Here is a 72089-nt window from a genome sequence, read left to right as displayed (position 1 = left end):
CGGGCCTGAGGAGCCCTCCTGACGCTTCCGAGTCAGCAGATTGCTTCTGAGCTGGCCACGCTTCAGTGCCTTCTTGTTAAATACTGTATTGATTTTAAGGCCTTTTTCCTTTCATGCTGCCTAGGACCTTAAGTTGGCTGGGGTAGGAAAATGGGGCGGAAGAGTGCAGTGAAGAGAGTCACTCAGTGGGTTTGCACACACAGCCTTAAGCTGTCTAATGCTACTGATTTATTTTATTTATTTAACAAATGTAATAAGACATGGATGCCTCCAGTACGATGGAGGACACAGTGGGTGGAGAGACCTAGGGATAAATCAGTGGGTACTAGGAGTAAATTGATGGGACACAGAAAAAGAGGTTACATTAAGAAGGAACAAGGCATCAGCTAAATGGAATTCCATTCCTCTTTGCAAGATTCTGCTGCCTCCCTCCTTCTCCGAGCCTTCATTTTTCTCTCTTGTAGACCAACGAAGTTACCTCAATGCATCCTTCCTCACGTCCTCCTGATTAATTCTCCATGCAATTGTTAGGCAATCTTTTTTTTTTTTTAATTGCAGTAAAATACATATAAAATCTACCATTTCGAAGTGTACAATTAGTGGCATTAAGTATAGTCACCATATTGGGCAACTATCAACACTACCTAAATCCAGAACTTAGAATTAGAACTCCAATTCATCACTCCAAAAGGAAACTTTGTATCCATTAGCAGTTACTCCCCTCTGCCCGCTCTTCTCCAGACCCAGATAACCACTAGTCTACCTTCTGACTCTATGGATTTTCCTATTCTGGACATTTCATATATATCGAACCATATAATATATGGCCTTTTGCATCTGACATTTTTCACTTAGCATAATATGGCAAAGGTTCATCCATTTTATAGCATGTAGAAGATGTAGAGAAACTATAGCCTTCATACATAGATATGGGAATGTAAAATGGTATAACCACTTTGAAAATATTTGTCGGTTCCTTAAGAAGCTAAAAATTTAATTAACATATGACCCAGCAATTTAGGTATATACCCAAAAGAACTGAAAACAGATATTCGAACAAAAACTTGTCTGCAAATGTTTACAACGGTACTATTCACAATACCAAAAGGTGGCAACAACCCAAATATCTATCAACTAATGCATAGATAAAAAATGTATAGGCATACAACAAGAATCTGTCTTTACAAATCATGCCACTTTCTTGCTTAAACCCTTTCATGGCCTCCGTTGTATTCCATGTTAGATTAGAATGCACCACCCAGGGCTATAAGGTGCTTGGTCATCTAGCCCATCTTCCCATTTCCAACCTGGTCTCATACTATTCTTCTCCTTTCTCACCACTTTCTCACCTTGATCTGCAATTTCAAGAGGCCAAGCCCTTTCCTGACTCAGGGCCTTTTGGGGATGCTGCATCCCTAGCTTTCTGGTTCTTCAGACTCACCGTTATTTCTCTATATCCACGGCCTGTTTAGTCTCCTTTCAAGACACTTCATAGCATTAATTACTTGCTTATTTGTTTTAATGACTGTCTTCCCAAGCTCTCTCTAGGCCAGAGATTATGTTTGCCTTCCCATTACAGGGCACTCAGTGCCTGGAACAGAGCTGGGCTCTAATAGGTGCTCAATAAATACTCATTGCATGCATGAATAATTACTTTAGGTAAGTTTTTGGTGGACGATGGGGTGGTTTGTCAGGCAATAGCTACTATGAGATATGTTGACATCTAGGAGATCAAAAATTAAGAGGTTTGAGACTGTCTAATTAGCTAGAGAGATAGAGTTGGCATCTGTGTAGAGGGACAATGATAGTTCAATGGAGGAAAAAATTTTTAAAAATCTTGTGGTACTTTTAAGACTCGGTGTAGACTGTGGGTTCTAGCGAAACATCAGAGATGTGAACCTAGAAGCACACTACACGGGCAGTGGCCTTGCGTGGCTACTCAGGGAAGGAAATGAAGCTGTGGGGGTGAAGGACTGGGCTTTATCAACTCAGGGTCTGAGTGCACACTTACATGTCACATTTCCTGACAGTGAACATTTATTGTGCTGTTGTTCATTAAACCTCTTACTATGATTCTGAGCTAATTTTCATTGCAGCTGTTTCAGAGGTTCCAGGAAAGCAGACTCTCTCACTCAGGAACACTCTGTGCAGTAACTATACTGGTTTGGGGGGAAGCGGGGTATGAAATAGTGTTTATGAGGAGTCCCTAATAAACATGTATGTATTTCTATGGCATTTTTGGATGTATGTTTGTATGTATTTATTGGCAAGTACTAATTGCTGGCTGCAGCTCAGACCACCTGGAATGAAATCACTATGAGAACTTGTTAACAACTTAGGTTGCGGACACCACCGAGACTGCCATATGAGAATCTCTGGCCTCTGAGGTTATAAGGCCCATGCTTTGTTTTCTCCACCAATCCCTGGTGATTTTCATGCATGCCAGACTTGCAGCATCACAGGCCTCCTGTGCACACTTTCCTGAGCAAGGCTGAGCAGCCTCTTATCTCCACTGTTACTTCTAGGGTACCTACTGTCCTCATCTGGGTGGGCTTTAGGATTCCTGTGTACTCGCTCAGCCCTGTGCATGGCTCAGCCACACCCTCTCCCCTGTGGACTGAGACTGTGTTTGTTCACACATCACCTTCACTGTGCTGCACCCTCCCTTGCGGGGTTTTTGGTGCCTCACACCATACCACTGCCCTGCAACCCTGTAGCTGCTCAGCACCCCAGACAGAGCTTGGCATTGCAGTACACACCCTGGAGATGTTTAAAGACTAATGCAATGAATCAATCAATCAATAAGTAATCAATAACCAAATAAAGAAGTTTGAGTGCAGTGGAAGAAACAAATGTCACACATAACGTGGAGAGAGAACAATGACTCAGAGGTGGTTTAGAAATTGGGCAAAGGCAGTAGTTAGTGTGGGGCTGAGAAAGAAAGCAGAGAGGGCCTAGATGACAAATTCGGCCACCGGAGTTGAACACACTGTCTCAGCACTTGAATGTATAGGTGTTCCCTGGTTGAGAATAGAGCCAGTATCAGGGCTGCTCTTAAACTGCCCCAACCAAACACTCTCAGAGGAAAGAATACAGCCAGACTCTAAATCCCAGTGGCATCATTACCTAGCTATATGGTCTGGGCATGTTTTTAGCATCTGAGTCCTTCATCTGGGGTGGTGGTGGGATGTATCTCATGGGGCTGTGTGAGAATTCTATGTGATGATGCACCACACGGCCCCCGATGCCTCTACTGCTATCACAATGAGTCTATTATGAGCCCTATGAGGAATCTCAAACCCCCGGATACCTCCCGCATTTTTTCCCCCAACTTTTACTTTAATAGCAAGAAGATTTCGCTCACTTTTTTTTTTAACTTTCTGCCACAAGAGATTTGCTGATAGTCATCCATTTGTATTTATGCCTAAGGCTGACTACTTTAATTTGGTCTTTACCTCATTTTCAAGTTTGTGTAATTATGTTCTCAGCTTCATGATTCCCCCGCCCCACTCCCGCCAAACCCCTTATGAACAGTGTATAGGGTGAGGAAATGAGCTGCTTGCTCCTCTTCCTGGAGCGACAGTAAAATAACATGGGCGTGTCTCCACCTCATCCTCCAACAGCAGCTTCTGCCCCTCGGTCTTCCTGAGACTTGTGTCCAGTCGGGGTTTACTTTCATTGTTAATATTTAAACCAGGTGATTTCACATCTGAAAGAGTCCAATTGGTATGCTTACCAGATGGTGGCTTTGTGTGTTTGGTCCTAGTTTGTGCGCAATGGGAATAAACTGCAGAGCAGGAATCAAGATGCAGTAGAGAAAGGCCATTGCCACAGCCCATTGGAATAGAGAGGACTCATCCCAAGGTCACATGATGACTCAGTAGCCAAACCAGGTCTCACATCTCTGGGTTCAATATTCTTGCTGCTGTGAGAAGCCTGAGGACTTGTAGTCTAATTCACATGGAATACTGTGGAAGAACAAAAATGGGTTAAAAGATGCGTGTTCAAATTACACTTCTGTCACTTATCGAATATTATAGGCAAGCCATTAAACTTTCTGACACTTCGTATTTATATCTGTAAAGGGAAAGTAATGGTTCCTACTTTGTAAGATTGTGGGGAGAATTAAATGACTTATTATGAGATTTAAATAAAATTATATGCGTCAACACCTATCATAGTGTTGGCATATACTCCACATTTATCAAGTGCTAATATTAATAATAAATATCACTGTTATTATTATTATTAGCACCCAGAGAGGTTCCCCAAGTCTATAGTGCATTAGGAATTATGCTCTATCTGGATTTGAATCTCAGCACTGTCACTTAATAACTAAGAGATATTAGGCTGGTTGAGTGGCCTTTCTTTCAGATTCCTCATCTCTTAAATGGAAACAAGAACTCTTGCTTTATTCTTGGAATTATAACAAGGCTCAAAAAAGTGATAGTTATTGAAAGCTCTGTACCTCCCAGCCACTCAATCATTCTTTAAGAACAAATGCCAGTTAGGTGAATATTGATACCCAACCCTCAGCCATAACTGCCCAGATTAGCCTTCTCTCATACTGATATTGGATGAGGCTTTTTTATTGTGGAAACGAAAGAGTAAAAGCTGATTCTGTTGTGCATGTTAAGCAAACAAAATATTATCTGCAGGCACATTTCCACTGTCAGAAACAATGGAGAGGGAGAAAAACATTAACATCGCCCCTTCCATCCCATCTCCCCCCACAGTAGTTATCCCCTAAAGAGTTGACGGTGGCTTATTATTAACATTGGTGTTATTGCTTCTGCTGGCAGAGGGTTGGCCTGGCCCTCTGTGTCTCCTCCAGGGCAACTCTGGGCTGGAGTTCATCCCAGCTCGTGCCTCTCCATTGCCGATGATGGTGAGAACTGACTGGAGTACGTGAACCACCATTTGATTATTCTCTTTTTTAAGAAAGTGTCTCCCACAATCACATCAGGTGCCATTTTCTCCCACAGGGGCCCCTTCCACTCTGTTTTTAATGAAATAACTGGGCAGAGAAATTACTTCCGTGAACACTCCTTTCTCTTTCTCCAGCATGGTGAAATAAATAGTTTAGGGTCTGAAGGCATAATTTACTGACTTCATTTAAATTGTACTGGAGGTGATGCTATTTACACAGCTGGTTTTGTACTGTGCCCACTCGCTTACTCCTTGCCACATCACAGAAGGTGAACTCCAAATCATCGAGTCCCAGGTTCCTTATTAGGAACAGTGTGTCTCTTCTAACCTTGTTAGTTTAAACATGTGTGAATAGAGTGAAAGCAGAAATGGTCAGTTGTATTGTACTGGAAAAAATCAATGAACCTGGACTCAGAACACTGGAGTTCAAATGTTGAACACAACTACATGGCTGAGGATTAATCTCCTAAACACTAGGAGTTCATTCATTCTCCTTCATTCATTTACATAAGCAATACTTATTAAACTATATGCCTTTCCAGATACTGGGGATATGCTAGTGAAGAGAAGCATGGTCTCTGCTCCCATTAAAGTAGGGTAAGACCAACAGCACACAAGTCAACAGACGTATAATCACGGCTATAACATGTGCTTGCAAAGGGATAAACCAGATGGAGAGAATAACACTGAGCATGACTTGAGATGAAGTGGCCAAACTCGAGCTCTCAGAAGAGGAGGCATTTGGGCTGGTCGCTGAAGGATGCTAATGAGCTAACCAAGTGAAGAGCTGCTAAAACAAGCATCCTAGCAGGAGGAACAGCAGATGCAAAGGCTTGGGAGCGATGCAGCCATTGAAATGCAGCTCAGGAACAGAAAGAGGCCAGAATGCCAAGCTCTGGGGAGAAGAAAAAGGATGCGTTTTGAATAGGAGGCAGGAGCCAGAGCATCTAGTCATTTGTAGACCACATTAAGGAGCCTGAAGTTTCTACATCAATGATTCTTAACCTGGGCTGCACACTGTAACCGTTTGGAGGACTTAAAAAAAATACCAGGCTCTTCTCTCAGGGATTCTGATTTAATTGGTTAGGTGTTGGGGCTGAGCATCAGGATTTTAAATTCCCCAGATGTTCCAATGTGCCAGTACAGCTGAGAACCACTGCTGCAGATCGATGGAAATTAACTGAAGGGTGTGAAGCAGGAGAATGATCATAGTCATGATTACATTAGAAGCTTAATTTTTCTCCTTTAATAAAATGAAGAGGAGGCCAACTCTGCATCTTTGTTATTAGGACTGAATGACATGTGGAAAGTAATATTACATAGTAGATGCTCATCTAAAAAGAGGTGACTCTTAAAATATTTTATAGCACTTTATTGTTTTAAAAACACTTGGCTATTTCATCTGTCTGCAGAATTTTTTTTAAGGGAACACCATGGATCAAAAGTCTACTTGGACACAAATTATTTTCCTAGCTGAAGTCAAGCGGCTTGGTCTGAAGATACTTTCCCGTATCTGTTAGGGTCACACAAGACATCCACATTCAATATCTGTTCACTGGTTTGTCTCGAAGCCTGTGAATGCTCAGAGTCGAGGTAGTGAAGCTCTTTTTAATCTCAGGGTGGGTTGTGGTCTTATGGGGCACCATGAAAACATGGTAGGGGACACGCCATACTCACAAAAGGTAGACTGTCCTATAAAGCCAACTGACCTGGAGTTACACTTAGGAAGTTGCATCTCCTTTCATCCTCAGTGTCCTCAAATGTACAGTGGGGACAAGAAAGACGTATTCCAGGTTTCCAGGAGAAACCACTGAGATGACCAATTTCAGAGGGCTTTGCACACTTTATAATCAGTGGTTCTCAGACTTAGCCATGCATCCGAATCGCCTGGGGGGCTTGTTAAAATAGATTACTGGGCCCTACCCCAGAGTTTCTGGTTAGTTTGGTTGGACTGAGAATTTCTATTTTTAACAAGTTCTCAGGTGATGCTGATGCTGCTGGTCCTGAGACCGCACTTTGAGAACCACAGCTTTTAAATGTAGATAATTATAAAGAATCAAAATAGGCCACAGGACATGAGAGAGCTGATAGCCTTTTAATTTTCTCTCTCTCTCTCTGTTCTCAGGCTTTTGATGATTATGGACTTTTTCTCAAATGAACTTGTGAAGGCAAGTTCTGGCCCCAGTGACCACGGTTCCCAAGCAACCTGTTTTATGTACTAACTGGACAAAGGAGCATATAGCGGAGCAACACCAGCCATCCTCTGCCTGCAGCTTGCTCTGTTCTGGCCTCAGAAAGTCACACAAAAGCCTTTGGGAGACATCTCCAGTGGATCACTCTTGTCTAGGAGCCAGTAGAATAAACAGCATGATCCTGCATGTCCTAAAACTGGGTTGACATCTTGGCTGGAGAATGGACAGGCCGCTTTTGCCCTTCTGAACCCCGGTTCTATTGCCTGTAAAATGGGAACAATGTATATGTGTAGTTCTGACATGTAGAGGATGTTCAAAAATTCTTATTCTCTCCTCTCTCTCTTTCTTCTCAGAATCAAGCATAAATATGCCATTATTATATAGAATTCCGGGTGTTTTCCTATTCTCTGGCATTCCTCCATACATTTCAGATTAGAAACTGCAGCCTCCCCCGGATGCCTGTCCTCCTTACCTCCCACCTTCCCCCTCTCCCTTTCTGGCTTCCTCCAGAACTGGTCTTCTTGGTCTTCACTGCGATGCTCTGCTCCATCCACCCCTCCCAGCCCATCAAGGGGTCTCTGCTCACACTGTTCCTCTGCTTATAATGCACGCAGCCTCTCTTGCCTTCTAAGGAATGAATCCCAGGTGTCCTTCATATTTTACTCTGGTATGGTATGTCGAGTCTCAGACATGAGTGAAAGGTGTCAGGGGTGCCTGGAGAGGGCTGGAGAAATGGCTTTTCCAGAAGAAGGGACATCTGACGAAGCTCTTGATGAACAGGACTTAGCTAGGTGGACCTAGAGCGAGGGACAAGCTTTCATTCAGACCAAGAATCACGGGTAAAGGAAGCCCCGCGGCTGGGGGATGTGGAGACATGAAGTGGTGGCAGGAAACGAGTGGGCCTGAGTGCGGGAGGTGAAGCCGGACATGTGTGACGGGGTGAGATTGTCAAGGGCCCCAAATCACCCCACCTGGGTCTAAAGCCTGTAGGTCAGGGGTTAAAAACTCAAATGTCTTCATGGGCGGGACAGAGAAAGTCAGTAAATAAAACAGGACTGAAAACAGAAGGAAGTGGTAAGAACCAAATCAGGCTAGCAAATGCAGTTTAAAAATACTGTTTGGAAATTAAATACGACAGACAACATTTTAAACCTAAATTTGGCCCATGGGGAGTGGAATGTCTTAGGTCAGGTCCCTAGAAGTAGATTCTGAGGGTTGATATGCAACTGGCTTATTGTGTTGCTCCCAGGAGAAGCTAGTGTGAGAACAGAGGAGGCAAGACAGGCAGGGCAGGCAGCCGAGCAGGGGTGTTAATTGCAGGGAAAAGCCCACGGGAGAAGCTTGAAGCTGCTTCCGCAGGGGAGTCTAGCACTGGAAGAGATATCCTGACCCAAGGAAAAGGGGCTTGCTTTCAAGCTCCCATACACTCGTGCTCATAGTCATTGTTTTGGAGCTGTCCCCTACGATAGAAACCTGTAGGAGCTTTGTGCTCTGTGTGCTAGTAGAGGCTCTAGTTGTCAACTACAGGGGCAAAAGCACATGGAAGCCAAGAGAGGGTCCGACAGAAATTGCAAAAAGACATACCAAAATGTGAGGGGAGTCCCATCAGAATGTCCTATAGCTACTCTGCTCGTAACCTCTGCTTCGGATAATAGGGACTGCTAAAGACTTTTTAAAACAGGCATGTCAAGCTGAGTTCAACTCCACTGTAGAGATTTGATTCTGGGCAATGTAGAGAATGGCCCAGAAACGAACAAGAATGGAGGCAGAGAGACCCAGAGAGAAGCGGTTTCCTATGTCCAGAATAGAAATGTCTAGGGTTAGGGTGAGTGTAGGCAGACTGGCATATAATGAGCCAGAATCAGCAGCACTTTGTCAGTAGAAGCAGAGGAGAAGAGGAAGAAAGGCATAGCATAGCCCCTCTACTCTTGATTAAATCATTTGTCCTTGAGAAGTAGGGAGATGCAAAAAGTGAATCAATAAAGAAAAGACAAACAAGAAAAGTGCTAATTAGGACGTCTCACTGAAACTTGCGTTAGGGTTTGAGGGAGGCGAGAAGGCATCTCAGAGAGAGACGGGACATTCCTTATCTACTGGCCCCACCCAAGGCCTCTGCCTGGCTTCCGGCCCTCAGGTCTAGCTTTCAAACTTGACTGTGAAAAATATCTGGCCCTAACCCTGCCAAGCAATGAAGAAAATATCCTTTAGGTTTTTGGTCACCCTTGCAAATAGACAGGAAATATATCAGCCTAGGTGAAGTTCCCACTGCTACAACAGAAGCCTCTGTCCTTCCGAAATTAACAGTGGCTGGACATCTTGAGACCCAGCTGTGGATACCAGGGCTTTATTGAAGGTGTCATGTCATGTTTTTCATCATGTTGAAACTCTTTAACATAAAACGTAATTTTTTTATCAGAATTTTATATATACTTATCTTAGGTATAAGGCTCTTTTCTTGCATTTAAACTAATGTTTAGTAAGCATGGCCTTGATCCTAAGCACTCTCCGAGACCATTTCATAAAACTCTTGTTATTCCCTTCCTTCCTGGCAATGATCATTAGCTTGGGCGACTCAGCTCCTTAAGCGTTATTGATACATTGGATTCTAACCCCAGTCCATGACCCCAGGACAGTCCATCGCCTTCTTCACGATTTTCATAAATGCCTTGAGAGCTATGTCATCACTGCCAACTTTGGCTCAGACCACTGATCTTGTCCCTCTTCTGAGCCTAAGTTTCTTGTTACCCACTTACTCTTCCCTTACCTTGATTTTCACAAAATGAAACCTAAATTAAAGAAAAAATTTGTGTTTCTTTAGAAAGTTTTGGTGAGAAAAGTATATAAAACCAACCAAAGCCAACAGGTTGTAATTGAACAGTAGATATCCCTGTCTGTCCCTACTGGACAGACACCACAAGAGATTTCTCACTGGCTGCAGCATCCTACTTGTTCTAAGGCTTCTCTTTTCCAGCCTCTACTATCCATGTTGCTATGGTGGTCATCTGGGCAGTCGGACATGTATTTCTAACTCTGAGCACAGGGAAGGCCCACACCACTCTCTTCTCCCTTGTGTTGTGTGGGCCACGAGCAAATTCCTACCAATGAATTTTAAAAGGAAGTATTTTGTGACACTTCTACACTCCAGTATTCCATTTCCAGTTCTTCCTTTCTTAATTTTCTGGCTAAGTCTTCTTCGGGATGGTGGCTGTTCCTTCAGCCCGACTATAAGCAAAGCCCTCTTGTTAATTCACAAGGGACATGTAGAATGAGCAAGAAATAAACTCTTGATTCAAGCCACTGTGATTATGAGGTTATTAATTACCACAACATAACCTAGCCTGTCCTGACAGATGATGTCATTCCTGCCTCACTAGACTGCCCCTTCCTAATTTAGGCATTAATGAAATCACAGCATTTACTGGTTTGTGTCTGGTTTGTTTTGCTTAGCACGATACTTTAAAAATTTGTCCACCTCGTTGAGTGTATCTGTAGCTTGCTCTTTGTCATGGCTAAATACTATTCCAGTATTCTCACTGTATGTACACAGCCCAACTTGTTTCTATGTGTAGAGGGCGAAGCATTCAATATTTACTATTATTATGTTAAGTGTAGTTTGTTTAATGTCCTTTAACGGATTAGAAAATTTACCTCTATTCCTAATTTTCTGAGAGTATTTATCTCTTATCATGAATGGATATTGACTTTAACAGAAACTTTATCTACATTTATTAAATGTTCATATGTTTTTTCTCTGCTTTTATTCTATTAAAGCAGTGAATTTAATTGACTAGAATACATGGTAACTGACTTATCTATTATAACTGATTCTTTTTCCTTCTAAATTGTAGGATATTTCAGCAGAGAATAATATAAAAAACAACAGACAGTAGTATGCCTATTGTCCACATTTTTAACTGTTAATATTCTGCCATATTTTTTTAAAGAGAAAATATTAGAGAAATAGCTAAAGACCCACTCACTCTCATTCCATCCTCCTTCAAAAGTTCTAAAATTGATGAGAAATCTTTATGTTTTTACATTTTAACTTCATATATGTGTTCCTACAACTATATTTATGATTGTTTTTAACATGTAGATTAGTGGCATCTGTCTTTGACATTTTGCATCTCTGAAAGTTATTTTTGTGTCTCCAGTGTGAGGCAAGTATCTAAATGTGAAATATAGCAAGTACCCATTTATATGAGGCCATGTTTGGGACTCTCTCTAATTACATCAGTATAATATTGGTGCATAGGAAACTAACCTATTTATTCATTGCTGCACCGATACTACTCTGAAATAATTATTACAGATTCATGTTAAATTTTGTTAACTCTCACCTTTTTGTATCTTTGTCCTTCACCCTTCTATATCAATTTTACACTAAGTTTATCAGTTCTCAAAAGAAACCATTCAAAATTTTCAGAATATTTGATGGAGTGAAAGATATGTTTTAGTATAAGTAAAGACTCTCACCAGATTAATACAGATATTTAAAATAGCAAATCTTCTCTTTTATTATCATGGTATATTTCATCTTTAAATAGGTCTTATTTTATGTCCTTCTATAAGTTTTATAAATTTCTCATAGTATTATATATTTTTGTTGGTAGCATAAATCTTTAAAAATTCCATTTTCTAATTTGTTTCTATTAATTATAGGACATCGTTGCATTTTTAAAAGTATTTTGACATTGATCTATTACCTAACAATGCTGATAAACACTCTCATTAGTTCTAATAAATTATCTGTAAATATTCACGTCCTTATATTTTCAACAAAGACAATATCATTTCTGAGCACTTTTGATTCTTCCCTTCCAGGTGCTTTCCTCCCTCCCTCCCTCTCTTCTTCCTTTCTTTCTTCCGTCCTTCCCTCCCTCCCTCCCTCCTTTTCTTCCATCCATCCTTCTTTCCCTTCTTCCTAATTTGCTGGCTAAGATCTGCAGAACAGTGTTGAATAGAAGATATAATAATGGGAATTTACACCTAGATCCCGAGTTTAATGAAAATATTTCCAAATCTACATCATTTGCCTTTTGTCGGGTTAAGGGAGTTCCCTTCCATTGTTAGCTTCCTAGAAGGTTTTTTTTTTTTTTTAATTATGAATAGGTGCTAAATTTTAGTATTTTCTGTATCTCTTGAAAGATTTATGTGATTTTTCTCACTGAATCATTTAATATGGTGAATTACATTAGATTCTCTAATATTTAACTATTGTTTTATTCCTCAATAAGTCCAAGTAGGTCATAACAAACTTGAATTTCTTTTGCTAACATGTAAGATTTTTACCTCTATGTTTATTGAGTAAAATTGGTCTATAATTTCCCATTTAATTAAATTGTTTGAAACCAATGTTTGCATCTTTAATGTTATTACAAATATGAAATAAAAGGTATGTTCTCGTAACTAGGTGCTCTGTGACTAAAGTGTTACCACAGTTCTAAAAATTTCATAGTGACAAATAGAGTCAGATTAACATTTAAAAACCAGTTCCTAGCTAATCATTGTGTTGTATACCTGAAACTAATATAATATTGCATGCCAATATAAATGAAAATTTATAAAAATATTTTTAAAAAATGTAAAAAGCATCCTGGATGATATTCTCTCTCTCTCTCTCTCTCTCTCTCTCTCTCTCACTCACTCTCTCTCTCCCTCACACACACAGAAGTAAGGTATTAATCCCCTAAAATATCCTTTAATAAGTAGAGATTATTTTAAAAATACAAACTACTTTACACTGTGGAAAATTACTGGGTATGGAAATAAAATCTTAAATATTCTCTTTGTGGGAAAAAATTTTTTTAAAAATAAAAATCAGTACTATTATTTATAACTTTTCCTCCTTTGCTTCTGAGAATAGGTCTGACAGGAGGATTTCCCTTTCTAAGGGCTTCAGGAAAATGTGGATATGGATTCTGAGAGGGGTAGGGAGACGAGTGAAGTGCTTTCATCCACTGGGGGTCGAATCTGACCCTTGCAATAGGGCGGCAGGCCCGGAGCTGAGTGGGAACATGGGGAGGAAGCACTGTCTGTAGAGCATGGGAACCGAAGGGTCCGAGGCCCACAGTCTAGCTTTGGCTTTTACATGCCTTTATTATCCGGTCTGCTTCAAGTACTGAGGTCACAGGCTGATTTTCAAACAGCCTGGTTTCAGCTGTGCTTCAGAGGATTAAGAGGGAGTCTCATGTCCAGTCCTGGGCTCTGTGGAATGGGACGAGCAGCGGCAAGAAGACATTGTGAGAAGTGAGCAACAGGTGATCTGCGAGGACAGGAACAGCTGTCCAGAGAATAGTGAGGCAAATAGCAAGACTAGAGACTGAAGTGTCGGCTGACCCAGGATTGAGCAGAAAACACAGGTGTGTCCATTGGGCCTCTGATAGAAAATCTATTTCAAAGAGTTTTAAGCAAAAGAAGGGAATGTACTACCTCATACAGTTGAAGACCCCATGGATAACATGCAGGGCTAACTACACAGTTTGCAAGACCCAGTGAAAAATTAAAAGGTGGGGCCCCTTTGGAGGAGGGGAAGTTAACCTCCCTTTCCCATGGGTCCACTGCCCCAACCCATCGCTGCCACACTTAAGTCCTTGCTTCCAATGGTTGTTTTCAAGATTAAACAGAATTTTATATACGAAACTCTTAGTACACTGCCTCTCACGTAAGAACTGAATTTATATATATTATTGTGTATAAACTCACTCCTACTCTCTATTTCTAAAATTGTTTGGACCATTATCTTTCTGAATAAACATTGTCTTTTGCTCTCAGCTTTGACTGATTAAAGTTTCTCACTTGATAGCTAAGGGAGGAATCTATGTGAGGCGAGAGTGAGATCTTCTCAAGCGGGACTCTGTGGAGTTACGAGGCCATCCCTATTGTTGATGGGGAATGAAAGTTCAAATGGCTCCAGGGATAATGCTGTTTTGTGTGGGAGAAAAGAATCTGGACAACCCTGGCTCACCCACAGTGCCAACTTCCTCTCCTTAAAACTCTTTGAAAGTTACCCGACTGGCTTTGGGATCATGAAAATAGATGTAGGGACTATCACATGTGCAGAGGCTCCCATGTGCTAGAGAAGGTGCAGGGCATTTTTCTTTCCTTTTAATTTTTGTTTCATAACACACTTACCTCCCCCCATCCCTGTAAATTGCGTATAACCCTATGGTTACATTAGCTTCCTTTTCTACAGAAGACATTGCCACTGAAAGGGATTCTTACCCAAGGTTATTGTCAGAAACAAAAGGAATTTGAGTCTTGGGATAGCTGACTGCTAAGTCTGTCTTCTCTACTCCAATTGTACTTGGTGTTATAGCTGTTGTGTTATTACTATTATTACCATTATTATAATATTTTGTCATTGTTGTTGTTAGAGGTGGTGATGATTCACATAGGTACAATGTACCTGTACTATTTTTTTCACCATGATGTTGACAGACATTTCTTCAAGAAATTAAATGTTGCCATACCAACTGGCTCAGTTGACAGGAAAAATATGCTGTCATGTCAAAGTAAATAGTATTAAAAAATCCACAAAGAAAACAGTGGTGGGAGAAGTAGTTTTTAGTTTATCAAGTTATTATATAATAAGACTTACAATAATGACTCTTATAAAAGTATAAAAAGATCAAAGCATACTCGTGTAACATTTATTCTTCTCATAGGTAGAGAAATGGTACTAACAACCTTTCCATGACATTTCAGTCTTTCATTAAATATTTTTTGAGAAACATGCATATGGTAACCCCCTGCTGGCTCTTAGCCATGCTGCCATTATGCTGAAAACAGACCTACCCATTCACATCCCAGTCAACAGCCAGTACAAGGCACCTCGGGCCCTCGAGGACACATCCAAGTAGACATCCGAGACACACGCATCTTACTTATCCCCACGTCTCCGAGCCCTGACTCACTTCTGCAGCCTGGTGACCACTGAGTCCTTGCTTCATGTCCTCTCTCCATTACTCACTGGCCCTTCCTGGAACCAAAGTCTACATTTGGGTGCCCTGGTTTGACATTTGATATTTCTTTGGTCAGTGAAAACACCAATCATTAGACCTTCTGGCCCGACCTCTAATTAACCCAGTTCTGGATCCTTGAAGCACCACTGTTGTGTAGCTCTGTAGCAGACGCCCAGGTTAAGCTTAGATTTGACTGACTCTCCATTTCTGCCCTCAACCTCCAAACTCCTAAGGGAGAATCTGCCAGCTCTCAATTGAGAATGTTTGTGAACAGCCATAGGGCAATGCAGACATTTCTAAGAGTGTTTTCATATAAGTTCGAACAAAATCACAGCAGGCAGTTTGGTTGTGGTGAAGCATTGTGAACATTAATGTACATATGCATGTGTGTGTGTGTGCGCGTGCGTGTATGTGTGTGTGCTCTGCCCCAGACTATTTTTATTCTTTGAAACCCCAAAGAATGATGGACCTCTCCAAAACATAATTTTTGTTTCTTTATTTGTTTTTACAATTGTTTATAAGAGTTTATGTAGTAGTGGCTGTAAACATCCACTCTTCTCTATTGTAGAGCAGACAGTCTGAAAGAATGCTGACTTTTTATAAGTTTAAGAGGACTCCTGTTTTCTTTCCATTTCTCACTTACTGTGTATAATACTTCTTAGTCTCCAACGTCTGTGCGTGTTAAAATATACTTTGTCATACTCAACATCTTCCTACTTCTCAAGAACAAATGATGAAATGAAACTGACCTGCATCTACTTTAAAAAACTTGGTTTATATTCCTTTTCTATGTAGAGCTATTTCAACATGAGTTTTTGACATTGGCTGTGCAGCTGATGATCTTAAAATAAGGGTTCTCGAATGGATTGTCAGCATCTATAGGATAATGGTGAAACTTGTTGTTTTCCCATTGTATCACAGGAAGAGGATTTAAACCATAATTTGAGATATCAATAGAAAAGTTGATCCTGAAGACTAGATAATGTGGGGCTCTCACTAGCTATTTAGTAAAATTGTAAATAAATGGTAAAATTAAAAGGTAGCTGGTATCCAAAGATATAGCCGCTCAGGCAGGCAAGAGCTTCATGAAGAGATATCAAATGGTTTAGTAAGCCCAGGAAAATGAAGGCCGAGAAGAGGCCATTAGTTTAGGTGAGCAAAGGGTCATTTGTGATTTTTGAGAAAGGAATGTCAAGGTTGTGGTAGAAACAGATAAACAACTGCTTGTGATTGCAGAATGATTACATACCATCTGTACTCACAGCTTTGCTGAACTCTTGGTAGGATATTCCAAGGCAAGAAATAATTGCATTAGCAGGGCCACTTTGAATATCAAAGCCAGTGGTATACACAGATATATTCATGAACCTAAACAGAAAAATGTCCTATAGAGATAAAAGAGATATGAACAGCCATGCCACCACACTTGTGTAATTAAGGATATTGTTTTAAATTTAAAAGCTCAAACAAACATTTATATAAATTTTACATAATTTGTCACTGAGCAGGAGTTCAGCCTTTTCTCAGGGGTATTTTATTCAAGTAGTTAACATTTCAAGGCACTCTGAATAGATATTATCAAAAACAATGAGCCTTGAAGTAAAATAGGGATGAAGCAGCCTACGTATTTATACTATTTAGGAAATGGTGTCCATGTCCTGATTTCTCTGTGTCTTTGCATTTTTCCCTCCCCACTTATTACCTTGCTTCTCCGTGTGTGCCCATTAGCAGAGACACATGATGCCAGTAAATTTGAGAGCTCTGGAGAAAGCCTGCATGGCTAGAACACCAAATTCACTACTTCCTGGCTAGGTGACCTTGGGCTAGCTGCCTAACATCCCTAAGTCTTTTTTTCTGCACTTATGAAATGGAATAACAAGTGTCTCTAGCTCACAGGTTGTTTTAAGTTTTTAAATATATATATATATATATATATTCAGCAGCCAGTCTCTTGAATGGGCATCTAAATCCACAGTGAATCTACGCTGAATGACAAATGTCAGTGGTTTAATAGGAACCACTTTAACCTTATGCTATTTTGTGATTCTCAGAATTTGGTTCAGTCATTTAGGAATGTGGGACTACCTAGGATTTTTGAGTTACATTTATTCTCTTATTTCAGATTTATCCAATCATTTCTTTGAGTATCTAAATTTTGTGCCTTTGAAATAGGCATTAACTAAACTTTGTGGCATAGAGTCTCTTTTCATACCTCCCAAAAGGAGTTCACTGCCAAGTTATAATGACCCATAAATGACTTCTCTGTACCTCAGTTTCTTCCATAAAATAAGGATAATAGTAGCAGCTTCTTCTAGGATAATTGTGAGGACTAAATGTTTAATACATGTGAAGTTGCTGACAAAGTGCCTAGTCATAATGAGTATTTACCAAAAAAAAAATCTATTTATTATTATTATTTGCTATTATTATTTTAAGTAACTAAAATAAAATGTGACACAGGCTAGTGAATATATATACATAAAGCACCAAGCGAATAAATAGGTAGAAACAATTAATTCAGGCTCAGACATTTGAGAAACATTTCTCAGGTGACACAGTATGTGTGAACTGGAATTTTAACAATAAAAAGAAATTTTCCTAGTAGGAAAGGATATTCAAGGGTTAGTAATAGTAAGAGCAAAAATATGAAGGAGGATAGAAAAACATGAAAGATTTAGAAGATGGAGAGACATTTGATGATATAATTCTATCACCTTATTAACCTAGAAAAGTGTCTAACACATAACTGTTTGTTGGATGGATGGATGAATAGATGGATGGATGGATGGATGGATGGATGGATGGATGGATGGATGGATGGATGAAAAAATAGAGGAAAAGAAGGAGGGACAGTTGGAGGGAAGGAATTATGGACGGAGGAATGGAGGAAGGGAGAAATGGATGAAGAGAAGGATAAATGGATGGATGGACTGACAGACGGATGGTCAGACGGATGGATGGATGGATGAATTTTACTGTGGCACCAGCCTCCGCTCCAGTGATGGTTATTAGGGGCAAGTTTGAGTTGCCTATTTTGTACCTCAGACTGGGTTAAACATCCCTTCCCAAGGCTTCCTGCATTCTGTTCAAAAAGGCAAAATCTAATCAATGAACAAACTTGATCCTGCAACCCTCACAAGGCAACTGTGTAAAAAGTGCCTTTGAATTTGTGGTAACACTACAGACCTCAAGATTCCCATAATGAATCTGGCTGTCAAGTTTTAGAGGTTTACAAAAGTAATGGCAGAAGATAATTCTTACTTGCAAGGAGTCTCACCTAAAAGTGTTTTCTACCTTCCAGGAGTCAACCAAGCACTGACTATATAAACAACAGACTCACATTCCCTGTCCTTTGGTGTTGAGTTCAGCCTTAATCAGCCACCTCCATTTAAAAGGGCCATTAAGGAAAGAGCCCTCGTTATTATACATTTTAGAGTGGAAGATCTTGGAAATGCCTTGCACAGAGGACGGTGCTAAATGTTGCAGTTGGGTGCATTTTTCTCCTTCTTGTTTCTTTCCCCTTTTGATTTTTTTTTAAACTGCCATTTGGATGTTTGGTGCCAAGTTTTAAAAAAAAAATCAATAAGCCCAAACATTACAGCAGCAAGTTTAATATAGCTCACCTTCCTGGAAAAGGCCTCAGGGAATGCGAGAAGCATCCCGTTAAAATGGTGCTGAGCTAAGATCTCGAAAGACGTTTGGGATGGAAGGGACTTGCTCAGCAAGATTTGATACCTTCAGATGCAAATGAGACAGCCCCTGCAGGACCAGGCTTGGCGTGAGAGCATATTGAGATATTTGTGGGGAAATGATACTCCAGTAAGCTCCGATGGCCATTCCGGGAGTACAAAAGAAGCACAGAATGCAAGAAGATCACAACTTCACAATCACTGGCAGTCTGCTGGAAGGTTAAAAGCAGAACCTGTGGCTTGAGTCGTGTGGAGACTCGTCTTGCCACAGCGAACAAACTGCCACAGTTTTTATCAGGTAACAGTTCACTTCATGAGCAACTCACCATAATTTGAGTTCTGATTTTCTTGTCTTCTTTTGAAGAAATAGATTTGGAGAGGCGAATACTTTGAGCATCTTGAATGACTAATAACCATAACGACTCCATTAATGCATTCGCTTGTTAAATAAATAATCACTGAAGGCCAATGTTGTGATTGTTTTTCTCCTATGTGCTGGAGATACAGCGTTGAGCAAAACCATTCATTCTGGTCCTAAGACTTCTGATCTGTTGGGGAAGAAAGACAGTAATCAGATCATCACCCAAATCAACATGAAATTCCACTTGTGATAAATACCACAAAGGAGAAGGGTATGGCCGACATTTGTTGAGCGTTTACCCCATCAGGCTCTTCATATGCCATATCTTATTTAAGTCTCACCATAATACTTGCATTTGATGTGTTCAGCCAAACTGTAAGTCCATGAAATTTAGTGTTTATTGCAGCCCACTTTAGAAGAATGGGAATTTGAATATAAACTGAGGTGGCTTAGATATTATGGACATCGTGGACCTTGTCACCTTCTCACCCATGAGCTCCTCACAGTAGCTCTGTCTCGATCTTTGTAGCAGGTAATGACTTGCTAGTTGCCGACTATGTGAGAAAAGAGCTGCGATTCAACTGCCCTCTTCTGCACTGGTCTCAGCCTCTTACAGTCTAACAGAGGTGGCGTGCTTCAGAGTTCAGTGAAGGAAGTAGTTAAAAAAAATCCAATCTCCTTAGCTCATAATTGATTATTAATTTTTCTTAAAAGGATATGTGCATATCTTATTTACTTTGCAAAAATATTTTTTCATAGTTTGAAAGGAGAGACACTTTGTAAATAGGAGGCTTCACCACTACACTGATTAGTTGGTCCAGGACTCTGTGATTGGCTTTAATAAGTCATATTATAAATCATCTTCTGAAATGTTAATTAAGTGGTAAAACATTTGCTGAAAGTTAAAAGTTACCAAGAAATTAATTATAACCTTGTGGACGCCATTTCCAGTTAATTATATACCATTCTTATATTCTTGCTAAATGACAAAATGCACCCCGTTAATGATCAATTGGTATTAAATTAGCCAAAATTAGTTTTTATTAAATCTAAATTAGATTTTTATTTGTGATACAATAAAATAGTGCGCCCAGCCCTTGCCACTATGATTTGGGATATTTCCGTAGAAAGTGATTACCAGATGTCTAATTGGGCAATTAATAGATACAGTTTCCAAATTAACATAATTGGGAGACCTAAAAGAAAAACAAAATGATTATTCAGCCAGCAGACCATCTCCTTTTGCATCCTGCCATCCAGTCAGGGATGTCAACCAACCCTTATTTCTTTTGGAAAACTGTGTCTCTCAGGGCTGGCTTTCCACCCAAATGGACATTATGACCCAAAAGTGAACAGCTTCAAAGCACCCAATGTGGAGGTAGCAACCGCTGCGGTCACCCAGAGGGCATCTCCAACCGGCCGTTTTTCCAGGGTGTGCTGTGCCTATGGGCAGGTACAGCGAAACTGCACAGAGTTTACAGAACCGCAGAGATAACCAGCTAGATAATGGGGTGTTTACACAGCTGACAGGAGTCCAAATGCACAAGCCCATCTCTTCCCAAAAACAATTTGCCAGATGAGTTTAGTTTGATGTTCCAAAGCTTTTTCATTTTACCATTTAATACATGACAGAAGGGATCGAGACTTAACCTCTCCATTTCTGCCATCTACTTAAATCCCTTTATAATTGCTTTCCCAACATGTTCAGTGTATAGTCTCAAAGTGTGTCCTCTGCCATCTGTGTTCTCTTAAGAGATGGTCCTTCTCCATCACATATAAATAGGCTCTATTCAGACCCAATCTGTAAAGAGGTGTGTGTGTTGGGTGGGGAGGGGGGCAGGGGGGGTGGGTCGTGGCTGATCTGTCCACTCTGTGTACCTGGGCCTCAGTCTCTGATCCCTCTTTGTCCAACAGTCTTCTTAAAATTCCAGACGCTATGCCAATAAACATACAAACAAAAATTGGTGAGAATTATGAACACAAAAAGCATAACCTCTTTATAGGTCTCTTAGAAAGAGAGAGAATTCACTCACACTAATGAATTATATTGTTTATGAAAACGCGGTGAGTACATAATCTTCCATTATATCTGTAGTCCTTGTAATGATGCTTTGCTACTTACTCCTTCCAAAGACACTTGTGAAACTCTGGTCAAGATGAACTAGTACAGTTCGGTGTTGCCTTTGTTATTGGTGTCATTTTCTTATCTGCTTCCTAGCTGTATGTTGGTCCACCCATCCCTCCTCATTCAGTGGATCTATGTTTTCAATCACTTCTCCCTTTAGGAACTCATTTACGCTTTTAGCAAATAGCCTGCTCCGCACAGCTCTGCACTTTGACACTGGGGTACAATGAATGGTAGATAAGACCAATAACCGTCCCTATTCTCATGGGGTGCCGTTTGAGTGGGAGAAACAGACTGAAAGGATTAATATATACCAAGTTACAAATGGTCATAAGTGCTACGCAAGCAAGAAGAAGTGAGAGCTACATGGAAAATAATGAAGAAGTCTTCTTTAATTACGTGGATGAGAAAGGTGTCTTAGAATACAGGTTATTTAAGTGGGAGAAAGTGCGTGCTGGGCAGAGGAAACATTGCAACAGTCCTTGAGATAGGAAGGAGGTTGGTTATTGAAGAAACTTAGGGAAACTGGAAGAATAATGATAAATAAGGGGGGAAATGGCACGAGTTGAAACTTGGGAGGAAACAGGGAGTGTCAGTTAACGCAGGTGATTGAGGAACATGATAAAAGGTGAAACAGTTGGAAAACTGAATTTAAGCAACAGAACGACCTGATCTGACAGGGCTTTCAGATCATCAATCTGGCTGATTGGTGGAGAATGCGTGGGAGGAGAACACATGGGTGACAGATGAGAAAGCTAACAGGTGGCTGGTGCGATTCTTCAGACAAGAGAGATGGTGGCCTGGCAGGAGGGATGGGCCGTGGAAGAGGAGAGAAGGGGATGACTGAGGATGCAGTAGAGGAAAGAACAAAAGGATGGACTGGATATGGAGTTTAGGCTAGAGAAAACTCAAGAAGGCTCCTAGGCTTCTGGCTTGAGTTTATGTGTTCAGTCAATGTGTATTTATTGAGCATTTGCTATGTGCTAGATGTCTGATAATACAAAGGTGGACCAGACAGCAAAGGTTTGTGCTCACATGAAGTTAACATCCATTCAGAGGAAATCCGGTTTTGGGATTTTAGAACTTTCATCAGCTACAATTCTGACACAATTTACTTTGGCGATGATAGTGACTTGCTCTTATCCAATACGAATTTAGTCTCCTCCAAAACGACTTTGCTTGTCTCTTGCTGGTAGAGGAAGGATTTCAGAAACCTCCTTGGCGTTGTCATATTACAAATGATTACCAAGTCTAGAGTCACCTCTGTGGGTATGACTGGGGTGGCACCATCAAATGTCTTCCACTTTCACCCTAAGCTGCTGAAACCACACCTAAGACTCTTCATTTGGGGCCTTGTCATGATTTATCATATAATAACTTCACAATCAATTTCACATTTTTGTATTAAATAGTTCCCTCCTAATTATGACAGCAATATAAATTGCCTATATAAAATTCAGAAAACAAAAAAGGAAATAAAAAACAAGTCTAATCACTCATGACTCCAAGTTTTATAAAGGGTTTTATAATTCCAGTGTTTTCCTTATATGCATATTTCAATGAAGTTTTGATCATAAAATATTTTACTTGGAATTTACCAAGAACAAAAATGTGTTTTTAAAATATTTTTCATAGATACAACTTTAATTCTTTGGAAATATAAGTTATTTTCAGGGTATCACTATCATAAGTATGATTTCAATAAAGGGCTTTGTGCATGAACCTCTTTTGTTACTCAGGCTTATTTGATTTTTATTTTAATCCTGGAAGTAGAATTAATAGATCAAAAGGTAGGACTGTTTTAAAGGCCCATGATACATATTGCTACAATGTTCCTGAAAGGATTGTGCTAATTAACACTCCCTAGAGAAATGCAGAAAAGTAAGTTAAGCCAAACTCTTTCAATCATCATTTTCTCTTCCCTCCTGTCTTTTAAATGTTTAATGTGTGTTAATTAGATGGGTGAAAAATTGCCTCTCATTTTTGCAATTGCCTCCTTTTTTATTTTTAATAGAGAGGTTGAAATTCTTTCCCCCAGCCCCCGTTACAACCATACATGTGCCTGTTAGCCATTTCTAACTATGTGCATTGTTTTGTTCATGTCCTTTACTTGTCCATTAGAGCCTTAGTTTAAATTTTTCTTTCCTTATTTATAGAACATCTTTATATATGTGCCCCATGACAGTTAATGGCCCTAGTAGTCACCTTTAACTCTCAGGGACCACCTGCTTCCTAAAAGTCACTGTGGAATGCTTCCACTTCTCCAGCAACCTCCTGGTTTGAGCAGCAACCATCACCTGTTGCCTTTAGTGACCACCTAACCGATATCTCCATACTATCCCTTGCTCTTTTTATTCCATTTTTCCAGAAAAAAAGTCCAGAACGATCTTTTCAAAATAATTATCTGGTCGTGTCACCCTCTCTGCTTTGGTTAAACCATTCAATACCTCTTCACCAGGGTTTGCCATGCTCAATCTGTGCAGACTCTGAAGTCGTCTTTGGCAAGTGCCCCTTCGCTCAACGCTTCCAGCCACCTAGAACTCGACGTGTAGTCCACTGAATGTCCTGTGTTCCCCGTAAGAGAAGGCTTTCGCTCAGGCTCTCCCCTCTGCCCAACGTCCTCCTCTACTACCCTCACCCTCTGCCAAACCTCTTTGTCTAAACAGCACATCTGTCCTTCAGGTTTTGAGTCAGACATCCAGTTCCTAGAAAATCCTTTCTTCAACCCTCTCAGCTAGACCAGATTTTGTTGCCCTTTACTGCAGATTGTGTTCTCATGCAGGTGAGGCCATCTGTCTGCTTAGAATTATATCAACACATAGCACAGGCATGGCATATAGGAGGCCCTTGATTGTCTGTTACCATGTATTATTTGCCTAATGACTGCTTGTAATCTATAGTCCCAAGTAAGGTTGCCCTATTTCGCTTCACATATACTACTGCACACATATTACTACAACACCTGGTAACTGCTTCCCTTTCCTCAGGTTTGCCTTTCTCACTTTCCCTACACCATCACCAGAACAATCTCTCCAATGGCTAAACCTAACGCTGGCAGCCCCCCTGTTATGTATGGATGGATGGATGGATATATTTAATGGGTCTGGTTTCCCATTATTTATTTATATAATGAGCATTGTTTCCCATTTCGTACTGAGAATATTCTAACATCCCTTAGCTTTACTGGTAGCCCTTCCAACCTTATTTCCTACCTGATTCCCCTCCTCTCTCCTCCACACACCCACGACTGCGGCCATCCTGAGCTGGTCCCCACTGCTGGGATTCGATGCTGTGATGTTCAATCTTGCCTTTCCCTCTGCTGCCTTAATTGTCCTTCTTCTCAGTTCTGCATGCCCTGGGCTTACCCACAGCCCCAGCCCACAGACCAGCTCCTCTTGCAGTCTGTTTTCCAGCTGGTCATCCACCAAAAGCTCACGTCTCTCGCCACCACTCACGCAGAGCAGCAGGGTGAGAGCTGTAACATGGACACGTGCTATTCCTGCATCTCTCCTTTCAGCCAGTTAACACATATTCATTGAGCTTATAGAGCTTCTCTTCCATAGCAGGCACTGTGGGTAACAGGATGAATAAACATAATCCTTGGCCTCAAGGAGCTGACACTTTGGTGAGCAACAGACAGGTCAGTGGTTAATTGAATGAAGTCTTCACAGTATTATGATAATCTCAAATAGTCTATAAACTCCTGAAGAAAAAAATCATATCCTTGACATGCATTTCACTCGAATATATTTTAATGAAGAAGTGTTGTCCAAACAATAACCGGGCCCTTAGGGGCTTGTGGTAGAAATGGGACTTGCTCCACGTCTAAATGCAGGAAGATGTAGCAAGACCCTGCATTTCATAAAGTCCTGCATATTAAAACTATTTCTCCAGCAGGAATGGAGCCAGACCCAGTCCCTGCAGATCCATCCCATGCCTGTCATTAGAGCCAAATGACTATACTCTTTACTGAGAATAATGAGCAGCAAGCTGATTGCGATTGTAACACATGACAGCCAAAACCATTGTGAGAGGCACTTAGAGAATACGGTCTGAATGCAGTGTTGTCTTAATCAAATACTTCTTTATCGATTGTTTATGGTTTAAAAAAAAAATGACATGTCTGTATAACTGCCCCTAAGGAGAGGTATTAGCCATGGAAGCTTTATTATGTCTTTGTCTAGGTCAACCATGATGACCCAAACCCTGATGGAATCATTTTTAGAGAAAGAATAAAAGCTCAAAAATATAATCAACCAATTTGATTACATATAGGCATTTAAAAATATTAAATAATTTTTAAAGGGAAAAATGAGAAATGCTGCTTGCAGCAAATGTGGGCAATGAGAGAGTATCTCTAATTCTTGTATTTTTTTTAAAAAACATATGCCTCCCTCTCTTTCATTCTTCTGTTACGTCTACCTAGAATGCCCTCTCTACTCTGTTCCCCAAGGAGGCACATGGCGTCCCAGTCTGGGTACCCCCTCTCCCCCGATGACAGCACCACTCTTCTTGAGCTCATTACAGCCTGTACCCCACTGGCTTGAGAACTCAAGGAAGGCAAAGGTCAAGGTCCCATTCTTCCCTGTGTCCCTGCAACATGCTGTGGGTGTCTGTCGAATAGAAACAGTTCATTCTAATTGGTTAGAAAACTAAAAACTAAGTGGTAAAAAGAAGACATCAACACTCCCCATAACACGTAACACAATTTCATAGGAAACCCTGGAAATATTTAAAGTCATTATTAAGAAATGATAACTAAAAAACAAACGTATAACTGCTAAATAAGCATGGCCTTAAAATAATAATACCAAATGCTGTAGAACTTATGGTGAGCCTGGGGTAGATTGTCTACACCAACAGCACAATGATCTGCTCCTGGTTTTATTTATGCTAAGGGAAGCAACGGAAAATGAATTAGTAAGTCATGGCATGTCAACGCAATAGAACATTCCACGGAGATTAAAAATGATAGTTATGAAGGTTACTCTGACGTGCAGCTGAAAGCGTCAAAGAAATCAGAAACAGTTTGACTTTCGATGTCACATGATGGGTGAGTCTCGAATATCTTATTTTTCTTCGTGTGTTCTGCTGCTTTGGCAGAAGCGAACTGATCGTCGTTTTTAGGCCCATGTTCTAAAGTTCCATATTAAAATGCAACATAATCTCTAGCAATTTCATTTTTGCAATGTCCTGTGACACATTTAATTATTATTTTTTTTGATAATATCCTTTTCACATACTCACACAAATACTGTATATATGTGTTTATGGATCTGTTTGACTGAGATTAGTCGATTATATTTATTTTAAAAAAGAAAAAAATACAGGTGAATTCCTATATTGAAGATATACTTGTATTTTCTCTCCCTCTCAAAACCCCATTAAAACAACAAGATAGGGTTTAAAGGTGTAAGTAACAAGAACAGAGAATGAAAGAGGGGGCCCTACAAAATTTTGGAAGCTGGAAAGCAGGTAGATAAATACTAATTAACTTACCAGTACTTAGAAAAATAAATCGAGCTGCTAATAGAGAAAGTTGAGAAGCAACCCAATTTAGATCGTAGAACCCTAAATGGATTGGAGTTAGGTAACACCTCTGAAAGTGAAGGTGAAGAGAATGCTTTTAAGGAGCAGGGCCACAGGGAAATGTATGCCTGACAAACAATTTGATTTCCAAATTGCCTCCTCCTCTCTGTGGGACAACTTTCTCTCCCATCCCAGCATAAGACTGCAGTTTTATTCTCCATAGAAGATAAAGCAAACGTTCTACTTTGCAAAGTAAGAAACCTTATAAATGTTTATATTTGTCTTTTAGAACCATTACCCCAGTGCCTGGAATGAAAGGTTTGAAAGGTGAGATGGGGCCAGAAGGTAGAAAAACAAGTTAGCCAACTTATAAAAATTGAGAAATTATTTGGAGGGAAAAGTACTGGAGAGATGTTTTTCAGGAAATGGAAATCACGGGCCTTAGCAAGTGATGGGATGGAGGGGAGCGACAGACAGGAATAAATCAGGGATGATTTCCAGAGTCCTGGATGACTTCTATGTGGTCTCTCTCTCTCCTCTTCCCTCATTATTTTAAATTGTCCTAATATTTTTGTGATAAATCCTGGAAGCTCAAATATTTTGGGAAAAAAAGTGAAGAAAATCTGCCTTGGCAATCATTTCTCCATTCTTCCTCGACTCCAAGCTCCACACCTAGAGTGAGTGTCAAGGAGGCTGGGGAGGGAGAATAAACTTCCATTTGAGTGAGGCGCTTATAAACCAGGTGGTAGTAACTTGAGGTTTCATGTATTGAATATGCAAACGCGAAATGATGCCCTTTTCTGTGCAAATTAACTGAGAGAAAAGGATCAAGTGAATTCTCGTTGTGCCCTAGCTGGGCAGCACTTCCGTTCAGTAGCATTTACTGGTATTGGCACTAGAATAAAGCATATTTTAATGTCATGCAACTTTTTAACAAACACCATTTTCTACTATTTTAAAATATGTCCTTTCGTAATTATAGAAGGAATCAAGAAATAAAGACATTGACCTCAAAAATGGCTAAGTATGAGACCTAGATTCAGTTTATCCATTACAATACGGGGGCCCTCAACCCCCGGGCCTCGAGGTCTGAAGCCTGTTAGGAACCGGGCCACGCAGCAGGAAGTGAGTGGTGGGCAAGTGAGCAAAGCTTTGTCTGTATTTGCAGCCACTCTCCAGCGCCAGCATCACCACCTCAGCTCCACTTCAGATCATCAGGCATTAGATTCTCATAGGACCACCTGTCCCTGGTGCCAAAAAGGTTGGGGACTGCTGTGTTACAAAGTTAATATATCTTATTCTTGGGGCCAGTTCCTGCTGGAAGCCACATGCGGTTAGGCCTTCAAAAAAAAAAAAAAGATAAAATCCCTTTTCATTATGGCCAGGGAACAACTGCAGAATATCTGCGTGGCTAATGCTGCCACATCTTTTTTAGGAGAACAGCTGGTGGCTCAATGGCTTTCTTTCTTTAAAAAAAAAAAAAAGTGCCTCTTGCTCTGAAGTTTCAGCAGGAAGCTGCTACTTCATCATTGAGTCATGTCACATATTTTATGGTGCTAAAACCTTGCTGTAGGAGTTGAGAAACAAAAATGAAAGAAAATTGATGCACTATAGGAATCGGTGCCAGTGAAAAGAAAGTAACGGGTGGGCGTAAAACTAAGCATCTACTGAGAGCGAAGGGTGCACAGTCCCCAACGACGTTGGGAGCTTAAATATTAGAACTTTTTTTCAGATGCCCGGAGCAACAATAACACTCAGCAGAAAGTTTAATGGTGGTGGTATGAATCGATCATGGGTTCTTGGTGTAGTTTCAAGGGGATGGAGTACGTAAGCGAATAAACTCAGGGAAAAAGGCTTCGACTCGGAAAGATGATCAGAAGTGATGTGACAGATTCCTCAGAATGAGAAACGAGAGTCAGCTCTCATACTTTTCACATGGTCACAGGTAGGAATGCAACACAAATGTCCCCGCCTTTAACATGTAGAAGGAAAAACAGCCGTTCCATGATTTAAAAGGGAGACAGGACACCAGAGTAAAGTGAAAAAAATATGAATATAATTTATATATAAAGAGTGCTTAGAAATAATTAAGAACATCCTACTGATAAAGAAATGTCACAAACACTGAACATGACATAAGAAGAAAGCCATCCAGTGAATATACATTTAAAAAGTTTAGCCTGACTTAAAGACCCATATCTGAAAAGATAGTTGCATACCGATGTTCTTAGCAGCATTATTCACAGTGGCCAGGACATGGAAGCAATCAAATAGATGATTGGCTAAAGAAGCTGTGGTACATATATACAATGGCATATGACTCAGCCATAAGAAGAGATGAAATACGGCCATTTGCAAGAACATGGATGAACCTTGAGATAATCATGCTAAGCAAAATAAGCCAGACTGAAAAAGATGAAAATCACATGATATCAGTTATATGTAGGACATAAACCTAAAAGCAACAAGTGTACAGGACAAACAAACAGAGACTCATGGACATGAACTATAGACTAGTGGTTACCAGGGTGTAGGTAGATGGTTAAAGGGGGCCAAATATAGGGGAGTAGGAGTAGAGTGAAGTGGGTAAAGGGGAATCAAGTATATGGTAGCTAAAGGAAACTGGACTTTGGGTGGTGAACACACAATAGAATATACAGATGTCAAATTATAATGTACATCTGAAAGTTATATAATCGTATTAATCAATGTTACTGAAATATCATTATATTTCAATATGAAATATCATCTTTTATTTTAATAGCAAATAACACAAAAGGTACACTGGAATGACCCCACTTTTATATTGTTAATGGCAATAAAATTTTATAAATCTCCTTTTGGAAGCAATTTGTCCAGAGGTATAAATACATTCTTATCTGGTAATCAACATCTGGGAATCTTTGCTGGGTTTAATAATACAAAAAATGCAGAAGGTGCGAGAATGGAGATGTTAATTTACGTGTGTGTGTTTTTAAGTTTAAATTGGGAGGCAGCCTTAATAGCCAACACAGGACAGGTTAAATAAATGGTGACATAGTCATTGCTTAGATGAATGACTAAACATTCTAATTATGACAACTTTGTAGCAATATGAAAAACATTTATAATATTCAATTAGGTGGAAAATAAAAAAAGAATATTTAATGGGAATATACTATGATTATAGACATAAAAATAATAGCTAACATTTACATATATTTTTATTACCAGCCACTTTATTAAGCACTTTGCATTGATTATCCTATTTGAATCTTCATAATAGCCCCACGAGGTTACGTCTCATTTGCAGATGAACAAACTTTGACTTCTGGAGATTGAGTTAATTGCCTAAGGTGACAGAGCTAGTAAGCAGACTTAGGTATTCTGGCCTCAGCTCTGGAGTTCTTAATTAATACTCTGTATCACCCTTTCTGGTGGGACAAGGATGTTTCTATTTCTCAGTGAAAGTTGACAACTTGACATTTATACAGACGAGTCAGCCTACTGGGGATTTCTCACGTTCAAGTCCATTCTCCAGGGACAGCACAGGGCTACTACACAGTGCTTAGAACCTAGCACCAAGCAGACCATGTTTTTCCAATTACTAAGTGGGAGTGATCTTAACTCTTTGAACCTCAGTTTCATCATCTCTAAATGGATATAATAATAGCTACTCTGAAAAAGTGCAGTGAGGATTAGAAAATAAAGGATGCAAAATCATTAAGAAATTTTAGGGTAAACCTCAGGAGTTTACAAGGTGGAATGGGAGAATATTGAGACATACAAGCACAATGGCAGTGTTAGGTGACGGTTCTACGACTAGTTCTCTGCTCTAGATTGGACTGGCTTTTCCCAGTAGATGTTTTCTTAGCTCCCTGTAGCTCCCCCAGCAGTATTCATCATAGTTTAATGGATTTTCCAGCAAGATTGTAGGTTATGAGAGTGTGTACTAGGTCACTGCAATATCCTTAGCATCTGGCATGATGTCTGCCTTACATTAGGCAATCAAAGATAATTTTTAAAATAACCAAGTGAAGAAATAAATGTTGAATGCACAGGGTATGATAAAAAGAGAGAGGAGGGAGTAATTAATTATGCCCGAATCAGGGGCAGACATGCAGTTAAGAAAGTGGCTACATTTGCATTGGGTCTTGAAAGTTGAGCAGAATTTCTCCTAAATACAAAGGATGTTTCAGGCAATGGATAGATCATGCTATGGCCTGACCGTGAAAAGCCTTGTGTCTCATGTTAAATGATTTAGAATTCAACCTGAAAACCACAGAAGAGTTTAAAAGTATAACTGCTACTCTCAAATTCATAAATGTTGCCATGTGGTCTCTGACTACATTTTTATAAAAAACTGTTTTAAATATAGAAAAGATCAAGAATATATAAAAGTAGAAAGAATAGTATAATGAATCCCCATGTATCCATCACTTAGTTTCAAAATATATTAGCTCATAGCAATCTTTGCCTCATTTATATTCCTACCCACTTCCTCTACCCTGGGAACTTGAAGCAAGTTCCAGACACCACTTTATTTCATCTGTAAATATCTCCTTTTGTATCTCTAAAAGTAAAGGACTATGATTTCAGCATAACCATAATACCATTATTAAAATTTCTCTCTCTCTCTCTCCTCTCTTCTCTCTTCACATTTCTCACCATTCTTTTTTTCTCTCTCACCTTCTCCCCAACCTCCTCTCTTTCCACCCCCACATCCTATCCTTCTTCTCTCTCTACCTCTTTGTTTCTTTCTCCAAGTCTCCAATTTATTTGTTGAAGAAACCAAATCCTTGGTCCTACAGAATGTCTCACTTTCTAGATTTTATTGATTCTGTGTCTCCTCTATTTTCTCTAAGTTGGAAGTTAGATACAGAGGCTTGATCAGACTCAGGTTTGATTTTGTTTTTCAAGACAACTTTATTGGTAGTGTATATATACATTGGAAGGTTCTTAATGTCTGATTGTTTCTCCTGTGATATTAACAACCATTGATGATCATTTCTTGAATGTATTATTTTACTAGGGGCACGAATTGCTAATACTGCATCACTCTATCTTCATTTATTAATTGCAATATTCTATAAAGAGACACTGTCTCTTATCAACCATTTCAATACCCCGAGATATAATATATACAGGAAAGGCTTTGTTCCTTTCCTTTATTTAACAGTATTCAAAATAAACCAATTGTAAAGAGATTAAGAAGTACAAATTGGTTGTTACAAAATAATCATGGGGATATAAAGTACAGCATAGGGAATATAGTCAATAATATTCTAATAACTATGTATGATGCCAGGTGGGTAGCAGATTTATTGGGGGCTCGCGTCATAAATTATATAAATGTCTAACCACTATGCTATACACCTAAAACTACTATAAAATAATATTAAATGTCAACTCTAATTGAAAAATAAAAAAGAAATTAATTGGTTCCCTAACGCCATCCAAGAGTAACCAAAATATTGTCTTTCCAAAATATAATTATGACCTCAGGGATGGATTTAAGCATATTTGATGCATTTCATCTCACTGCAGTTATGACCCTTATTATCCTTTGACTAATGAATTCAAGTTGACTCCTGAGTTCTTTGCCACGTCTCTAGCAGCCTTTGCGAGTTCACTTGCTTCCTGGTACAACAAGATGATTCAAACCCTTCTTGTTTTTTAATGGAAAATAGTACTTAGAGAACATACTCTTTTTACAAAAAGTCCTCGATGCTATTGAGTTGACCATTGTTCCTAGTTCTTTGCAAATAACAGAACTAAGCTATGTGTTGCTTTATAGGCGAAATAGACCATGAATTTAAATTTAGGACTACAAAGTGTTTACTTAATTTCTTTAATAACATATCTTTATCTCCTTACTCTTATGCTGAAAATCCTAGCTCCCAGTGTTGTTGCTAACGTCATCATATAATTTCCCCCACCATATGCACCAGTCTCATAATAACAATAACAACATCACCGAAATAGGATTACCGAAAAGAATTAAAGATATTTTGGACTTAACTGTGTAGATCTTATTAGAGATGCACAGTTAAATCACTGTGTTTTAGTTACTTGAAATAATTTCTGTTTGTACAATCGTCAACAATTTAATACACCATCAGATTTCGTTTTATTTTTCGCGCCACTTTTAGGAAGTTCTTTTTAAAAGTTAATTTTGCATTATAACTGTTAAGGTCATGATATGTTTCTAGAGTCAAGCCTATAAATCAACGCATAGTCAATCCAGAGAAAATTTAGATTTTTATCCCTGTCTCTTCTCCTTTCTCGCCTTCTGTGGCTATTAAAAAATATATCGAATTATGTGTGCACCTGTGTATTTGTATCCTTTCCTGTTTTTATATACTATGGACTTCTTTACCTTGCTTTTTTCCACTTCAGAGTACACTTTACATATTATATATTTCTCATACTTGCATTATATATGCTTGATATGGATATGTGTTAGTATTCAAAGTCCATTCTTTACAGCCATTCTCCACAACCTTTTCTATTATAAATCGTGCTAAAAAATGGCCTTTTGCATATTTATTTTTACATTTTTGTCTGCATATCTTTGAGATATTTACTCAGGAGCAGGGCTGCTAGGTCAATGTTAAATACCTAAGTAATTCTGTGAAATACTGCCAAGTTCTCCCCCATACTAGTCACACATTTTTGCATTTCCTCCAACAATGCATGAGACAATGACTGTTTCTCCACAGTTGCCAAAAAGCATTTTGTCAAAAGAATTTTGTCATTTGGATTTTTGCCAACCTTATAGGTGAGAAATAATATCCCACTGTACTTTTGATTTGCATTTGTTATGATCAAGGTTAAGCATCTTTTAGTATATTTATGAGATTTTGCATTTCTTTTTTGTGAACTGCCTGATTATATTTCTTTCTCATAGAATTGTTGTTATTTTATTCTCTATTTTTAGAAGATCGTTTCTATATGAGGGGTATTCATCCTGTCTATGTGATTACAATTCCAAATACTTTTTTCCATTTCTTCATCTGATCTGCAGCTACCTTTTAAAACAGAAATCTATACATAGTTTGCAATTTGTAAGTCAGGTTAATAATCATATTGATGTAGACTTGAAATGATACAAAGTAATCTTCTTAAGTCCTTGGAAAATAAGTGCCCCATAAAAGCTATTCCATCACATGGAAGCCAGATAAGTTATTCAAAGTATCATTTGAGTTTTCTACTGCTTGTAAGGTGTTCTAAAACACAGGGCATAGAAAAGGCAGAATTTTATCATTCCCCCATGACCATTTTGCATGGATATCATAAAAAATACAGTGATTTACAGTCTATATATTATTTTCATGTCTTTTAAATCATTAACATTTAAACACCTGGAAACTGACTTTGGGTGATTAACCTTTTAAAAATGAATAGTCTATTTACCCATGTGTTTTCAAAGGTCTTGGCACATCACAATAGCACCAAAAATGTTTAGAGATAGAGAATAAAAGGGAAAAAATAAAGAGAAAAGAGAGAAAAAAGTAAATGAATTGATAATGACAAGAACTAGAGAGTCAGACACATTTTTCTCATGTAACATGACATTTTCCACCAAGATGCCTACATTTTTATGAAAAACTGTTTTAAATATAACCTATAGTGAGCCTATAGTGAGGAAGAATTATATTTTCTAATTCTTTGAATTCTTTCCCTAATAAAATAGCATCAAAAGAAGTCCATATTCAAGACATCCTTAAGACACTATATAAAAGTAAGCATTTATTTTATGCCTGTGATGTCCAGAAATATAGTACGTGGGGAGAAATCATTGCTTTTTAAAAATGGAGTTGATATGAATTTGAGCTTGGACACAGCTATCTCTACTTGAGAAGGGCTGTCTCCTTTTGTCTGTCAAAGACTCTAGCAATGGATTAATTATGGGAAGAACCTTGCCGAACTTGGGAAGGTGAAAGCAAGGACAACCAATGATTCATCAAAGCTTTGCTCGTGTAAGTTATGGAAGAATATTATGCAGGTTGAACGACTATAAGTGGAAGGAAAGAAGAGGATCTTAAAGAACATTATATCGGAAAGAGATAAACTTAGAAATTCTGTGTGAAATTCTGTGTGAAGTAGAAATCTACAAACACATATATGGATGTATAATATATATATTTATATATAGTATATAGATATGTACATAGATGTAATAAATTCCCCTTTAAAAATCTAGCAGAAAGTTGTAATATTAGAGAAGAGAAAAGATAACATTTACTGGGTACTACCATATGCAAAATATTTTGCATACTTGGATCTTATTTCGGTTCTTCCAAAGAGCCTATAAGGATTAGCCCACTCTATAGCTGAGGAAGAAAAGCCTCTATGCAGTTAAATAATTCTCCCAAGTTTACTCAGAAGAAGTTAGGAGGCTAAAACCCAAGGCTGAGTCTGCGGCCTTTCATTACTTTTTTCCTACTATACCTGCGGACTTTAAAATATATTGATGGTTTCCCACACGACTGCAATGGATTTGTGTCTCAAATCCATTAGTTCTCAACAAAGAGCCACAAGACTCTGAGAATCTGGACCAACTTTTATTTTTTATTAACTGGAGTTATGAGAATAAATAAGACATGTTGCTAACATAAAATACAAGGGACCCTTATGCTCAGGAATGAGTTAGAAATCCAAGGAAAAACTAAGCCGAGCCACAACTGATAACTAGATATTATTTTGGCTGAAGCAACGATACAAAGATTACTTACTGTTGATGCTCTATTCATGGGGTTGAGGCAGAGCTTGGAGAACTCTTGGATCTTTTATTGGAACAGTAATTATCTTGTACTAGAGACAGAAAGATCTTTTTTGTTTGTAAGACAAACTACTTAGGTTACCTTATTATGACTCTGTAAGGATCTTAGGAAGTATAATCTTAATATAATTGTGAGATGAAGATGCAATTTGAGCATACACCATTATACTGCAGAGTTTCTCTCTGCATTACTTAAAGTATTTTGTGAACAGAAACTTAGTTATTTAATTGACAGAAATCCTGTGTCCATCTATCCTGATGAATTACCCTATCCAATATATATATTTTAAACTTTTGGACATAGATTAAACTGATAAAATATTTTGAACAGTAAAAACTAAGCATTCTCCAAATTTTTCTAGATCTTCTCAGACTAGAACTGAAGTATAATTTTTGGATGGGATAAAATACATCATAAGTCCAAGTCTGAAACACAAGGTCATTACTTGATGTCTTCAGTCTTGTGTCTTCGTGTTCTTTCTTTCATATTGAAAAGCCTGCTTGCCCACATAACTACATAACTAACATCATTACTCATTTATCTGTCCATAGCACTTAACAGTTTGCATGAGAATCTTAACTCCATCTTCACGTTATTTGATTGGGTAAAGGCTTGTGTCACAGTTCTGATACTCAGAAGTATGAGAATCATTCCCAGATGGTTGGGGATGGTCTTTGAGGTTTGGACTCAGGGGACCCATGTGGGACTCTCAGCTCTACCACTCACTCACTGGCTGAAGTCACCCAACCTCTGTGAGTGTCAGGATCCTCACCTGCGGAGTCATGCCAACAACACACTTTTGAGTGGGTTGAATAAAATCTTTGACATTAAAACAGTTCTGTTAGTGTGGAAGCTAAATGGCTAAGTAACTATTGCCAAGAAGATGTGTTTGTCCAGAAGTCTTTCTACAAACTACATTTTTAAAAAGATGAATCACTTAAGTTTTACACTTAACTTTAAGTTTGAACTTGGTTCAAAGCCTTTGTGCAAAGGCATTGTTTATTTTGTATTCACCCCAGAAACAGCAGGACCTAGCCCATTGCCTGGCATAGTATTGGATCTCAAAGTCATGGCTTTTAAGTAAGAAAAAACATCAATCAATCAATCAATCAGTTGATCAATCATCAGATGTTTATTGAATGTTTACAATGATTATGTGGGTGATGCAGATGGGAAATACATAGCTGCTTTATTACTCTATTATAAATTCTAATAGAATAGTTACTCAGTCCAACTGGCTCAGCTCTATCTCCATAGAGCTACGGTATCTAAAACAGTTTCTGGTATAATCTCGGTGCTCAAATACGGGTGGAGTGAATGACTCCTTCTACCAAGTGTATACGATCATAGTACAGAGAAAGTAAATGTACGTTACACCCGAGAACCACTCAACCCCAATCTGGAGGCCCTGGAGATGCAGAGGCGGGCAAGGCTTTCAGTGGAGAAGGGCTTCATAGAGGACATGAGAACCAGCTACCATGGTAATAGGAGCAGACTATGAGGAAGAGGAAAAGAAGCCGGACGGCCTTCTCGAAGGTGAACAGCAGGTGCGAACACAGAGAATTGGGTGCAGGAAGGGTGTGGATGGAGAGAGGTGTACAGCGATCAGGCTGCTCCACAGGGCTCCTTGTGGGGGCCTGTCTCACTGATGAAGACTGTACGCTCTTCTGTCACGGATTGGTCGATGGGATCAGCCATTTAGATTCTCCCAGTCGCAGCAGTTCTGTGATGTCCCAGATGCAAAGCTTATCCCAGAGGACCCTGGATATGACAGTGTCTCTCAGATTTTTGAAACACGAAGATTGCCATTTAAAACTGTTAACTTGTATCCTGTCTCTCAGACCTAAATTTGCATTTATCATTGTAGCAGAGTGTCTCTCTCTCTTTTTTTTTTTCCCCATGGAAATCACTTCTATCAGTGTCTCTATCAGTATCTCTAAAAGCATCTACCAGAACCTTAAACATTATCCCACCCAAAGACTCTGGAGAAAAAGGAAACCTTGGTCCACATAAATGCAGGTGATGCGGGCAGAGAGTAAGTTCTAATAAGGTGCGTACCTGACCATTCGGTAGCTCTGGGGGAGGAAATTATGTTTTCATTATGTATTTACCAATTTACTTTAAAGTTATTGGTGTTCTCTGGACAGCCTATTGCTAGAGACACAGAATACTGCAGAAAGTATATGGAGGCACATGCTTAACCGCCTACCATTGAAATAGAGGCAGTAAAACTCAAATGTACTGGGTTTCATATGACTCAACACAGATTTAATTTTTTGAGATGCAGAATCCAATGCCATTTAATACCAGATAAAGTACTGAAGCCACACAATCCTTTTTCCATGTGTTTTAGTTGCAGGACAGAATTGGGCACCCCTGGAGGAAGTGGACACTGCCATTGTCAGTCCCCTGGAAGGCTGAATGTATAATCAGATCCCCCGGGAATTCTGAAGGGGACTCTGAGCTCCATTATGCTGAAGTGAAGAAAGACATTTCCATCTCTCTGGTCTTCACGGCCTTCGGGGCCTCAATCCCTGAAGAGCAGACATGCTCAGGATACTGTGGATGGAAGGAGGCGAGCTGTCCCATTGTGCTAGCCCCAAATAGCTGCCACGGTGAGGCGAGGTGATGCTCCTGCCTGGGTCAGGGCCACAGGCTGTCAGCTTGCACTGTGATTAAGAGTATAGACTCTGAAGTCAGGCGGCCTGAATTCAAATTCTGACTGTATCCTTTGCTAGTTGGGGAAGCTACTTTCCCTTTTTGCTTCACTTTTTTTCAGGTATAACAATAATAGCGCCGGCCTACATGATGAGGGGCTACTGAGGTAATGCATGCAAATCCTCTTTACTGTACTTTTATTTTCTCTATAGCATATATCATGTTATAATCTATAATTTTTCATGCTGATTATTTTTGTCTTCTTTTTCTCCCCACAGGAATGTAAACTCCACAGATGCAGGGGTTTTCACCTGATCACTAATACGAAATTTTTTGCCTTGTTCGTAGCACAGTGCCTGGCCCACAAAAGGCAATTAATACGTGTTTCTTGACTGAATAAAGCAGTTATAAGGATGCTCAGTAAATGTAGGTGGTTATTATCATTATTCTTTATTCTCTTCTGTTACTCACCATGTCCAGTAAAGTCTTGTACATTTGAACCTGGTCTATAGTGTGCTGTGGGCCATAATGAACAATCTATTTCATGGCTTTGAGACCCAATGGCCCTGTGCTTCCATAGTGGTATGGTCCTGCCTGACCGTGGAAGAACCACCAGAAATCATGGAAGCCCCATTATGGAATTTAGATCTGGTTTATAAAGCAGCAAAGTCGGGACATTTGTCGTATATAAGGTAAGAGGGAAAAGAAGCAAAGCTAATACTACTTTGTTTTTTTCTGCCAGTGATGTAGAGCTTATCCCAATAGCATAAAATGAGATAAGGTTTATAATTACTGATTGTCTCTTTGTGGCAGACTCTTTCTTTCGTGTTTGAGATAACAAGATGATAAAATAATGATAATATTAATAACAACAAAAGTAGCTATTTATTGAGCACTCTTCTAAGCCCTTCATATGCATTATCACATCTAATCCCACAAGTCGGATTTAGTGAGTTTAGATGAGCAAACTGAGGCCCAGGGACGTGCGCTGATGCACCCACTATCACTTAGAGAGAAAGCCACAGGAAGAAACAGCATCCCATGTGTCTGTGGCTCATAAACGCAGTATTATACAGACTCTAAATCTGTGCATAATTCCAGGTGTGAAGGCCGGTGATGACAGGGGAAAGGCAGTTAAACCAATATTCACAGAACGTGCTGTAGGAGGTAGGGAAAGAGGCCCTGTGTTGGGGAAACTGAACATGCCTAAGAAACTAGGAGGTTTTCTAGAAGCGATGATATTTCCTAGTCAGCAGGAGGGAAGAGACAGTATTTTACAGGCCAAGAGTGTGCACGCGGGAAAGAGAGAACGGGCCACAGGCGAACACTGCATGCAAGGAGAGATGGGGAAGATGCTGCTGCTTCCGCGGGATGCCGAAGTGGACAACTGGCCTATATTGAAGTCTAAGATGCCTAAACTTTTGTGTGCATAGAAATCACCTTTGAAGCAATTGAAAAATGCACCTACTGTGGCCCCTCAGGTCTAGGACAGAGCTCAGGAGCCTGCATCTTAGCAAGCACTGCCAGTGCTTCTGATGATATCTTATGGATCCCATTTTGGGAAATGTGGCTATTTATGGCTTTTAAGAAAGGACGAAAATAAGGTGAGCGTATCCCTCTTTTATAAAATTCCTCTTGTGGGGCTTGAAGGATGGCCTAGAACAGGAGAGCTGAGGCAGGGGAGCTCGTAGAAGGCTGACACAATAACCCGGGTGGAACAGGCAGGTGCCTGAGCCCGGGCAGGGCTGAGGAAGTAGGAGGTTTCCTGGAAGTGAGCATAAAGTTACAGGCAGCATTCCTTGACCCACTGGCTGGAGCAACAGTAGCATGAAGGTTTAGTGCCTACTTGAGGAAAACTCCATGTCGATAACAGGAATGAAATATCCTGAAACGAAATGAGGCTGACATGCAGGCAGAGTCTGGTTCAATCAGAAATATTTTGAGAAGTACCGCTGTTGAACTTTCATGGCATTTTAGCTTTCGAATAACATTTTGGGTTATCTCGTAGTCAAAGATACCCTCAATTAACTCAGCAGTAGGCAGTGTCGAAGCAGTGACACCACATCATTTCAAGGGATGCTGTGGGTTGTATTTATTTATTTAACATCTACAGAGAACATTCTGTGGTAGGTAGGAACGATGAAGGGGCAAAAATGGCTTAGATTCAGCATGCCCTTTGGGGTGGGCATGATGGAATAGAATAACAGAATTCATGGTGCAACTATGTTCTAGGAGAGGCCCAGGGAAAAGTCTGTCCGTGTTCAGAGGAAGGAGGGATGATCATCCGAGAGGCAGTGGGCCTTGGAAGAGGGTCCTGGTTACGCATGCATAAATTAGGTGGGAAAGAGATTTGAAACTGAGAAAATATCTTGAGAGCATGACTAGAGATGGCCAAATGAGGACTAAAAGCAAAGGACACAGGAGCTCACGTAAACTGAAGCTTGGGGTTCATAAATGGGTAAAAGATTGGAAACAGTCAACGAACTATGTTTACTGGGCACTTACCGTGTGCTAGGAGTGCTCTAAGTACCTTGAATGTATTAACTTTGAATCTTGCAATAACCCTATAGGGTGGCTCCCAAGCCTGCCAGACAAAGGGGTGAAGGACCCTGAATATCAGGCGAATGAACTGGGATTTGTTCTTCAGGCTGGGGATCTCAAACTGCTCTACGATGCCTTACAGTTCCCTGGAGGTGCCTTGGAGGTGCTCTGGGGCACAAGGAAGGGGATCCAAGGGGCAGAGGCCTCACTCCTGAAGTCAAAACTAGAGATGATCTACTCTCATCTGTTTCTATTTTCTAGGCTTCTAAATAAGGCTTTGCTTCAAGAAAATATTACTTTATTTTTTAAGTTTGTAAATTATTTGGAGATGTGGCACATTGTAATAAAAGTTGAATTTATAAATGCAAGATTAATCTAGAAGTATGTGTAGAATGACATAAAGAGGAAAATCATCATAAAGGTTGTTTAAATTGTCCAGGTGAGAGATAATGAACCCAGTGCAGGAACAATGGCAGTGGTTATGGGGGGGCGGGGAGAAGGGGGGATGGATGGACCTAGAGCTAAAGCATAGCGGGGCTCCAGGTGAGGGGAGGAGCTCAGGTGTGGCTATAGTCAGGTTCTGTCACACACACTCACTATCTTTTCTCTGTGCAGGGAAGTCAACTTTCCCACTGGGAAGGACTCTGCAGTTCCTCTACCCCTAGCACAGCATTTCGAATGAAGTAAGACTTTAATAAATCGGTACTGATTTAATTTGAATATCCCATGACATCATCTCAAGTTCAAGTTTTAGACAAAGTGAAGACAGAAGGTGCCTTTGCTTTCCACGTGCAATAGACGGACAGAATGAGATAAGCTTCCAGACAACTCTGGGGGCATGAATCCGTAAGGCAGAGTGACGCAGCGGAGAAAGGATTTCACAGCTAAAAGGACCCAGTTTCAAACTTTGAGAAAGTTTTTATAACTGTTCAGCACCTGTTTTTGCATTTTTAAAATAACGGAAGTTAATATAGCTCTTTCTAAAATGTGATAATACATTGCGATAATTTATGTAATGCTTGGAATACTGCTTGGGTACTCAGTAAACACTCTGCCAATATTAGCATTCCCATCCCCCGACCTCTCTGACCATGTTAAAAAAATGGTTCCCTCCCATGCCCCTAAGTATGACACATCCAAGGTCATAGAGTGTTACATCTTTAAGGAGTGTTTGTAAGTCTATTAGGTAAATTAATGAAACATCCATGATATTCTCTCAAGTGGGTGCAAAGGTGATAAAATCCCCTAGGCGATAAAATCCTCTGTGAATGAGGCTGTATTCAACTCAGTACTGGGAAAAGGTAAAACCTTCAATTAAAGACGAGACGACCCCACCACAGGCATGACATTATATTACAGGTGCCATAGAGGGTCAGAAATCTCAGAGAATTGAGGTCATTTTATAAAGTGCTTAGTTTTTTTTTTTCTAAGCATCTAGGATTATTGGTATACTTCAGATGTGACTTTTTTCTTCATTTTTGTTGAAGAAGGGTGTATATACATGTATAACTTGATTCCATAAGAAAAAAAAAGTCCAGCTTCTTGATTTAAAAACAATAATTGTGAAGCACTTGGAGGCGAAGTCAAACACTGAAGATTTAATACCAATGCCATTTGTAATTTGCATAGAACACAAAGGTGATCAATCTTGCATTGTTTTAAGTTCAATGAGTACACAGCGGTTGATGACTTTGCCTGGATAATCCTTTTCCAATGTTATTTTCAATTCAAAAGTGCCTGCTAAATAGCACTGGATTTCTCTAGTATGACAATAGCATGCTGCCCACGTAGGGAGGTTCTGCTTCTGGAGATGAATGGGATGATGCAGAAGCAGGGAGCATCTGGGGTATCACCAGGTGTTCCTCGAGAATGGTGAGGAGGCAGGCATCTCCTGAGAGGTTTGTATTTTGGGTTTCTCCAGGCACGATTAAGGCCTGGCACCAACCCAGAAGGAGGGTAGGTAGGATACGAACATATTCTTCTTATGGTTTGTTGAAGCTGGCTTATATTGGCTTGCAAGATTCAGCTGTTACATAGTCAGACATTTGGGGAGCTGGTGGTTGAACTGTTGGTAGCTTGCAACAGGACATGGTGGGAATAGTTATACTAGGAAATAGGCAAACTCTACAGTAAGCGGCCAGGTAAGAAAAGAAACTCAATTCTGCTTAAGCACATACCCTCAGGACCAGAGATAATCTTGAGGGGTGTCTGTTTTTGGTGAGCTGTTTCCAAGTGACTAGAAGAGTCCAGGACCTTTCTGTGCACAAGCTCACCTTTTCATTTCTCTTGACTCTTGAAAACAGAAGAAATAGCCCTTCCTCCTTCTACATCTTACTTAGGGGGAATGAAACCTGCATCATCAGGTCCTGCTTCCCCACGAAGTGCGGGTAGGTTCTGCAATGGCCATTTTGATGAGTGATTTCTACATCTTGACAGATTTTCTCAGTATATGATCTACCTCTGAAGAGCAATAACATCCCAGATGGCATCTTCAATGAGGTATCTGAATGGCCGTTAATTCTGAATCAGTGTGAGTACTCAGAGTGAGTTGTGTGTGTTTGCTGAGTGCGTCTGTGGGTGTTCCCGATAGCAAGCTTGCACATTTTAAAGAGGAATGATTCGGAGATTCTTTGAGAAAGCAGCTGCAGGGCAGAAAACAGCAGGATGGGAACGATAGAATGATGAACTTGAGCTATCTTGTGTGCATAGTACCCATTTAACTCCAAAAGCAGAAACAGAGGAATGGTTATTCATTCATTTACTTATTCATTTTCTTCTGTCCAACAAATCTTTTGAGCATTAATGACACTATGTCATGTGCTGAGCAGAGAGGAGTGGAAAACAAACGGGTAGTTGCTGTCCCTAGAAAGTTGCCCAATGGGAAAGACAGTTTTCGAACTAATTATTACACACATAATTATTGAATTTCAACTGTAACAGGTGCTCCAGGGGAGAACTATGGGATGCAACGAGAACAAATAATGGGATCCCACCTAGGCCCCAGTGATCAGATAGGATTTCCTGGAGAAGTGACATTTAGCACTCATTTAAAGGAAGAGGATTTGGCCAGATAAAGAGAGAAGGAAGAGAAGCATGGGTCAGATGCTATTTTTTGAAACTGAAAGATTCTAGGTATGTTTGGGGAGGGGAGAGAGCAGACAGGGCTGGTATATAGTGAGGGGAGTAGAGAGGTGGTGAGAAGGAGCCAGAGCAATAGACAGGGGGCAATCCTGCACAGTCTGGTAGATACTTTCTGATGGGACGTTTATCTTAAATTCAAATAGCTAGGAGATACGTAGTAAGTGTTTTGTTTTTAAAAGATATCTTGGGCTACTGGGGAAAACTGGAAAGAAGGAGGACAGAAAAGTGAGTAGATCACTCTCAGCCACTCATTCACCAATTCCTACATCTCTATAGTCTGACTCTGCTATCCTAAAACATTCTATGAGGGAGTGATGCACACAGCGTAGGCACCGACTGGACAATAGAGGAATATAACATTTTAGAAAAAGAACTTCTAATGGTTTACCAACTCCCGATTTCTTTTTTCTTTAAGCTGCATGACACAGAGATGCAAATTTTCAGAGCCTTCCAGACTGTCCCCTACCTTGTTTCTGTTATGTGTTTGGGGGAATCAGTTATACAGTTCTTAGGAAAGGGACCTAGCATTGCTTTCTTTCTCATATGCTGCTTCACTTATAATATTTCAATTGTGGTTATTCATGGAGAGAAGCAGAGTCTGCTTACAGAGGGGACAAGTAAGTCTTAGTGGCCCACACTGCATTTAATTCATTCAACAGTCCTGCTTTGACATTAAGCGCAGGGCATCTAAAGATGAAAAGGCTCTTCCCTGTCCTCTAGGAGCTCGATGTCTGATGGTCCATTCGATAATCCAAGATGCAATGACATAAACGCATGATAAAGAGAAACACGAGGTCTAAGGGAGGAAGAGGAGGAAACCGGAAACTAGGTCTTTAACTTATTCTGGAAGAACCGATGCCTGTGCTGAAGCTCAATTCTTGAGTAGGAGGAGTTAACTGAAAAAGCAGTGAGAGATTGAGCGAGGGGACCAGTCCAGCCACAACCAAAGGTCTGGAGGTATTAGTCTTCTGACACCCAGGTCTCTGCTGCAGCACTCGGTCAAATGCATTTAACTATGTGTCTCTTTACGTTCGTTCTTTCCCCTGAGAGTGTCAGCTTCAGAAGAAGAAGACACCACTTCCTTTATGGGTACCCTCTGAGGCAGGAGGCATGACAGAAACAGCAACTCGTGGATCTCACAGACCTTGATTTGGTTCCCACCTCCCCCATTAGCTATGTGACCTTGGACAAAGCACTTTAACCGTTCGGCTTCAGTTTCTGGGAAGTTTGGCGGTAGGGTTTATGAGTGTTCACTCACATGAGATTCTCTAAGCAAGGTACCAATAGCGAGACCCTCAATGGATGTTGAAATGGACTGAGGTTATTCGGTGATCCACGATCTAACTGATATTTATGTTCGGATACCTTTCCTTTATGTTTCTGGTTGTGGAAGCACTGTCTTAGATTGAAAACAACTTTGTAAGTGATTTAAGCATCAAAACCAACCTTAAGGCAGTTGCTTCATCAGTAAAATGGAGAGCTCTGTTTAGGTGCCTTCTACCTTTGAAACTTGAAGACTCTGTATCACAGACAATCCTAGTTCATGGAGCCACATGCTATTCCTTACAGCAGAGGGGTGAGTCCATGCAGTCAGGGGTCAAGAGATATTCATTTACCAGGTTATTATTAACTTTCTGTTGGGACATTAAGTGTAACATGGGTAATTTCCAATTTTGCTATGTATCATTTGGATTTCTATTTTCAATGAAATGAAACTTAAAAAAAATCCTCTTTCTAAATATTGGATATTGACAGTAATTGTTTACAAAAAGGGGTTTTTAGGTCACTCCACTAATTGGTTTTGCACAATTGATTTGGAGATATGTTTTATCAACTTGAATTCTGACAGCTGCACCCAGAACACAAATTTATTTCACTGTATCCAGGAACTAACAATTTTATGGAATACCATTATTATATGTACAACTCAAAAAGAAAAATTTCTGCCAATTAAACTATGACCCAATGACTTCTTATCACTCTGTGTTTTTCTAAACTCATTGGAAGAGCTCTTTTAGACTTATTTAGGCATAGATTTTTGTGACATGTAACTCTTGTGTATTTATTTTAGAGTATAAAATAAATTGGTTAAGGTATTAATAAAACTTCATATTCAAAGTAAAAATCATTATTGTAATGGGGATATTTCCCTCCTTAGCTATTGATCCTTGTTCTGCAACTTTTAATACAAATGGTCAGGCAATGATAACTACATCAAGACCGGAAGCATTCTGATTTCAGAGAAATTAACATGTGGAAGAAAAAAAAGTCAACGATGTCTGAGAACTGCTGAAAAACAGTAAAAATGTGGTATAGGATGTGCCCAAGATTCATCAACTGGTCTGGGTCTTATTTTGATCACTAGAAACCTGAATAATTATACAATGATGAGCCAGGAACCACATTTTCAACTCCAGGATCTATATTTTACATTATGAAGTTAGAAAAGGTCCATCATGAAAGTTTTATTGTTCTTGTTAAAATTCCATTCTGGACCCCAAACTCTACAACATCACCTAATGCTGATCAAATTGCCTTTTGGTGACATGCCCAGTGCCACACGACTCTTTCAAGAAAATGGGAACATTCATTTGGCAATACCAGTAACTTCGAGAGTCCATATGATACAAAAGAAATATTTTTTTTCTCTCTGATTTTATATTTTCTCTCCTCAATTTTCCCCTTCTATTTCACCTTGAAAATTGCTGCACAAATCTCCGGTGGACCTATGTGTGTTAGAAAGACTTTTTACTTACTTTCAGCTCCTACCATTTGTACATCCCATTATGCACCTGACATGCTGGGTATATGAAATGACTTGCAGAAGAAGGCTTCTGGGAACAGCCTGGGCATCATGTGCCAGCCCCTAAAACTATAGCATTACCAAACTAAAACATTACCCTGTGTCTTCCTAGTGAGTTATCCACTGGTTTCTTACTAGCAAGCTAACAATAGTTATTATAGCTTATTCATCTATTATTTCATATACTCAGCAAAAATTTATGGACCAGACTCTATACAGTTACCTGGAATACAGTGACATAAAGAAAAAATCCCTGCTTTCTATGAGTTCAGAGTCTAGCAACATGACATATAAGATAATTGAAAAAGTCCAAGCACTGCTTTAAGTGCTAACCTCAAGGTAAGTGTAGGGTATTATGGAGTGGTGAAGGGGGCTGGGGTACTCGGTTAAGAATAAAAAGGGAAGGCAGTCAGTCTTCAAAGGGAAAAGTAACATGAAATGAAAGAGTATACATTAGATTAAAAATAGTACAGAGACCCATGTATGTATCGCCCAGTTCCCCTCAATGATGGAATCTTTATAACTATTCTGTGTTATCAAAACCAAGAAATTGATATTGGCACAATAAAATAATCAGTCTATAGATCTGACTCAAAATTCATCAATGTTTGCATGCACTCATCTTGTCTTTGTACATAATGAATACATTTTAAAGCTTGAGCTAAAATGTGCAGCAATTTGCAGAGCATGTGGGAAGAAGAAAAGTTCATAATTCAAGCAAAAGTTTCCTTCCTTGACCAATATACTTGTTAGTCTCCTTCCATGTCCCAGGAGCCAAGGTGACCTCACTACAAAGGGTAGCACTGAGACAGGAGACAGACAAACCTAGAGCGACCCATCTCCACCTGGGTGACGTGCCACAGTCAGGAAATGAGCCAGCCTACTGAGCATTGTCAATGCCATCTATTATCGTTTGTGACATAACATGTCACCGGTGTCAGCTGACACTGGGTTTCTATTTGAATTGTGATGAAAATGCAAATGTGGTACAGTGCAAAGATGCTTGGGCCTCGGGGTCAGACCACCCAGGATCTGGATCCTAACCACCACTTACCAGCTCTATAACCCTGAGCAAATCACCTTATCTGAAGGGCAGCCTCTTCATCTGTGAAACAGTCATGCAAATAGCACCTCCGTGGAAGAAGGTAAGGCTTTGGGCACAATTAGTATGTGTTCAATAAATGGGGAATGTGATTTGACTTATCACTAACATTCCTCTGGGACTTTCGCATTCTATGTCCTAATCATATAGCCCAATGTTTACTTTTATTTCTTTTAAATTACAGAGTACCTGAGAGTTTGGAAAATGCTTCCACACATATTCCTTGTTTGTTCTTCTCAACAGTCTTGTAAGACACCTAAGGATGACTTGCCTGAGGTTACACAGGTAGTAAGTGGCAGGGCCAGATCTAATCTCTGGTCTAATGATTTCAAATTTTGTGTTCTTCCTGCTGTACCCCGCCATCTCTCAGGTGCCAACAGGGTTGTCAAGATTTTTCTGAGGGAGAGAGATGAAGCTCTGGATAATTTAGGGGCTAAAGAAAAAAGCTTTCAAGTTTATAACACAGCCAAACCTGGAGTGTGAGTTTGACCCTTCAGAGAAGCACGCAGGAGCATTTGACAGTGACATCGAGTTTTGTTTTGGTTTATGTGTTTCCTGTGGCATAGAGGAGATATTTTTGTCCTTTCTCCTGTTCTCCGCCAAGTCATCTGTTTGATCACCCATTAACTGAGGATATATGGTGTGTTTCTCTTTTCTGCTCTAACCGAGAGCGTTACAGTGAAAAGGTACCTAGATAATAGATCATTTTAGTTTCTTTTGAGAACCTGTTGTAATCTGGGGTAATTGCAAACCTCTTGGCAAATGTTATTGGGCAGAGGACAAAACAGGGAACATACATAATTATTTCTCCTCATTAGAGACCAGAAACTATATGAGAAGGGAATATAAACCATCTCCAGTGAACATATCTTGTCAGGTAGCTGTTCTCCACCGCTCCTGGTGCAGAAATACCCAGAAACATAGCTGGTCCACCGTCATCATTAGCCTCCACCCTGCTGGTCTTCACTCATAAAAGTGTGGTCTCTGCCTCATAGAGCTGGTTCCAATTGGAGTCTCATATGGAATGTGCTCTGATATTAGGGGATGTGGGCTGGGGAGGCAGGTGGACTGGAGAAGAATCTTGAATTCCCCATTGCCAGCCTGACCCTGGGTAACCTTTCATAATCCCTGAGGCTCCTTTGTAATTCTCACTTATATAACGCGGGTTCTAATAATTCTTTTAAGTGTTAATGTGAGAATTCAATAAGATGATGTATGTTAAATGCCTAAAATAATAGTCTGGCATATAGTAGGTGCTCGATAAATGTCAGCCTCAACTTTTTTTTCCTGTGATGTGACTCTTCCCTATAGGCAAGCAATAAAACATATATACCTATTACATCTTAAAGACCCAATGCAATCTTGCTAGATTACCTACTTAACCCATTTTTGAGTCTCTCATGGCCCCAGCCCTCTTGGTAATTAGGTTCAAACTCTGCCTGCTGAAACCTGGGCTGCTATCTTGGGACGGCACTAGGAGCCTCTGCTTTGTTAGTATGCCCTAAGCATTTGACCCTGCCCACCGCAAAATGGATGGGAGCAATTCTCCAGCTAATTTGGGAGTTACATGGAAGAGTGCTTCCCCAATCACAAGGCTGTTGAGATTAAACTGATCATTACTACATGCAGGTTTCCCAAAGTGTTCACTTGTCTGTATCCAACACTGATTGAGTGGCTAAAATTTTGAGTGGCTTTTGAGCCAAATTTAAATTGTGGCAGATGTGGATAAATATTGGGACAGGAGATACATTATTAGTAATGGCATGGTTCTCAGCCATGGGGAATGGGAAATGTCATTCAGGGCTGTAGACCTTGGAATGCAGACCCGCTCTTCCTCTGGCTGAAGCCCATTGACCTTCCATACTGAGCATGGGCATCTTCCTCGACAAGTCTCTCGATTCCCTTTCCTCAACCCACGCTAGATTAATCACTCCAGATCTGTACACTGACGGCATCCACAGGGCGCTCCACACCCTCTGACAATTCCTGATGAATCTGAGTTGTTTGCTTCCACCAGTTGGAGACTAATTGGGGATTCTGACCCTCAGTGCCTATGCTAGTATCTGTCACAGAGCAGGTGTTCATTGACGATTGGGAAGGAGGGAGGGAGAAGGGAAAGAAGAAAGAGACCTCTGTTAAAGTCCCCATAATTTCTCCCTTAAGAGCAGGCTTCTGTTTTGTTCTGCTCAGTGACACAGAACTATACCACCACCTACTCCTACCAGCCCCTGCACCCCCACACAGTCTACTCTCCATCGCCTCCTATGAGGAAAGCCGCTTAACTCCTTCAGAGGGAGAGTGGATCAGGACTCTTCCCCTCCAATAGTCTTCTCCTTGGGATCCTTCTCATGTTTCTTGGTTAGAATTAGATTTGGCTGCATACAAGAGGGAATAACAGTGGCTTAACCCAAGGTAGAGCCTTATTTCTCTCCCAAGTGAAAGAAGTGTGGAGATTGGTGGTGGTGGTGGTGGGGGGGTTGTCCAAAATATCATGGTGCCTCATTCCTTTGGGTCAATGACCCAGGGTCCTATCTTTCTGCTCTATCCCATCTTCAAGGTCACTTTACTGGTGCTGCAGCTAGCAAGGACAGATTTCAGGATGGAAAAAGGAGGGAAGGCAAGAGAGCACACTGGAGGCATCCTCAGCTGAGCTGGCTCTCTTTAAGTATGAATCCATCTATGTCACTTCTGCATACACCTCTTTAGCCAGAACGTAAGCAGATGGCAGCGTTTGTCTAAAAGGGAGGTTGAGACACATAGCCCTTTCCTTTTGCCCAAGAAGGCAATGTGCCCTGCCAAAAATTGGGGTTCAGAAAGAATTTGCCTTGAGATGGGCAACTAGCAATCCAGGATAAAAAGAAAAGAAAAACGATGAAAGTGAAGGGGGTGCGCTTCCTCTATAAAGACCCAGACCTCTAAATGCTGTTTCTCCTGACAAGCACAATTCGGGCGCCTATCTCAGGGAGAGAGGGGAAAGACAGAAAAATGACACCTCTTTCTAAGCTTCACGGAAGCAGCCCAAAGAAATCGGCCAGTGGGAAAGAAGCAAATATGTATTAATTCCCTACTTGCCCCAGGCACCAGCACATATTTTATCTTTTTAAATTCTTGCAACATCCCCAGGATGTAATTATTATTACTCTGATTTTGTATTTGGAGACTCGAGTTCAGAGAGGTTAAGTAACTTGCTCAAGGCTGCAGAGCTAGTAAGGGATGAAGCTGAAATTCAAACTAAATCCCCTTACGAGCAATTCCTCTTCTCCATTTAACAGTAACTCTTGACACAAAAGTAAAAGAGGGAGGACAAGGCATGACGACATCTTCAATATGAAGAACAAAATGCCCTTGGATTTTGGTTTCAGCATTTCATGTAGAATATTAAATGTTCATAGTTCCTTTCATGTACAGACATTTGTCTGATAGATGACATTTTCTGCATACATGAATTTTGAAAATATATTAAATCTCAACCAAGATGCTCTCTATTGGTGGTGGAAGGGACAGAGGACAGGTGAGTGCAAAACTTCTAAGTCTGAGTGTGAATGGCCCCACTGGCCACTGAATTCAGGAGGATTTTTCCTGTGTTGAAGCAATGCTGATGCTTATTGGTGTGAGAGTTGGTCCACAATGGGCTTTTAGAATACACGTGCAGTTAAGGGAAATAGCATTAGAGCTGCAGAAGGAAGCTGTTGGTGCTATCCCGTAGGGATCAAAGGGTACATGGAGGTCACTGTGGCTAGCCTCCTGCATGTGGCATAATGCTCCATAACATCTCTCCACGGGTCATCATCCAGCCTTTGGAAGAAGATTTTAAGATAGGGGGCTTGCTGTTTTCCAAGGCAAGGCATTCCATTGATGCACATCTCCTTTTAAAATAAAGTCAAAATCCTAACTCCTGAGTTTAAAAGCAAATTAATTTTGAGGGTCTTCTCTCGCCGTGCTTTTATATAAATTATCTTCAATAATTCTAACATTGTGCTTACAAGCCTGTGAGGGAGATAGAGATCATCCCTTTTATTTTGTAAGAGTTAAGAGTATAGGAGTACAGGACTCTCCAGAAACCACACAGCTAAAGTGGTCAGTCAGGACATCTGGCTTCAAAGGAAATGTTCTTTCATTGTACAGTCACTGCATTTTTGTGCTGGTTCTTGGTTCTTGTTCTTAGCCTTTAGTTCACTGGTTCTGGCTGGTTGGACGTCCATGATACCATCATCTCTTCCACAATTTGCGGACCATTTATCACTAAATAGATCTTTCCAGGATACAGGTCAACTTTTTCAATGGTTTCCCTACCCATGGCTCCTAAAACTGAAGATAGTCTGCTGGCCGCGGTCAGGATGGGATGGGGTTTTGCACTCCTTGCACTTGAAGACACACATGTCCTTTCTGCTGAGCTTGTTCTTCAGTTGACTTCAATAAGAAATGCTCTGGAGCAGCTAGGTCAAGTTAACCCATCCAGTTGTGGACTCAACTGACAAAAACAAGTTAAATGCCCAAACCTTGTTTGCCTAGAGCTCAACCTCATGCAATGGATACTGAACACTCAGGACTTTACACGCAATCTATCTATCTACGTATCTATCTATCTATCTATCTATCTATCTATCTATCTATCATCTATCTATCATCATCTATCTATGCCTGCTCATCCTTTGAAACTCTTGCCACCCCATCTGTAAGATGGTTCCTTTCCAGGAAGTAATATGACATATAGGAAGAACACTAGTGTTGATGTTCAGTTATCTATGCTACATAACCACATCAATGCTTAGCAGTTTAAAATAACAATAATCATTTATTTTGCTCCTGCATCTGCCATTTGGGCAGGGCACAGGTGGGGCAGTTCGTCTGTGTTCCGTGCACCTTCAAACAGGGATCGGAGAACCCACTTGCTTGCTCACATAGCTGGCAAGTCAATGCTGTTCACTGAGAGCCCAGCTGCGACCATGGGTCAGGGCCAAGAGCTCTGGTTTCTTTCAACATATGTCTCTCCATGAGCTTCTTTGGCTTTGTCACTGAATGGTGGCTAGGTTTCAAGAGTGACTGTCCCAAAGGAAACAGACAGAAGCTGCCAGGTGTTTCCTAACCACGCCTGGGATTTTGTACAGCATCACTCCCACCATACTCCAGTGATCCACCTGTCACTAAGCTCAACTCAGATTCAAGGGGGGTGGGGACATAGACCCACCCATCAATAAAAGGTATGTCAAAAGATTTGTGGCCCACAGACCCACCTCAGGAGGTGGTCAGCTCTAACATGTGCTTTTGTGTGTGATCTGGAACAAGTTACTTTACCACCCTAAACTCATCTTTCCCTTTCCGTGTTGAGAAAGAGAGCAGAATCTTGAAAGGGGATATTGCAATGTGTGCCACCAGATAGGCAGGTTGGCTTCCTTCTTTCCACTCAGTTTCTCGCTATTATTCCATTCATGTTATCTGAATAAATCGGTTCATCTGAAAGAATCAGTTCAATCCGCTCCAGCTTCTCTCAAATTTTTAATAAAGCTTTCAGAGAGGTCAGAGCACTGGGGCACACCATCTGAGGCCTCTCCTCAGGCTGGCAACCAATACTCTCCAGCGGCAGTTACTCAATTCACTATGAATCCTCGTTAGTCTCTTGGAATTTGTGTGGTCTTCTGAATTATTCTCTTCCAAGTGTGTCATACTGCAGGAAGTCGTATGAATGAATGAACAAACAAACATGTGGAACTTATATGGATAGGCAAATCCAATATCAGTTTTTATGACAAGGCATTCAAATCACAATTCCAAGATGTGCGTTAAGAATTTATTTTTTCTGGTAGTCAAATTATGCGAATTTAGCTAGAAATATTTTCCAGGGAAAAAGCCTTGAAAATCCTGACCAGACACAACTTTTTTTTTTTACACAAAAAATTTAGATTGGAATTTGTTTTAACAGCACAATTTGGTCAACTTTACATCAGGCCACCTAGTATTTACCCCAGTGGCAGTGATTACCATGGAGAACTCTCTCGATAAAATATTCGCAAAAAGATCCACTTTCCTCTGTGTGTTCATATCTTGATATCATATCATTTGATTCCGGGAGTCCTTAGAGTGGTTAGAAGTCTTCAAGGAATTATTTTATATATTTGAATAAAACTATTAATTATTGCGTTCTATTGTGAAGGCATGAACCAGGGAAAAGATAAAAGCATCTTTTAAATTTAATGCCCCAATTAATTAATTTTTACTTATAAAATTGGAGCATTTGCCAAGGCTTCTGAAAGCATTATAAAAGATTGATGTCATAAAGATAAGAATTTAACTGGGTCAAGCCCAACCTTCAGATTATTCTTAATTAGGAATGAATCTCTCTATAATTTCTTTAAAATTGACTTAGAATAACATGCGACACACTAAATTATTAATGCGATTCAAGAGATATATGATTTGAAAATGGGCTGCCCCGTTTTGCTGATTTCATCTAAGGTGCCGATTCTGTTCTGATTCACTCTGCATGTGGTTGTTTATTTTCCAAGTTCAGAAGAATGTCATCTTTGATTATAAATGGTGCCCAGGACATGTATCCCCCTTCATGCTTACTCTCAGTATTGAATGTAAAGTATTGGCCTGGAAAGAAAAACATGTGCTTGTGTCAGAAGAGGCATCATTTCAAAAAGGTCACATTTGAAACTTGTTCAGTGAGTCAGCTTGGAACTTGTGGGCTCTGTGCTATAGTTTCCAAGAATCAGAAAGGTCGGGCCCTCCAGGCAATCCCAGATGTTGCTGAAGAAGGTACCTTTCATCGGGTGAAAGGGAAAGGACATGTTTGAGAGATTTAATGTATATCATGTTACAATGTCATGGGTGAATCTGATACAGTAACATTAAGAATACATGCGCACTGAGAATACGTACCATTTTATTCCATTTATATGAAGTTGAATAACAGGTAAAACTAGGCTATGATGGTAAATTTAAAAATAGTGGTAACCTCTGGGGTGAATATTACTGAGAAGAAGCATAAAGGAACTTTCTGGATCAATGGAAATGTTCTATGTCTTGATCTGGATGGTAGTTAAACACATGAGCATTCACACACACTGCTTCAGTAAAATTCCCATGCAATCCTCATATTTCATAAAGGAAGAAACTTACTAAAATGTATTTTGAAGGAGTGACTCATGAACCAAGAACTCCAGACTTCCTGGAGGCATAGATGGACTCATCTGAATTATCAGTGGGTTCCAAGGAGCCTCTATTCAGAACCAGTACGTAAAGGTCAGGTAAGGAGTTATGAAACCTTTTACTGAGCACTTGCCATGAGTCTTTATGTACACAATCTCTCTTTTTTAAAAATTTATTTTATTTTATCTTAGGCAAGTGACCCTTGGTTGACCACACAGACTGCAAGAACCTTGTCAGCTTACAATCCCTTATTTTTTAATTTTTTACACCTATAGCACCTGGTCTTCCTAGGTAGTCTCCCATCCAAGTACCAACCAGGCCCAGCCCTGCTTAGCTTCCGGGATCAGACGGGATCGGGCTTGTTCAGGATGGCTACACGATCTCTTTTAATTTTCCCAACTATGATGTGAGATTTATATTAATATTATCCCATATTCAAGAGGTGCTAACTGAGATTAAGTCAGCACCCTGCGGTCAGAACCAGAGAGGGTGGAGTCACCAAGATGTGGTTGACGACTCAACCCAGAGTTTTAGCCACTACACTTCCCTGAACAAGTGAAGCTCATTGTGTTCCAATCTTTCAGAAGGGAAGGTCCACGGTAGGACAGCTCTCAGACTAAAGAGGACCTGTTCTGAGCCTCGGGGTAAGCGTGGGATTCAAACGGCTAATGAGGGGCTAAGGCGACACTAGGGTGAGAAGAAGCAGCTGAATAGATAGATACCTCTCGATCAATTCTGTAGGAGATAAGCTTCAAGAATGACTGGATTTTCAAGGGAAAGAATGAATAATAAACATGGATAGGGAGGCAGGGGCAAACTGGAGAAGGTCTTGAATATCCTTACCAGACTGGCTCTTCCCTCTAGGTTACAGGGAATTAATGAAGGTTACTGAGCAAAAACCATAAAAGATGAAATGAGGGACTAAGGGAGGTCACTCGGAGGGCGACATTAAGAATGAATTGACGAACCTTTGCCTTTGAAAACTAACTCCTGCCTTTTCTTTCCACTAGGATCTCTTCTCCCTATTTTTCTTTATCTCTCTCTTCCATTTTCAGCTTCTGAGCCAGAGCTTTTTTCAACAATGTGGTTAGCTTGATCTTTTGAGAGCAAAAGTTTGTATGGCTTGACTAAATCCTTCTTTATAGAAAGCACATTTAGACTGTGGATTGAATTGAAGTATGCACATCACATATAATTTGATTCCGTTCATTTCTCTTTATCTCACTTATTTGTTGTTGTTGTTGTTATGTAGTCTTAAGGTTATCTGTTATTATATTTGGATATGTAGGAAGGTGCAGTTAGCTCATTTTGTAACATATAAATGAGTGTAGTCATTTGTTTCATTACAAAATGGCAAATATCTGAAAGAGGTAATGGAAAACTGACTTTGATTTCGAGTTAGCTAGGGCACATTTAATTTTGCCAAAGCTAAGGTCAGATTTAGAATCTCTTACATTGCTGAATTGTAATGCTGTACCTAAAGAGTGTGACAGGCCACACAGAGCTAGGGTAGAAGAGAAAGCATGTCTCAGAAAGAATTACCTTCTACCCTAAAATAGTGACCTATGCAAAATTCGTAATTGTAAAATCTGACCTTATGAATCACATAGCATCATGGCCACTGGCAACATAAGCTCTTGCCTATGCCTGCCTCTATTTGAATATCTTTTTTTTTCTTACTTTCTCACTGAAATAAATTTCAGCTTTGTCTGCACCAATTTCCTGATATTGGGTGAGAATGAAATTTTTGCTCCATTATAAACTGAGTAGAGGCGGACTTCAGCATGCACACATTTCTCCTTCACTTTGTTATCATGCAAACTCTTCCTTTCTGGAAACCACTCTTATAAACAACACAGAAAAATTACACGACTAAGCGCGATTCAAATGCTTATTTGTAATGACCACCTTCCTCCAGGCCGACGTAAGGAAGACTGTAGCTCTTGTTCCATCAGAACGCTTTACTGAGCCCACCATCCATCAGTCATAAGGTTTGTGGCTGGATAGTAAATAAATATCTTTGAAGACTGCGCTGAATACCTTGCACATTTTCTTATGTAGTCACCCAGCACCTTTGGGTAATTTCTACTTTAAAATGGAAGAAAATGAGGCCCAGACACTTGACTGACCTACACAAGGACGTTAGGGTAGTCCAGGCGCGTAATGCATTGTGCAGGATAGGAAAAGAGAATCAGGTGCTGGCAGAAATGAACAGCTGTGAGACAGCGGTAAAAACTGAGAAGGCAGCAACCTGATCCCAACAAACGCCGACACAGAAGCCAAGATGGCAGGGAAAGAAAAGCGATGATCTGAGTCCACTAGAGAAATCTGAACATGGAAAATAGTAACAACTTCAGAAATAACCATAATCACGACCTCTAGGACATATGTGTCAGAGGTCAACTAAGGTACTAAGTTTGGGGTGCCATAAGGAACAAAGCAGATTTACTCTCTGCCCTTGTGGAGCCTCCAGCCTCGGAGGAAAACAGTGCTGAGAAATGGCCATTAGTTAGTAAATTTGAATGGTGCCTTTAAGACAGCTCACCAGGAAACAAAAGCCAGTGGCAACAAGCCTGCCGGTAAAAGCTCTGAGTGGGACCAGGGGCAGCAACCTCTTGTCTCCTGGTATTTTTCTTCAACCCATCGTGGACTTGTCCAGTCTCATATTAGCTCCCACTTTGATGCAGGAAAAGTTTACCTCCAGCTGCCAATTAAGCATCTATCTCTAAATATGCACTGGCTGTGATGTTTGACTTCTGTTCCTTGGAAACTAACTTTTGCCAAGTCTCTAGTTTCAATATGAGAAGACTCAGCTTCACAGCTGGTGAGTAGCTGAGCTAGAATTCAAATTCCATTCTTCCCTGAGCCTCCCTTAGAACATGGAGCAGGAAGAAAACTTACATTCGCCCATCTATCTCAGCTCCAGATACTTCACAAACGATGGCTTTATCCCATCCAAGTGTCTACCTCACAGGTTTTGTATATAGCTGTATTTCTTTTAATGAATAAACAAAACCGAGGAAATCATGATAATGGAAACATTTTTGCATTTTAGAAAAATAGGCAGTTTGGTGAACTTGGCTCCAAAGGGCTGAAAAGGAATAGCTGTTCAACTACAATTAAGCCCCTCTGCCTGTCCTTAGAAGAGAAGGTCGGCTTTTGACTCAGGAGAGTCATTGAGCTTTGGGAGTCTCCTAAAGTGCTTTAGACTGATATTGTAGCATTTGTCATTTCAATAAGACCTGGAAGTTTTGCTTTGATACTTGACATTGAAGACCCCAGAGGCTCTAATTGGCAAGAAATATTTCTAAAATCCTACGTGATCCTTAAACTTTGGTCATGTGTTGCATTTTATCAATATGGACGTTAGAAGCCGAAGGAACAACATGTGCAGAGGGATAAGCAGTCAGCGAATTCAAGACAGATTCTGGCTTTGGTTCTTTGGGCAAAGAGAGTTATTTGTGTATCATAGAGATCAGAATGGACTCTGACTTCAGGATGACCTGGGTTCAAATCTCTGCCCTGAACCTTATTAGTCAGACGTGCAACTCGATGTCTCCAAGTCTCACAAGACATAAAATGCAGATAATGATACAGATACTGTGACATTGCCTGCATTGAATAATTAGAGTTAGAACAAAGGAACACATGTTAGGGAAGTAATTCCACACCCTGACTTTTTCAGAGTTAGTTCTGATATCAGTACTAATTGCTCACATTCACCATCTGTGTACCCTCTTAGCTAAGAAATCAGTTGGCTTAGAGCTAGCAAGAATCTATTGGACAGGTAAGATTCTTTTCTAGAGATCTTTTTCAGATGCTATTCACATTCTCTCAATAAGTACCTTAGGCGAGCATGCAAGAAACATCAAAAATGGGCACTCGGTGAGGAGTCAAGAGACATAATTTCGAATCCCAGTACTGTCACTTGGTGCACAATTTAGGGTAAGTGGTCTGACCATGTGGGTCTCAGTTTCATGGAAACAAAATTGGTGGCAGTGGGAGAAGCAGGGTGTAGTCCAAAGAAACCTCAGCGTTTTCTCAGTTTTACTTTCATTAGTTGAAAAAACACAACCCTCAGCCATTTATTTCATTAGGAGGCTGATTCTCAGCATGTACGTCAATCCAGTAAAATAACGAATAAATTAAATCATCAATCAATAATAAATAAATAACTATCCCAGACTGATGCACAATGTGTTATTTTTTCACAAAGAATAAATTGTTATCTTGGTGTATTGGCATAGAGAGATATTTTCTGTTCCTTTTATGAAAGAATGGTTTTAAGGAGCATAAGTATATGGTCTTTTCAAACATACACGGTTGTATTTTCATTTAAATGTAAATGCCGCAGTGAATCTTTGGAAACATGCATGCATACTCACTCCAGAGCCTTTGCAGAGAAGCACCAGGAACAGAGAGTTTTTCAAGTGAAATTCCTTCTTAAATTATTTTTCAAGTCTCTCAAGATCATCTTGATAATTAATTTCTTTTACATTTTAAACATCTTGTTCTTTTCCTACAAAGAGGAAGAAAGCATCCACATGGGTAGAAGAACCTCGACTGTCAGGGCAACATAGTGTGCTGGTAGCTGGGGAGACATTTGTGCAACTTACATAGAGATATAAATGTATTAGTTTGGGGATTGCTATTTTCAGAGCAAATATTACATTGTCACAAATATCACACCCTCAAGCCAAGGTATATATTAATGGCTTCATTATTAAAATTCGGTTACTGTTTCAGAATATTAAAATTTGGTTACTGTTTCATAAGTCCATCAGTTATGATAATTTTATAAAAGAAAACCACAAGTATTAATAAAAGTTTTCAGTTCTGCAGAGCAACAACAATAACCAGATACTACAATCCTGGGAAAGTCAGGAAATATTTTTAAAGCGTAAGGAAATATTCCCTAATTTAAAACTTTCACCTGAGTTTTCAAGCACTAGCCTGGACAATAAATTTTTTCCATACCCTCCCTACCAAAATGCATCATTTCTCACTATCTACAGAAGAAAGCCCAGGCTTTCCTTAGCCTGACATTCAAAAGCCTCACTCTCTTGCTCTAGATTAACTTTTCAAATTGCTTTCCCAATACCCGCTTCACGAACACATCCTCAAAGCCTGTTGACTAATGACATCACATTGTCTTTACTTAAAACAGCCCTCAACTGACATGCCTCCCTTTCAGGTATTTTTCTCAAATAGACAAATTAAACTTTGGTTGGATTTTAAGCTCTTTATTCACTGTCATGCACATAGTAGGTTCTCAGTAGTATATCTATGATTAATTAATGATAGCCATAGATTTTATATCTCCACGTTAGCCAAAAATATTTTAAAAATGAAAGAGTATTGAAGCTTGTTAGGAAAATTTTGTCAAAAGAAAATGTGGAGAACAGGCAGGCCTGCTTTATGCCAGGAAATTGTTTTTCTTTTGTATCAAACGTACAGCCATTTAGGCAGTTATTAAGTAGTCAGCTTCTTTAGAAGAAGCTGGTGGGTCCCCTTCAGGTTAAAGGCCCTAGATCCTAATATATGCATCGCAGATTGAACAAGATTGAACTAGACTTACAGAAGGAAACAACCAATTTTCTTTCCTAGATTGCAGAGGAATCAGTCATTCCACTTTTTTATCTCCATTCTCTCTCCAGTCTTTTTCCTCTTCATCTCATTTACCAAGACTACACACAGCACGAAGGCAATCCTGCACGCCGGATGTGCCCTGGCTCCATCATAAGTATTTCAAAGTACACTATTAAAGCAAAAAGAAAATCGAACCTTATTAACAGGATTAACTTCTGAACAACAAGTCTCAAAACCCATTAGAAACAGAAGTGACAGTGTCAGCAATAAGGGCCTGAGAAATCATTTAATTAAAACTCCTTTATTTTTAAAAGCTGATTACTTATGTGTTCTGGGGGCTTTTAGCATTAAAACCTGGCAGAGTAGAAATTCCATGGTGGGCCACACTCCCTTGTAGTCTGTTTGCTGAAAACTGTTTCTTAAAGTCACACACTGGATACTCTATCAGAATTTATCCTCTGAAGAAAACACATATAAGGACCATGCACCCAAAAGGAGGAAATTAATGTTGTAAACCTGTCATGAAACATTTCAAGTCAAAATAAGATCTGGTGAAACTGGAGTTCTTTACAGTGCACGAGGCGAATAGTGTGTAGCCCATAGGTACAAAAACCTAGTCGCTCAGCTCCAATTGCTTCAAAATAAAACTCCTAAATCTTTCTGTGAAAGATTTCTTTTTCTTTTTTCTTATTTATGCCTACAGCACCTGGTCTTCCTATGTGGTCTCCCATCCAAATACTAACCAGGCCCGACCTTGCTTAGCTTCCGAGATCAGACGTCAGACTTGTTCAGGGTGACATGGCTGTAGACCATGGACCATGGCTCCACTGGGGTGTGAACCCAGGACCTTCTGTGTGTAAAGCAGATGTGCTAACAGCTACACTATGGAACCACGTCTAAGATGCTTTCTTTTTTATTTCCCTGATTTCTACCCTCCTCACCGAATTTAATGTAATTCACTTGTCCATTCATTCATTTTTCACTTAAACATTTGGCACATGGAAGGAGCTGAACATACACCAATGAACAGGCCAGAGTCCACATCCTCAGGAAAAAGAAGTGTTCTTTACAAATTAAAAAAGTCCTTCCACTTATTATCTTTATTCTCTTTCTTTACAAATAGGTGGATCCAATTTAACAACCATTTGTCAGAAGAGAGACCTCTGACTGGAAGTGGGCTACCTGGCTGGTGAGGTGAAGTTTTGTCATTATTAGAGAACTTAGAACCTCACCATTGTGAATATGTTAATAAGGTAACCGGGACCCGCATCTTGACTTCTTGCAGGTGGGATCCCCAGAGTTCGCTTTATGAGATGTTAATGTGTGAAAAATGTTGGTTACTTGGTTCATCGGCACAAGTTCTAGAGAGAAAGCAGTGAAGTGGTTTCAAGCGGATATCAGTGCTTGTGTTAGGTGTGAGTCAGGGATATTCTGAAACACGGCTCACTGCCTCCTCAGCATAGGCCGAGCTGTTCAATGGCGAGTGGATTCACGGGGTGGGTCCAACCCAAAGCCACTGGCTTTCCCTGTCCTCGTAATAAGCAGACTCTTTGGGAGTGAAGTCTTTGAACATGTGTGATTTACTTTGATTTCTAGGCCTTATTTGAAGAAGAAAGCTATTCCAAGTAGCTTAAGAACTATATAATTTTTAAATATTTCGTAGTGCAATTCTCAACAATCCATTTCTGAGTTCTGTGGGAATAAACATTTGCTCTTAGTATTATATTGGCATCTAACCTTCAATCATGGACTGTTGTTTATTTGGTGATACTGTATATATTGTAACAATTTTCTACCTATTTCTACCATGGATAATTAAGGTCTGGTATTCAGAGCAGAATTGAACAACCTTTGATAATATCTTTTAAATATAATACAGGAAAAAATCTATTTAACAATGATGTGTTTTAGATGAGTTTCAAGGAAATTTTTAGTTTTTTTGGTTGTGAAAATGTGTTTCCAGTTTGCATTAAAAATAGTCTATGAGAGAAATATATCTGTATCTATATGTATAATCCCTCTCTCTCTCTCTCTCTCTCTCACACACACACACACACACACACGCACACACGCTAACAAGAATTTATTAAGTTGTAGCTATATTCTAGAAAAGTTATTTTTATAGAGGTAATAGTTGAATCCTAACATCAATTAGCAAATTCCAATTAACTGACTGGTGTACATATATGAATCTCACTCTTTCTCTCTCGAACCTATGAGGCAAGAGTGAGAAGCTGACCCAGGATCTGTTTCTCTCACTCTTCTGTCTTCTCTTCCCAGGTGGCTGAATGGAGGACGGTAATAGTCAAAAGCTAGGTTTGGATTGGTAGGAAAGAAAACTTTAGTGCTAATATGACCCTGACCTATGACCCAGCTCACCAGAATTTTCTGTATTGAGACTGGGGGCTCAAGCCCAACTGACAATGAAGGCTCTTCCATTTTTGTTTGCTCCTGTTCTTCGTATGTTCATCTTCTTTGGAGAAGACAGGAAAAAGAGAGGGGGAGTCTGTGGAACGAGCCCAGAAATCCTAGGTCCAAAATACTATGTAATATCATCGAAAAAACTGAATCTTAACATTGTTTCTCATATGTGATTTGCTCTCTCAGCCAATGGCCTCCTGGATGAGAAGCAGCTCTCCAATTAGGCGCCAAGCTAGTAATACAATGTATCTGGCGTCGATCTAAGTTTCAGGTTTTCAAAGGGTGCTGATCACAGTAGACCCTGTGTTCTCAGCAGGAGACCCAGTTGACTCAGCTTTTGAAATCAAGAGATCAGAAAGCAGGAGCTGGACTGGCTTTGGGCCATAAGTAGGAATTAGCTTCATGTGGAAAAGTGATTCTGACCTCACAAAATGATTTGGGTGCCAACCGTTGCTCTCTTTTGAGCATTTCCTTCAAATTTGATCTTGCTTATTGAGTTTTGTGATGAAAGGCTTTTATTGATTAGCACTGAACACTTGAACGTTAAGTGGCTCTCTGGAAAATAGGGAATTAGATGATCATTATTTTTTATCTTTTCTGAAAAGTGCAATTTCTACTTAAGACATCTGACTAAATAAAACCTAGGGTATCTTTATACCAGAAAGTAAGTGAAAAAGTGAAAAGTGGAATCTCAAACGCAGAATTTCAATGTGAGTGGATTTAATTAAATACTTCATATGAACCTAGAGGGAGAAAGCTAAATCTCATCAAGTGTGAGGTGGGTATTTCCTTTTGTGAACTGGTCTAGGGTGGAAGAGATAAGCCTTGCTGGCTGTCAAGGTTCCCTTCCCTTCCACCCTGTCAAATCCCAGAAAGGTCTTGAGTTAATGCTTAGCATCGGTCTGTTTCAGTCCCTAGGTGCTCTCTACAGTTATTAGGGGGCTTCCTAAAGCAAGCCTTGCCCCACCTGGTTGCTAAGTCAAGACACCAACTGAGAACCTCAAGCAGGTGAAGCTGGAACACCCAGGAGGAGAGTCATGACCCTGCCATGCTTGACCAACCTTCTTAATCTTTCACTCCCAGCCACTGGGTGCTGTTCCTGTGCTTGCTCACCAAACGCCTTTGCTGCTAACAGTGGCCATGACAGTGTCATTTTTAGAACTGAGAAGATTGACTGCAGCAGTGACTCTTACCATGGACTTCAGGGTTGACACTGTGGCTTAAATGGTCTCTGTGTTTGTATAAACAAGACAGGCAAGGTCTCTGCTTACCTGGAGCTTACGCGTTAGGTGGAAGAAACAAACCATAAACAAAAGACGTCAAATACTAGATAAATGCAGACTGTGACCAATTCTACCACCACAACAAAAACCCGATGGGACCTTTGGACGGAATCTCCTATATGTTCGTGGGAGCAGGTGGGCAACGTTATGCTGTCTTGAAGTTCCCCATCCCTCTTGTGGAGGAGGTGAAAAGTCGTGTCTGGGAGGCCTGGCGGCACAGCCCGCAGCAGCCCACTGAAATGACCAAAGTGCTCTAATGCCTCTTGTTGCTTTTAAATTTTTTTTCATGCAAATTTTGTTGCTGCTTCTTTCTATATTCATGTTTATTTTAACACAGAATTTATTTTACAAGATCAAGAGACGTTCAGAGCAGAGAGAAACGTGCCATAGTTTCCCTACTCTTTTGTGTCTCTGGGAATATACTATGCTCTAACCTGAGAAGAAATTTGAGACTAATACCGTGCCAGCCTCCCCAACAGAGGAATTGTTTGGACATTAACGATAACCGAATCACATACCAGGCTGCGCACCCTCGGCTACTGTCACCTGGGTTGCTGGTCCCATCTTACTCATCTTAGTACCTGGCTTTTCTGCTCATCCCCAGCTTCTCCACTGGCTCTCTTATCTTGACCTACATAGTAGCCACACGGAGGTCCCCACTGTGTGACACTGAACTCAAACAGATTATGATCCTGAGAGTTCTGGGTTGCCTCCTTTAACCCTGCTTAACCAAATGGTTAAAGACAGGGGCATGGAAGGGTTCTGGGAACATGGTGCCCTCAGTTCCTTTCTCATTCTAAAGCTGTTGGCTTTACTTAAGTCACAGAGCGTCTTGGTCTAAGGGCAGCTGAGTGTACTTGGAAGTTCTGCCTTGTTGGAATTCCTCCAGAGTGCAGACAGGGTTGGTGATGAGCTTTCTCTATTAGGGACTAGCGCTGAGTTGAAGACGAGGATCAGAAAGCCAAGGGACTGACGGGAGTTGGTGTTTAGTGATCTGAGGATCTCTGGGAGAAGAATGTAGCTGTATGAATGTAACAGGTTACCCTCCGTCCCCAAGTGCTAAGAGCTGGATGGATGGGTTCTGATCCCTGCTCCTGAGGCTGGGTGTAATTGGGAGTCAGAAAGAGGGAGATTTATAGCACATGCCTTGATAAGAAAATCAAAAATAGATTAATATATAGCAAATACTATAGGGATGAATATACATATAGAATAGCTAGCTAGATGAATAGATTAATGGATAGACAGATAGACGGACATCACTCTATGAATAATGTTCCACATCACTGGAATATTTATAAACACCTTTTCTTAAATTAAAAAAAAAAAGGCCACATTCTTTGGTAAAAATCCTGAAATGAAGAAATCAATAAATCAATAGTCACATTGTCAGAGGAGGAAACACAAGTCTTAAGCAAGATGACAGAATCCCTGCTCGGTTCTCCTGATGCAGACCATAAGCTTTATTGGAAGGGTAGAACTGAGAGGAGACTGGGTGAGATACTGGAAATTAATTTGTAAAGCCTCATTCTGATTCAGACACGAAAGAGGGCAGAGCTTGAGTCCCTGAGTGTGAGGAAACTGCAACAGTCAACATAACGACTTGCATTTCAGTAAAAACAAAAATAAATGAAAATAAAATCATGGCATTTGGAATAAGAGATCTAGGTTCAAATCTAAGCCTTTCGTTGAACTGGGCAAACTGTTTGACTTCTTTGACCTTCACCCTCCTTGGCTGCTAAGTGGACATAAATGGGTACGGAAACCCTTGTCCTGTGAGGTTACTGTGAGTAGTAAATGGGAATCTATGTAAACTACTTGGCACTCAGAGACTGATGTGTAGTACATTCCTTTGCATGGAAATAAGTGTTGCTGGGAGGAAATGTGCTGGCCCCAATGCCAAGACTGAATGGGAAAGCTCAGCAATGAGGTCTTCTAGGAGTTTGTTTGAAACGGTTCCAATGCAAAAGGATACTAAGTAGCAAACAAAATGCCTTGTCAGCCTCAGCCGGGAAGTTGCTGGTAAGGAAGTTATTAATTAATCGCCAACCAGCCATAAGGTGTAACGGAGCCTGCTAAGTTTAAATATGCTTTATTATCTGACATTCAACATATGGCACATGGTTATGAGGTGGATGACACTAGTTTTAAAGGTCATCGTTACCCAAATGAACAGATCTGAAATGGAGAAATTTGTTAATGCTTTCGTCTGCTGATTTAGTGTGAACACATCAAAGAGAGCTGAGGCATTCCAGATGGCAGGCAACAAAAATAGCTAAGAAGGATGATGTGTGTTAATTGTTTCTTAATGACACCAGTGGTTCACCAGGGGGTAAGATAGAGAAGGAATCTTCTCGAAGCTCTGACTGAACTCATGGGCAAGAGAGATCTCTTTACCTGGTTCTCAGGAGATTAAACCTCATGTGCAACAAATGAAGAAACCACCCTTCCATCCATATTATTAGCATTGTTACTTATTATTAATTGTTCCAGCTAATATTTAATAAGCACTACCATGTGCCAATCCCTACTCTGAATGTTATTTATTTCTCAACAACGCATTGGGGCAGTTGTGATTAAGAATGCTGGCTTAAGAGTCAGCATTCTTTATGGATTCCAAATCCATTTGTGCGAATTCCAAACAGTGACTTCTCTGTGACAGTCTGTAAAGTGGAGACAGCACTACTACCCACCTGGAAGGTAACTACGACTCATATCGCATACATAAAGTAACACATATAAAGTACTTAGAAGAATATCAGAGACATAGTAAGTGCTCAGGAAAAGTTAGTGCTTCCTCTCAAAAGATCTTCTCCCTTTTTGCATATAAGGAAAAGGAAGATTCCAGATATGAAGGAGAATGCCCAAGGTGACATGACTCAAATTTGCAGACAGATTCTAGTCCGACTTTGAGATCACATTATACTGCCCCAGGCAGCAGACCCCTCTCCTGGAGAAGCAGACGAGCCACACCCTTCAGCAGAAGGTAGATAATTCTGGAGACAACTGTCAATCCTCAGAACACTGGTCTGTCACAGGCATGCCTATTCAGAAGCCTAAGCAAATCAGACCCAAGTTATTTTTTCTTCTATTAAAACAAACAAACAAACAAACAAACAAAACAATTCAGACTTTGGGTGGGATGAAGAAATATGGTGAAAAAGTAACCTTCAATCTTGCAGTCATAATAATGACAAATAGCACTTACCAAATCCCTACAATTCCAGTTGCTGGGTAAAATGTCAGATCATGCACCAACATTTTTCATCCTCACAGTGACTCAGAGTTTGTTCTGTCATTACCCTATTTGACACATAGAGGAATTTGGGCACAGGAGAGGTGAACAACATACCTAGAGGCACATGATTAGAAAGTGGAGGAGGGCGGCTTTGAACTCCGGCAGTCAGGAGCCAAAGCTCCCACACCCCACCATGGTGCTCTCTGGGCCCTTATCTTCCAGGGGGACATGACTTGATGGTTGAGGGCAGGGGTTCTCAAACCTCAGCATATGAGAGTCACCTGGTGGGCTCGCTGGAACCCACTCCCAGAGTTTCTGATTCAACAGATCTGGGATGGGGGTGGGGCAAGAATCCACATTTCGAACAACTTTCCCTGTGTGGCTGATGCTGCTGGTTTGGGGGCTACACTTTAAGAGCCACTGGTTGATTAGACTTCAGACAGTGAGAGTCACAGAAAACTGGTCTGGGTCTCAGACCCGCCACTTGGTAGCTGTGTGACACTGAGCAAGTCACTGAAACCCACTGAACTTCAGTTTTCTTATCTTTTCAGTAAAGTCTAAGTTATTATAGTTTTATTGTCTGTTTTAATAGTTATTAAAAGGATACAGTTAATAAAACCTATCTCCTGGAGCTGTTATGAAGATTAAATAAAATACCATGTATAAAGTACCTAGTAAGTAGCCTGGAACACAATAATAGCTCTCACATGGTGGTAAATAAATAAACTCGTCACAAAATTATTAATCCTAGCTGTATACACAGCACAGGGAGAAAGAGATGAAGCCACATTTCCTGTCTGAGACAAGTAAATTTAAGGACTGAAAAATTCCAAGAAGCAGCACAGACATACACACCATGCTGCCTACAGACACCAGGCGCACACACACACACACACACCGAACAGCACAAATACAAAGCGAATCCTGACCGTGCATACCTAGAGGCCCGCTGAGCACAAAGGGAGTGCAGAAACTTTCAGCTGGAGAAGTTAGGAGAGGTTCATGGAGAGATGACAAACTCACCTGGCTCAAAGTATCTAGGTGTGCATTTGTATTTCTTATTTTTTAAAAAAGAAAGACTGAGTATCAACTATGTGTCAGGTACTTTGCACTTAATTGTCATAACTACCCTGCTGGCTACAGGTTGTGCACTGCTGTTCTCCTCTGACAGGTGAGCAAACAGGTGTGAGATGACTGAGGAGTTTGCCTGGCGTCATGCTAAGTGTGTGTGTGTGTGGCGGGGGTTGGTTCCAGGGGTGCTGGGAGTGGCCGTGGGTGGGCAGGAAGGCTTGTTTTCTTGTACTTAAACCCCAGAGAGTGATCCTGTCATTCTGCCCCATGATTTCCTCTAATGAAGTGTTGGCAAGCTGAGCTCCAAAACTTCAAATTCACAGTCTCCCTCCCTTTAAACCACGTCCCCCGAGAAAGGCAGAGAAGATGTAAGTGCACACACCAAAATGAGCTTGCAACATATGAAGCCAAGCCAGGAGAGTTTCAGGGCATCTCGAGAAGCTGTCGGGAGTGCTGAGACAGTTGTGCCCTTTGGTGACTCCCGCCCCAGGGTGGCTTGAATCTCCCTCTGCAACCGCCCACGCTTCTCTGCTTCCTTCCTCAGAACATGGAAGGGCTCCGGTGGCTCGTCTAAGGAATGATGTGTAAGGAAGGTTGTGCTTCTCTCCAAATTCATACAGAACACACTCGTCCCTCTGAAAGAGAAGCTCCAGGTGTTAAGGGTGTAAAATTTTGAAGTGAGCAAACTAGCTAAATCAGCTACAGGGAAGAAATATCTTTAGATATCAGAAGTTGTCCTACTTGCTTGTGTGTGGTTTAGGAAGTGTATTGTATAAAATATGTAGATGGCCAATGTCTGCTTCTGTAATCCATTTACTTGTTAATTAAGGGTGTTGTTCTGGGCAAAGATATGCTTAAAGCCAAATTCCACTTCTGTAATCTGCTGGCTGGTTCAGGAGACCACCAGGATATGGTCTGGAGCTTTATCAGCTGCCTGCTCTGAAAGCTCGGGGCTGATCTTCTCTAGCCCTGCGTGGTAGAGAGTCAGTCGCCGGCCGGCTAATAAAGGCTCATAATTAATCTCAATTGGCTCCGTGGGTCTCAGAATCGTTCGCGCCATAACACAGGCATGTGGCTCTTTTGCAAATGATGTGGTGTATGAGAGCAGCGATGATGTTCTTCACTGTGGACATAGGTACAATTCATTGGGGTCCCCTATCTGTTTACAAAACATACCCACTAATCATTAAAAGAGATACAGAGTATAAATTCGTAGGATATTTGCTATCTCTTTAAGACCAGTTATGCTCCACTTACTTAGATGGCAGACTTCTAGGAGCTTAGTCAAAATTTATTCTAATATTAGAAATAAATGAGAAGGGCTTGATTTAGGCAGGAATGGCTTTTTGAAAGTTCTTTCAACACACACACACACAAACATGCATGCATGCACACACAAATTCAGGACGAACAGGCTCTAACTTTATACATGTTTTGAGTAAACTTTCTTATATGGTTTCCAACTTATAAGAGTCGATTAGAAAGGTGCCATTTACTGTTGGCCCAATGAAGGTGATAAAGCAGCTGACCTGCCAGTTTGAAGAAGGATCCAGATACAAAGAAAATGGAATCCCTGTCCTCCAAAACAATCATAAATGACCAGCAAAAAAGATAGAAGCGAGAGGCAGTCTGGGGCCAGGAAACTCTGCAGCTGGGGTTAGTATTGGCAAATGAGAGCAGGGGCAGGCTGAGGGGTTAGGTGGGTGCAAGCCTGGCTGAGCCGGTACCCCCAGGGCCTTGCAGCAGCATCTCTGACTCAGGAAGTGAGATCCACTTCCTGTGAGGCTGCAATTTGCATGGAATTATCACAAGAGGAGATAAGTCACTACGGAACAGAAATGCAGATTGCCCTCCGTGCGCATTTATAAAAGTGAACTTCCACTCAACGGTTTCCCTAGCAGAATGCAAATTAACCCACATCTAAATGACCATGAACCTGGGAGAATATCCTTGTCCCTGGATTGATATGAGCTCTTTAGTTATGTCTAAAAATAGCACTCTGGGGTGTGGGGGGGCAGGGCTTTCTTGAGGTTTCTCGGGTCTCTAATCTTGGGGCCTCTTTCGTGTGTCTGAGCACTCCGGCGTGGCTCCTCCGTGCAAATTTGTGTGTCTAGGACATGGACTTCTTTTCCCAGATATGAGTAAGAGATCCAGGATATTTCATTTGTTTATTTTTGTTACCGTTTGCAACATGGAGGTTTCTGAATCCTGGCAAAAGCAGACTGCTCAGACCCTAGTTGGATCAAGTAGAGGATGAAGAGGTGAGGAGAAACAGATAATTGTATGTCAGTGCTCGGCCCAGGGGAATGCAGTTCTAATCTCAGAGTTTGGGACGAGAGCTCCTTAAAATCCTGCATTGTGAATTCAGGTGTTCGATGTTTCCCTAGCTCAGATATCAAGTGAGAGATACCTCCCGTGTCAAGGCAAGGAAAAGCTGAGCTTCCCTTGAAAAACTGGTTCTTCTTTGCTGTCTCCCCATCCCCTCTTTCCTGCTGTTACAGAAATTGAGAATCATGTTTCCTGCTTTGTTTTGTCCACTGGGAAACTTAAACGAAAATATAACCAACATTTAGAATTCTATAAGGCCATGTGGAAGGCTCAAACAATATACAGCGACTATTACTTTTGTATGCATGTCATCCATTTTCCTTATCTGGTAACAGACTCACTTACCCAACTATAAAGGTAAGCGTTGCTATGAGACTGGTTTGATCTGAATAAAAATCCCTCTACCAAGAGGGATTTGTCCAGGGATGCCCATGTGATCCAAGCTGAGCCAATCCGAGTCCTACTCCAACATGTTTCCATCAGAACTGGCAGAGAAATGCATGCCTTCCTGAATGTCAAACCACCTCACCACCTTTGCTTAGTGGAAAAATAAGGACCCAGTACATGGAAAAACAGAGATGAGAAACTTATAGAGAGGGTCCTGACAGTGTTCAGGAGCAAATTCCAGTCAAGCTCAAGGCCATTTCCACCATCCTTCACTACTGCAGTATTTTATATGGAGAAATTGTTTTGTCCTTAAACAATTCCAAGCTGAATTTCCATCACTTGAAGCCAAAGCACTAAGGCAGGATGCCTGCCCCTGGGTATTTCCTTGGCTTTCATATTTGCCACCCTGTATTTTCCCCTCATTTTGATTCCTTCAATTATTTGTTCTTTTCCTTTTGTATTACATATAATTTTGTAAACTGCCTCGAATTCTTTGTGAAGAGAAGCAAAGTATAAACATGTCCATAGTATCAAATAACTTCAAATATAGTACTTTTTCCTTCTGCCACAACTGCTGATAATGGTAGCCTGTGACATTAAGAAAAGGTTAACTTGGCTTCTATATTTTCCGTTTCAAAAAGCAAAAAGGTATGTGACACACTGAGTAACAGTTTCTCATCTAAGATAGTTAGAATAAGCAGCTTCCAGTTATCTGGAAAAGTCACTTATGTGAAAAAGTATGCACCCTTGTTTGGCCAAACACATTAATATCATATTTAAAAATAAAAATGACTATTAACAGTGCAAACAAAAGTGACTTG

General features: G+C 40.3%; 1 long non-coding RNA gene and 1 pseudogene across 1 annotated transcript; both read right to left on the bottom strand.

The window, feature by feature from the left end:
- Window positions 1-16177: 16177 nt before the first annotated feature.
- On the bottom strand, window positions 16178-59455 carry LOC120623018 (uncharacterized). The gene is made up of 3 exons (XR_005658626.1): window positions 59337-59455; window positions 19101-19322; window positions 16178-16470 (listed from the first exon to the last, which is right to left on the bottom strand). It is a non-coding gene; the product is annotated as an uncharacterized LOC120623018 (long non-coding RNA).
- A 1779-nt stretch (window positions 59456-61234) lies between these two features.
- Window positions 61235-61350, bottom strand: LOC120581076 (uncharacterized; annotated as a pseudogene).
- Between the last annotated feature and the right edge of the window lie 10739 nt (window positions 61351-72089).

This window comes from Pteropus medius, unplaced genomic scaffold (genome assembly GCF_902729225.1).
Source record: "Pteropus medius unplaced genomic scaffold, Ma_sr-lr_union100, whole genome shotgun sequence".
Taxonomy (NCBI): domain Eukaryota; kingdom Metazoa; phylum Chordata; class Mammalia; order Chiroptera; family Pteropodidae; genus Pteropus; species Pteropus medius.
The sequence above is the reverse complement of the archived record's forward strand: the minus strand, read 5'-3'. Positions and strand labels throughout refer to the sequence as shown.